Raw genomic sequence first — 64,508 nt, 5'->3', positions numbered from 1 at the left:
ATAAATGCCAGTTCTTTCAGGCCGAGCTGGTGGTCGTTTGTTAGAGCAGTCCTAGGAATCTCATCTAGGTGTGAAGCTATTTTAGAGGGGTTTGTTGGGAAGCGTGTTTTGAGGCGAGGCGGTTTGAGCCAAAATCTGAATACAGTGAAGAACGGAAGGCCATGTGGACCTAGAGGAGGATTGTCTAGGCAGATGCAGCAGCAATTCCAAAGGCCCTAAGGTGGAAATGAGTGGTGGCCGCTGGGGCAGTGTCTGGCAGGTGCATCGAGGTCTGCAGGAACCCTGCAGGCCATGGCAGCGGCTTGGATGTTAGTCCAAATGTTAGCAGGAGGCTTCGGAGTTCCCCAGCAAGGGAGTTGCCTGATCTGATTCATGTTTAAAGGGCCAAGCTGGTTAAGTGGAGACGGACTTTACAGGGCCAGAGCGGAGGCAGGAGGAGTGGCTGGCCACTACTGCAGAGTCCCGGTGAGGGAGACTATGGTGCAGGGGTGGGGGATAAGGGTGGGAAGCAGGCCTCACCATTAGGGGGCATGCACATGTACCAGTTTCCTCTGCAGGAAATCTGAGCCATCTACCTGATACTCGTTTTATCAGCTGGATTCTTTTTCTTTTAGCAAGAGACGCTGGGAACTAGATATGCAGCAGGAAAGCATCTTGTGTGGTGGAATTTGGGGATTGACATTTGATCTCAGCCCAGGGCTTCTCTTACAGCGCGTGTCCCTGTCATGCATTATACATGTTTTCATGCACTTAAAGATATGTTTAGAACTGCAGAAGTAGAAGCACTTTGAACTTTTCCTGAATAATTGCCACATGACTTAGCAGGCCTCCTTCCACCTGAGATGGGAAACCTTGGAAAGTGCGGGGGCCTTCTTCAGTGTGTGCCACTGTAGGGGTTTTACCTCAACCCCCGTAGATTTGTGGTTGGAATGGACTCCTGTTACAAAAGACAGATTAACAAGAGAAAAACCAGTGGAAGTTTATTAACATGTATATTTCACATCTGCCTGGGAGACACGCAGGAATTGAGTAGTTCTCAAAGAGGTAGCTTTGAATTCCAGCTACTTGTATAGCATCTTCAACAAAGAAAAGCCAAGTTTTAAGGAAGTGATAGGACAAAGGAAAAGAACTTTGAGTGTCTAAGGGGGGAACTTGTAGAAAGGTAAGTAACCGGCAGATAAATAGAGTTAGTAAAGCACCTTCATGTCGATTCCTCTGGCTCCAGCTCCAGGCCCATGAGAGTCTAAAGTTGTCTTCAGTGGTTAACTTGTTTTCCCTGGTAGAGAGAGGGAGCGGACACCTTTTATGCTTCTAAATCTATATCCTGCATTTAGGCAAGTGGAGGGCAGAGAGCTTTCTTCCATTTACTTTTTCACTGCCTTCAGCTCAACAACCCTTCATATTTCGGGACCTCCCCAGCTGTTCTCTTGGTGCCCTCCAGCTGGGAAGGCTCAAAGGACGGGGAATGTGTACCTGTGACTGCTACCAGCGAATTGTCCCCCATCAGGGTCAGTGAGGGATGTGCTTTCTGCTGCCTCCCCAAACTGTAAACCCCTGGAAATTAGCTGTGTGACAGTCTTGCATATTTGCTATAGGGATGCGGCAGGGGGTAACGGTGATGATAGTTAAGGGCAGGTTCATTAAAGCGAAGTCTCCATCTCTCCTCACTTGATCCTCAGTCTCCTCCAGCTTTTCCACAGTCATCCATCCAGAAATTACTAACAAGTGCTTGGTTTTACTTTGTAGTAAGTACCAAACCAAGAGATATTTCTGTAGTTAAATGAGCGTTAACAGTCTCCTCAACACCCTCTCACATTGTGGGAAAACTGCATGGACCACCTCTGCCTGACTCATGATGAGGCCGGGCACCTGGCACAGTGGCAGATGGTGGGCACTGATTAAATATTTGTTGCATGTATGAGCAAGTCCTGTAGGGGGAACTGGAACTGTATGTCTGCAAGAAGTGGGTGCAGTTTTCCATCTTCCAGATACAGAGCTGCTTCTAAACAATCTTGGGTGTCTTCATAGAGGATTTCTGGAGACACTGTTCCTGTCACCCCCTGGCATGCCAGCCCACTTTGTATCTAATCCGATAATGGGAGCCAGGCGCTGTTGGAGGGGAAAATGGATCCTCCCAGGGGCCCTATCAATATTCGCTGTCCAGTGGGCCCTTCCTGTCCAGCCCTTTCTCTAGCTAGATTGTCAAAAGCTGAGACCGTCTCCACTGGGCTAGGCCACTGGGCCATTTGGCTGGTTGCTGGGCCATCCTCTAAGACATTTTGAAGGGTGAAGTCTCAGATACCAAGGCCTTAAGCTTCCAGCTGGCATAAAGGCTCAGGAATCCCTCCACAACTCCTTCGCTACTCATTTTCTTTCTGCAGAGCGAAAGCACAGTCATACTTAGTTTCCTCTGGCTATGCCTAAAGAGGAAGTTACAGCAGGTGGTTAACTCCTGACTGGGAGGAGAGACATTTCCTCTAGTGGAGGCTGGGCAGAGAGAAGAAGGTTAGGGCCTTGTTTAAATGAAGAACTTTTCTGTTATGAAAGACCGATTACAGACAAGAAGTGAGTCTATGAAGGAATTCTCCTTCGCAGGCTCTTGCAGGAAGGTAGCAATCAAGTTGAATTTTAGGAATGGAGAAGCATTAGATGTCCAAACTCACTCATTAACCCCGGGGGATCCGACACTTACTCTGTGCCCAGGCCAGCACACATGCAACTTTAGTGGTTAACACTGAGGACAGAGGGGCACTGCTTGAGTTCAAATCAGCCACTATCCAGCTGAGTGGCCTTCGGTAAGTTCCTGAACATTTCAGAGTCTCGGTTGTTACATTTGTAAAATAAGGACCAGAAGAGTATTGCATAGGGTTGTTGAGTGGATTAAATAAGATATGTATGTGAGGAGTTTATCACCATGCCTGACACAAAGTAAAGCTCCCAAAATGTTAACTATTAAACTACTAAGTATTTAGGTAAAAACTGGAGCATCTTCTTATTGCACTGTTGGTAGAAAAATTCATTCTTCCATAACTACTAAACTTTGCCTATATTCTACAATATGCTATGATGATATTTTCAGAACCCCCAAACTATGTGATATGACAAAGATTTTTTTTCATATTTGTGAATTTTATTTTGTAAAGTATAAAAGTCGGGCTGGGTGCAGTGGCTCACACCTGTAATTCCAGCACTTTGGGAGGCCGAGGTGGGCCGATCATCTGAGGTCAGGAGTTCAGGACTAGCCTGGCCAACATGGCGAAACCCCATCTCTACTAAAAATACAAAAATTAGCCAGGTGTGGTGGTGCGTGCCTGTAATCCCAGCTACTAGGGAGGCTGAGGCAGGAGAATCGCTTGAACCTGGGAGGCAGAGGTTGCAGTGAGCTGATACTGCGCATTGCACTCTAGCCTGGGTGACAGAGCTAGACACTGTCTAAAAAAAAAAAAAGTTTAAAAGTTAAGTAGTTAATGTACAAATTAGTCAACTTAACTGGGATAGGTAAAATAAGACCTGAATGAATGGAGAGCCATGAATCTTAAAGACAATCAGGTTTTTAAAATATTGACAAGAAATTCTAAAGTTCATTTTGTTACAAAACTGAACTGAGGTCTACTTGCCCGGCGCATTAAGAGGAAACACCAACACTGAGGTTTTGCATCCGGAGAAAAGAGCACATTTATCCGCAGGGCACCAAGTGAGGAGAAGCGGGTCATACTTAAGATCCGACCTCTTCAATGACTTACAAGCAAGGTGTTTTCTTTTTCCCCAGTTGGAGTCTAGCTCTGCTGCCCAGACTTGAGTGCAGTGGCACTATCTTGGCTCACTGCAACCTCCGCCTCTTGGGTTCAAGTGATTCTCCTGCCTCAGCCTCCCGAGTAGCTGGGATTACAGGTTCCTGCCACCATGTCCAGCTAATTTTTGTATTTTTAGTAGAGGCGGGGTTTCAATGTGTTGGCCAGGCTGGTCTCAAACTCCTGACCTTGTGATCTGCCCACTTCAGCCTCCCAAAGTGCTGTGATTACAAGCATAAGCCACTGGGCACGGCCACAAGCAAGGGTTTTTAAAAGCAGGGGTAAATTTCAGGAAAGGAGAAGTTATGGGCAAAATTGTGAATTGATACATGGAGGTTATGCACTGGTTTGGCCTCAAAGGGCAGGATATCTTGAAGGAGGAGCCTTAAAGGTCATATGTGAATTCAAAGACTCTGATTTGGGATAAGTTAAGGAAGCCAAGCTTTGTCTAAAATCTTGGGGTCAGCAGAAAGGAATGTTTAGGTTTGGCCCAACTTCCATCAGGATCCTCAGGAAGAAATTTAGAACAAAGAACAGCAGAGTTCAGTCCTCAGCTCCCTCTTCTCTGAGGTCTACAGGCCAGAGCATCCATTTGGGAGAGGGGTCCAGGTTTCTGAAGAGCAACTCATGGACATATATTAAGATGTTTAGTTTCTATAAGGAACCAAGTATTTTGTGACTCTAACTTCCTTGTTTTAAGCTACAGTTACCTTCTTGTTTACTAGGTTGCTAGCTGGGTGCCTGGAATTTCCCTTGAGGGAATTCAAGATTTTCCTTTATTTCCATGCTTGCCCCCTCCCCACTTCCTGCAGGCCTCTAAGAAGAGCGCAGGCTCCACCTCAGTTTGGAAGAATAAATGAAGTGATTCTAGCCAAGAAGTTATGAAGAATAAAAAAATCCAGAATCTGTGTGTAGGGGAAGTACTTGAACTACTAGCTACCAAAACTTATTTTCTGTGATAAAGCTACAAACATTAAATGTAGTTTTAGGTTGGGGGTAGCCTCTCTAAACACAACTCTAAGTTTTGGCACATTAAAACAAAACTTGCTCGCTGGGCACGGTGGCTCACGCCTGTAATCCTAGCACTTTGGGAGGCCGAGGCGGGCAGATCCCGAGGTCAAGAGATCGAGACCATCCTGGCTAACACGGTGAAACCCCGTCTCTACTAAAAATAGAAAAAACTATTGGGGTATGGTGGCGCGTGCCTGTAGTCCCAGCTACTCAAGGGGCTGAGGCAGGAGAAGGGTGTGAACCTGGGAGGCAGAGTTTGCAGTGAGCCGAGATCGTGCCATTGAATTCCAGCCTGGGAGACAGAGCGAGACTCTGTCTCAAAAAATAAATAAATGAATAAATAAAAATAAAATGAAAATAAAACAAAACTTTCTCATGCTTGCTTCGGCAGCACATAGACTAAAACAAAACTTTCTCACATCAACAACTGAAAAGGTAGGCCGGATGCAGTGGTTCACATCTGTAATCACAACACTTTGGGAGGCTGGGGCTGGAGGATCACTTGAGTCCAGGAGTTTGAGACCAGCCTGGGCAACACAGTGAGACCCCATCTCTACAAAAGAAAAACTTAAAATAAAATAATTAGCTGGATGTGGTGATGTGACGGTGTAGTGCCAGTTACTCAGAGGCTGAGGTGGGAGGATTGCTTGAGCTCAGGAAGTCCAGGCTTCAGTGAGCCATGATTGTGCCACTGCACTGCAGCTTGGGTGACAGAGTGAGACCCTGTCTCAAAAAAGAAAAAAAAGTTAACAAGTTAAAGTACAAATGGAGGAAATACGTCTGCAACAAACATGACAAGTCTTTAATACCTGTACTTTATGAGTGCCCCCCAAACAATAAACCAACTTCCCAACTTTTAAAATGGGCAAATAGAAAAGTGGGCAAATGGACATAAACAAATTCACAAAAAAGAAAATAAAACTGACAAAAAATAACCATGTGAAAAAACAATCCAGCTAACTAGTACTCTAAGAAATGCAAGTACAAAAGATGAGAAATAACCAAACTAATTTTTTTTAAAAGTCTGTGATGTCAGGTATATGGAAAATGGGCATTTCTCAGGGAAAACTAATAAGCTTTCCTGTAAGATAATTTAGAAAACATTTAAAAATATACTCCTTTTATAAAGCCATAATCATGTTTAAAAGAATAATAAAATGGAAGAAAATTCACAAGATCGTGTTAAGTGAAGAAGGCAGAATACATCTTTGCAAGGCATTATCCCAATTATGCCAGACATGCCATGGATAGACATAGAGAAAACACCGGAGACAACATACCAAAATATTAAATATACTTGACTCTAGGAGGTAAAACTGAGTGTTTTATGTTCCCCTATTTCCTATTTATGCAATAGATTTAAAAAGTGTTTTTACGACTAATTATACAATTCAAAAATTGCCTGTGTTGAAAAGCATGAAAGTACATGAAATTGTACTACCCTGGAAACCCCAGGAAGTGTTTAGTTTGGAAAGCCAGGGCCACCTGCTAGTGGGTGAGTCATGGGCACAGGCTCGCACCTGCCACCGCAGACGCCACACAGGCTGCTGCGCCTCTCCAAGCGAAATGCCCCACGTGTGCCAAAGGCCACCTCGGCCGTCGTCCTGCGCCTGGCCCGCAGCCAGAGGAAGCCCAGCAACTTCTGCTCTTTCTTAATTTCTGGAAAACAGGGAAGAGAGGCCTTTTCAAAGTTCGCAGGATCGGGCCATTTTGTGCTCCACTTTGGAACAAATCGGAAGCTAGGGACTTCCAGATGCGCTACCGCAGTCCCGGGACGGGACCGCCGCTCCCGCAAGCGTCCGCACTGCGGCCGGGGTGCGCGGCCTGAGAAAGGCCCAGGGCACGACGCTCCGGGGGCGGCCAGAGCCCTCTTTGAAGTCTCCCGACGGGTTCCGAGCCTCTCATAAGCCAGCCAAGACCGACCAGCCCCGGTGACCACAGGCCAGCCACGCGGTCGCCCGGGGACGCGCGTGCTCCGCAGGGACAAAGGGTCGGGAAACTTGAGCTCCGGCCAGTCCCGGAGAGACCCGGGCTGGTGGTCGCCATGGCAACGGAATCGGGCCCTCCGAGATCCGCCGCCCTGGTGCAGCAGTGGCGGGGGTGACCCGGCCCGCTCTAGGTGGGGGCCCGCGCCCGGACCCCGGCCGTTCCTCCCCGCCCCCAGGCCGCGGCCGCGGGAGCCGGCGACTGACCCTCGGCAGCTCCTGTAGTCACGTGGCGCTGGGAACCCGGCGGGGGGAGGTTGGGGACGGGCCTGGCAGTTGTGAACTCGAACCTGCCGCTGTCGCCGCGGCGGGGCGGGGAGCGGGAGTGGGCCGCGGAGGCCGGCCTTCGGGCTCCATGGACGGGCGCCGCGCCCCTGCACAGCCCGCCGCAGAGGTACGACCCCGGCAGGGGCGCGGGGGGCACCGCGGGCCCGCGGGGGGCCGCTCCACCTGCGGGGCGCGTGACCGTGAGTGTGCGCGACCGTGTGTGAGTGCGCGGGGGGGACGCTGCTGGATCTGCGGGGGTGGGGGAGCGCACCTGCGCACAGGCTCCGCGAGCTGCGCCGTGCGTGGGACCCGAAATGGCTCACTCGCAAGGACGGGACCTGTGTGCCCGGGAGCGTGGACGGAGGACACGCATCAGTACAAAAGGGCGGTGTGGGAGTTCTGCCACCCGCGGGCAGCCACGATGCGGAAGGGGATTCTGACTGAGTCCTGGTCACAGCAGCTGGCCCTGCGCAGCCCCATGGGAAATAGGCCTGGAATTCCTGTCGGGAGGAGGTTGAGGGAAGGGGAGCCAGCAGGGATTCCAGAGTTCCTGCCATAGGCCGGCCTTTGGCCATCAGGGAAAGCCCAGACTCTGGCCACAGAATGGAGAATTCGTTCTGTGACCTTAGCAGGGAAGGAAGTGATCCCCAAAGACAGCAGTGTGCTTCCTTGTTGAAGGGGCACATTCATTTATTAATCCAATGTCCATTAAGGTCACTCTGCCAGGCAGGGTGTGGGGCTTATGGCTGGTGCTTGTGGCTCTGTGGGGGGAGGGGTTGTGGCTGGTGAGGACACAAAGCTGACTGCCCTAGAGGAGCTCAGAGCCTCACTCCTGTTTTCTCTCCCCTCCCCACAGGTAAGGCTGGCCTCTCTGCAGTCAGAGGTCTGAGCTCTGCCATGGGGGTAGGGGTGTCTTTATTGCTGCAGTTTTCTCTGACACCTGGGGGCTACCGGAGTGTGGGCCGAAGCAGGCGCTGCAGCCGCGGAAGTATTCCCAGGAACATCCCCAAGAGGAGCTGGAAAAAGCCTCATCCCCAGCTCTGCAGTCTCCAGGGTAGAGTCTGTCCTTTGCTGTGCTCCCAAACCACTCCACAACTGGGGTGCACAGGCGTCCCCGTCCCTGCGGAAGGAAACGGCCCTTTCTCATATCCTGGGGTCTTCGCTGTGCACAGTCTGACACTGGGAATGAGTGACCTTTGTGTTCCCTGAGAAGAGAGTGGGCTCTAGGGAATTTAGAAGGATGTGTCTGGAGCTTGTGAGCAGGCACAGAAGGGCCCTTAGGAACCTAACTGCTTCCTTCCTCCTTCCGCGGAGGAGGCTCCTGTGCAGGAGTCTGGGCTCCCCTGAGCTGTGGAAGAGCTGAACACGGGGCAGCCCCTGGCGAGGCTGGGGCAAGACCGGGCAGGGGACCGAGATCGCAATCTCATCTTCCCTCCCCTTCTCTTGCCCCAGTAATCTCCAGCACCCCGAGGGAGGCAGAGCCAGTGATCAGACCCTGAAGGCAGCAGGCTGTGGGTGTTCCTTGGATTCAGGGAGAGCATTCCTTCCTGCAATGTCCTAATTTGTGTGGGTGGAAGAGGGCAGGCGGGCAGAATGTGGGCACAGTCTGGGCAGGCAGTGGTCTGGCGTTAGACTGGTGGGAGTAGCACCCAGGGCTCCACTTCTGTTCCCCGAGAAGGGCTGTTCTCACTTGTCCTCCAGCCTCCTGCAGAGACTGCAGTTAGTAATGCTGAAAGTGCCTCCCCTGTGGGGCTAGGAATGAAAGGCTATAGAAACTTTCTTCTCTGAGATCTTTGCAAACCCAGGCATTTTAGAGGAAAGAGCACTGGCCTGGAAGTTTAAAGACCTGTTCCCTAGTCTTGGTTCTGCTGTTGGCTTACTGTGTCACCTTGGGCAGGTCTCCTCATCTTTGATGCCTCACAGTTGCTTCATCTGTCAAACAGGAAGCTCAGTGTCTGCTTGTCCAGCTTCACAGAGTTGCTGTGCAGCTCGGATGTGGCACAGAAAATAGCAGACACAGGGAGAGGGCAGCAGGAAAGCGCTTGGAAAAGCATAAGGCACTGTAGGGAGCAGTGGCCACGTTTTCTGGTGAGTCCTGTGGCAGGAATGTTTGTGCATTCAGCACTGGAGCATTTACTCCCTGTCTGACACTGGGGTAGCTGCCATGAGGGGGATTCTAGTATCAGAGTCCCTCCCTTCTGGAAATTTCCAGGGCAATAAAGACATAAGACAAACATCCTTGAAATGTTATCTAAAAACCCAAGATTGAAATAATACGTATCACACAAGGAAACAGGAGAGTAGTCTAGCTCCGTGTCCAGGGCTCTAGGGGTTCATAGATGGCAGCTCCTGTCCGGGGCTGAGGTTGGGAGGGGAAAAACAGGGGCAGGGTAAGTTGGTCTCTGGAGTGACTGTGCTTTTCCACCCTCAGCAGAGGAAGAACCGATGCTGGAACGTCGTTGCAGGGGCCCCCTGGCCATGGGCCCGGCCCAGGCCCGACTCCTTTCTGGGCCCTCCCAGGAGTCACCTCAGACTCTGGAGAAGGAGCCCCGCAGGCTGAGGCAACAAGGCACGTCAGTGGCCCAGTCCGGTGCCCAAGCCCCAGGCAGGGCCCATCGCTGTGCCCACTGTCGAAGGCACTTCTCTGGCTGGGTGGCTCTGTGGCTTCACGCCCGCCGCTGCCAGGCCCGGCTGCCCTTGCCCTGCCCTGAGTGTGGCAGTCGCTTTCGCCATGCCCCCTTCTTAGCACTGCACCGCCAGGTCCATGCTGCTGCCACCCCAGACCTGGGATTCGCCTGCCACCTCTGTGGGCAGAGCTTCCGAGGCTGGGTGGCCCTCGTTCTGCATCTGCGGGCCCATTCTGCTGCAAAGCGGCCCGTCGCTTGTCCTAAATGCGAGAGACGCTTCTGGCGACGAAAGCAGCTTCGAGCTCATCTGCGGCGGTGCCACCCTCCCGCCCCGGAGGCCCGGCCCTTCATATGCGGCAACTGTGGCCGGAGCTTTGCCCAGTGGGACCAGCTAGTTGCCCACAAGCGGGTGCACGTATCCGAGGCCCTGGAGGAGGCCGCAGCCAAGGCTCTGGGGCCCCGGCCCAGGGGCCGCCCCGCGGTGACCGCCCCCCGGCCCGGTGGGGATGCCGTCGACCGCCCCTTCCAGTGTGCCTGCTGTGGCAAGCGCTTCCGGCACAAGCCCAACTTGATAGCCCACCGCCGCGTGCACACGGGCGAGCGACCTCACCAGTGCCCCGAGTGCGGGAAGCGCTTCACCAATAAGCCCTACCTGACTTCCCACCGGCGCATCCACACTGGCGAGAAGCCCTACCCGTGCAAAGAGTGCGGCCGCCGCTTCCGGCACAAACCCAACCTGCTGTCTCACAGCAAGATTCACAAGCGATCCGAGGGGTCGGCCCAAGCCATCCCCGGCCCGGGGAGCCCCCAGCCGCCAGCCGGCCCCCAGGAGTCCGCGGCCGAGCCCACCCCGGCGGCACCGCTGAAACCGGCCCAGGAGCCGCCGCCGGGGGCCCCGCCAGAGCCCCCGCAGGACCGGGCCGAAGCGCCCCCCTCCCTCTACTGCTGCGACGACTGCGGCAGGAGCTTCCGGCTGGAGCGCTTCCTGCGGGCCCACCAGCGGCAGCACACCGGGGAGCGGCCCTTCACCTGCGCCGAGTGCGGGAAGAACTTCGGCAAGAAGACGCACCTGGTGGCGCACTCGCGCGTGCACTCCGGCGAGCGGCCCTTCGCCTGCGAGGAGTGCGGCCGGCGCTTCTCCCAGGGTAGCCATCTGGCTGCGCACCGGCGCGACCACGCCCCCGACCGGCCCTTCGTATGTCCCGACTGCGGCAAGGCCTTCCGCCACAAGCCCTACCTGGCGGCGCACCGGCGCATCCACACCGGCGAGAAGCCCTACGTCTGCCCCGACTGCGGCAAAGCCTTCAGCCAGAAGTCCAACCTGGTATCGCACCGGCGCATCCACACGGGCGAGCGGCCCTACGCCTGCCCCGACTGCGACCGCAGCTTCAGCCAGAAGTCCAACCTCATCACTCACCGCAAGAGCCACATCCGGGACGGCGCCTTCTGCTGTGCCATCTGTGGCCAGACCTTCGATGACGAGGAGAGACTCCTGGCCCACCAGAAGAAGCACGATGTCTGAGACGGTGGGCGGGGCGGTGTTGGCTGAGAGAGGGCTGGGGTCCTTCGTGGTGGGAGTCGCAGTGGCCTGGGGGTGCCTGTCTGGTGCTGGAGTAGGGGACAATGGGAATCCCAGAGGGGACAGAAGACGCGGGGAGTGATCTGGGTGGGCCCTGTTAGCGAGAGAGGTCAACCCCGGTGGCTAGGGAACCCACTTCCAAGTGCAGGGACGCCAGCCTCCAGCTGGTGTGTGCTGAGGTTCCATCCTGACTGCCCTGTGCCCTGGAAAAGTAGCAATAGCATCTGCCCCTTAGAGCCCTCTGGCTAGAGGAGCCACCAGTGGAAAGGAAAACCTTCCATCCTCTGGTGTTAACGCCTTAATGTCCCTGTCTTTTACTGTAAGTTACTTCAGATCATTTTTGGAAGTAGGCGAGGTACAGTCCTGTAAATGAATGCTCTGGGCTAGATACAGCTTGGAGAACCTGCTGGCCTTGTTAGACAGCACTTGGGCCTTTGCCAGCAGCAAGAGGTGAAGCCGAGCCATTCTAACCTCTCCTTTCCCCTCCCACCTGCCCCCTGCATAGGCTCCCAGACTTGGAGAGACCCATCTGCTGTTAGCACTTCCATCCTCTTCCTTCCCAAAGAGCAGACCTCCAGGGCGTTTACTCCTTGGTCTGTCTCGCTTTATCTGTCGCCCCTCCCAGCACTGAGAGCCTCCCCTGGCTGTCAGCAGCACTGTGTCCAGGCTCTGAACACCGCAGCCCCTCCTTTGCTCCTTCCAGAGCTCAGCATGTCATGGCAAGGACTGCCCCATTGGTGATGGAGGGCCAGCTGAGGGGAAGTTACTGGTGAGTTTCCTTTTCACCATTTCTAGCATATGGACACCTGGCCTCTGCTTGAGCACTTAGGTGACAGGAACTTCCCCACCTCCTGAGGCCCTGGATGATTCTAATTGTTAGAAATCCTTCCTTATAATGAATGAATTCTGCTTTCCTATAATTTCTACCTATTGGGCCTTGTTCTGTTCTCTGGAACTAAACAGAACAACCATTTATCCCCCCTTTTCAAACTAGAGAATAAAGATTTGGTTTTAGAACTAGTGTCTGGGGAGTATTCCTTTTTCCTGGGGAGCTGCGACATGTCAGGAGGAGCAGCATGCTCTCCTCCCTAGAAGGCCAGGGTGGGTGGAGGAGTACTGTGGGTGGGGCTCTGGCCACAGGCCACATGCCCAGCTTGTTGAGCTCTGGCACCTGGCCTCAGTTCTTCCCTGAGCATACCCAGGCAGTTGGGCTAATTCTCTGGGTGGTGGGCCGAGGCTCCGGAGAACTGTGGTGGGTGGAATGCTCTCAGCTTGGTCCCAAGATTTATGTTCTTGGTCACTTGCCCTCCTAGGTGGGCCCAGTGATGCCGAATCTTTCTCACCACCTGGGCCTTTATGAAACTCCAGCAAGCGCTATGAGCTCTTTTGAGGGGTGCTGGGTGTTAACAGACTTTGGTTATACCTGGACTCTGCCTCCAGTAGCCCTTCAGAGGCTGGACAGACGAAGGAGCCTCTGGGAGGGGAGGTGGTTCCCAGCAGCTAAGACAGCACTCGGCTTCCACACTCCACACACCCGGGGTTCAGCCTTCTTTGAGGTTGTTGTCAAACCCAGCCTGGGTCCACTTGCCCAGTGTTTGCAAAGCCTAACACTGACAGTGAGATTTGCAGCCAGAGAAAGTAAGGCATTTATTGTAGAGCACCAGGCGAGGAGAATGGACAGCTAAGGCTCAAACTCTCTGATGGCTTATAAGCAAGAGTTTTTAAGGCAGGAGTGGGGAGGTTTCAAAGTGAGTTAGAGGCTGAGGAATTTCTGGAACTTCCTTATCCATTTTCTGGTTCCAGTCTGTCTGAAGTCTACGTGCTGGGATTGTCACGTGGTGACATTGGTGGGGGTCCTGGCTCCTGAAAAACAACTCAAGGATATATGTCAAGATATTATCTTTAGGCTGGGCATGGTGGCTCATGCCTGTAATCCCAGCACTTTGGGAGGCTGAGGCGGGTGGATCACCTGAGGTCAGGAGTTCAAGACCAGCGTGGCCAACATGGTGAAACCCCGTCTCTACTAAAAGTACAAAATTAGCCGGGTGTGGTGACAGGCCCCTGTAGTCCCAGCTACTAGGGAGGCTGAGGCAGGAGAATTGCTTGAACCCGGGAGGCGGAGGTTGCTGTGAGCCGAGATGGTGCCACTGCACTCCAGGCTGGGCAAGAGAGTAAGACCTTATCTCAAAAAAAAAAAAAAAAAAAAAACCAAAAAAAACCACACACACCAAAAAACAAACAAAACAAAACAAAAAGGTGTTATCTTTAGTTTCTTTGAGGAAGCTAACATTCTGTGACTATTACTCGAGTGACTGTTGTTTAAGCTATTATTACTTTCTTGCTTAGCGGGTTATTTATTTACTTCCCCAATTCCTGGCTGCAGGGCTAGCTAGGTGCCTGGAATTTCCCTCGAAATGGGCTCACATTTTTCTTTATTCTCATGCTTTTCAAGTGATGGGCAGAACCCAGCAGGCTCCTAGGAGGGGTCTCTGAGGCTGGGCACGGTGGCTCACGCCTGTAATCCCAGCACTTTGGGAGGCCAAGGCAAGTGGATCACCCGAGGTCAGGAGTTTGAGACCAGCCTGACCAACATGGAGAAACCCTGTCTCTACTAAAAATACAAAATTAGCGGGGCGCAGTGGTGCATGCCTGTAGTCCCAGCTACTCAGGAGACTGAGGCAAGAGAATCACTTGAACCCCAGAGGCAGAGGTTGCAGTGAGCTGAGATTGCGCCATCGCACTCCAGCCTGGGCAACAACTCTGCCTCAAAAAAAAAAAAAAAAAAAAAAAAAAAAGAAAGAAAAAAAGAGGGTCTCTGCTCCATCTCAAGGTCAGGTCAGACTTTTCAGGTGTCAGTTGCTAGGCAGGAAAGGGGGGCTGATTTGGTTCTGTCCTACAGTGCCTCCCTGGCCAGCCTGTTGTAGGACTCCCGGTTTCTGTGAGCAGTCACCCTGTATGCATCCCTGAATTGGTGGTTTCATACAAATTTGAGTACCTGTTTTTACCAGGCATTAATAGGTTCTTTTCTTGCCTGTGTTAGTAATTTCTGCATGTATCTCCAGCATTTAGCACAGAGCACATAAGAATAACCACAACTTGTTGACGTGAGTGGCACCTGGTGAAGTTTACCTAAATTATCTCATGAGTCCTTGTGTGGGAGGTAGTCTTCTTTTATATAGGAAAACATTTGTCCACAGTCATATAACTGGTAATCACCAGAGGCAGATTCAAATTCAAGTCTGTCTGACTCCTGAAACTTGTGCTCTTGACAACTGCTGTGTACTTAGTGGATGAATGCTGTGTGCTGCTGTTTTTGGTTAAGATAAGTATTAAATGCCAACTGTGTGGGTGGGGCTTAAAGTGTGTAGGATGGAAAGAACAGCTTCAAAGCTCCATATTGGTTTATGGGGTCACTTAAAAACCTGTGTAATTGATGGCAAATTATCTGTCAAAGCCTGGAAACAGAGGGTGTGGTCTCAAGAAAGCCCCAGTCACATTTTTTCTCTTTGAGGGAACACAGGGTTTCCAGGGAAGGGGAGATGGCCAGGAAAGAGTAGGCCGATGTCTGGAAATGATGGGCAGGGAGCAGGGGCAGGTCCTTGGGTTGGCATCTAGGTTAGTATTGGAGGCATTAGGGACAAGGATGAGGGTGAGAAGGGATCTAACCAGGGGTCCTAACCTTTTGAAAAATCCCGTTTAAAGGAAATAGTCTAGGATATGGGGAAAGTGGGGTGTGGGTGTCCTCAGTGCTTCGCTGCCCACTGCTTGTTGTGGGGTTGGGAAAGAGGTCCACAGGACAGAAAGGTCACACAAGTGGCCTTGAGGGGACTGGTAAAGCAGGAATAGAGTCAAATTGTGCATGGTTCCTTCCTGAGTTCCTTGATGGGTGGCCCAGTGGTTCTCAAGCCCTTGCTCTGCCTGGTTCATCACCATAGCAGTCACTGGGGAGGACTGCCTGGGTTGTAGGGGTCTGCTGGCAGGAGCTGCCCTCCTCTTCTGAAGAATCCACAGTTTTTGTTTTCTTCTACAATTACAAAAGCATTAAATTATCTTTAAAAATAAATAATTCAGATCTATTTAATGTGAATGCTCTCCTTCATTCCCCTATTCCACTCCCCAAATCCTTTTTGTTTACACTGTGAAAAGTTTGAGGAATATTCTCCTAACATTTTTTCCCGTGAATTTGCAAACACACAAGCAGCCTCTCCCCTCAGCTTTTTTTTTTTTTCTTCTTAATGGAAATAGGATCCCAGAGGTTCTCCATTCTTTCCACCTCTGAAATACCCTTGGTCATGGGATGCCAATCTGGAGGAAGTCTGCTCTGTAAGGAGGAAACAGGCCCAGAGGGTGGAAGTGACCCCCATCAGTGGGGGTCCTGATTTCTGAAAAACAACTCAAGGACATATGTCAAGATGTCATCTTCAGTTTCTATGAGGAAGCTAACATTTTGTGACTCTTATTTGGGTACTATTGTTTAAACTATTACTACTTTCTTGCTTAGCAGGTCATTCATTCACTTCCCTAACTGCTGGTTGCAGGGCTAGCTAGGTGCCTGGAATCTCCCTTGAAGGGACTCAAATGTTTCTTTATTTTCGTGCATTGAATGGGGGGCTGGTGGCAGACCCCTAGGAGAGGTTCCTGCTCTGTCTCAACACTTGTAGCCAGTGGCAAATCTGGAACTAGAATACTGGTCTCAGAAACAGGAATGTATTCCACAAGCCTTTGTAGAACCTCTTCTAGGTACTCTTCCAGAAAATAAGCTAGGTGTGGTGGTGCATGCCAGTAGTCTCAGGTATAGTGGAGGTGGGAGGATCCCTTGAGGCCTGGAGTTTGAGGCTGAAGAGCATTATGATTGTGCCTGTGAATAGCCACTGTACTTTAGCCTGGGAAACATAGCAAGACCCCGTCTCTAAAAAAATAAACAGGAGAATGAGACTCTAAAGTGTTGATAGCTAGTGATGTGTGGCCTCTTTATAGGGTGTGTATGATTTTGTATTTTACAAATCCTTCTATAGCTAATATAACCAAATTAACGGTAAAAACTCAGTAACGTGTGCAGGCAACTAGAAAATTATTAACCCTATTTTATAGATGAATAAGTCAAAGTCCAGAAACAGAAAAGTATCTTTTATAAAAAGTACACATGAAGTTAGTGACAAAATCGAATCTCAGTCCCCAGTTCCTGCTGTGCTACTGAGGCTAAACCGCAGCCAGGCCTGTGGCAAATGTTTAATCAGCTGTTGACTGAAGAAAATAAGGTCCGCCTGCCCAACAGCAACCGTTTGTAGAAAGTCTCAGAGGCCCAGCTTCTGTCTGTATCTACCTCATGCCCCAGAGGCAGCTTCTAGCAGCTCTGGAGAGAATCCAGCCAGTAGGAGTTGATCCAGCTGCGCCCCCTTTGAGGGAGAAGTGTGAGGAATTTCCTTACAATGGGGTGGGGAGTTGAGAAGATACTCTTCGTTGAAGGTCTGGCAGTCTGGACCGGGTTGGCAGCTGGGCTGAAAGGATTCTGCTCATGGGAGCCCTACCTAGTAACCCGACCTAGTAACGTAACCTCAGAGCGGTTCCTCAGCTAGAAAACAAAGGGATTGGGCCGAGCGAGGGCCTGCAATCCCAGCACTTTGGGAGGCCGAGGCCGCAGGGTCACTTAAACCCAAGAGTTCGAGACCAGCCTGGGCAACATGGCGAGACCACCGTCTCTACAAAAAATTAAAAAAATTAGCACGGCGGGAGGATCGGCTGAGCCAAGGGTTCGAGGCTGCACTGAGCCATGATCGCGCCCCTGGGGACAGAGCGAGACCACATCCCCAAAACAGAAAACGAAAATATCGAGTATAATGATTTCTAAGGTCCCTCGTAGTGAACCCTAAAAGTTATCACACCCTACGGTGGGGCTGTCGCGGCTTGAGGGCAGCCACAGCCTCAGCCGGGGTTTCTGTTCGGGTCCTGATGGGTCCCCAGCAGGGAGAAACAGCGTCCGGTGCGCTGAGGCGCTCGGCGAACGTGCGCTGAGTTCAGGCGTTACAACGGGGTCGCAGTCTGAGTCCGGGCCTGGCAGGGGTGCCAGGACGCCGCCAGCCATCTGGAGCCCGAACTCCCGAGATCTCCTCCCCGGGGCCCAGCGACCCCGCGGCCGGCTGCTAGAGCGTTCACGGCGCCCGGGCCTTGCGCGCCCACTGGGGCCGAGGTCAGCCCTCCCCCCTCGGTTATTGGCTCCAGAGAACAAAGGGGCCGCCCCGCGGGCTGCTCCGATAGGGCCTGCCGGGTCATCTGAGCGGCGCAGCCAATGGGGTGGCAGGGCGGCCCCGGGGATGGCCAGGCCCGCCAGCCAATTAGACACCCGTACCCGCCCCGCCTGCCCCGGGAATGGCCAGGGCCGGGAGCCCGGTGCCCAAGTCGCCCTCGGGGTGGCAGTTCCCGTTAACCTTAGCCACAAAGTCAAAGGTATTTATTTCCCCGTCGCCTCCCTCCGAGTCCCTCTGCATTTCGGGCGGGGAGGGGCGGTGCGAGGGATGGACCAGCGCCCGGCCCCGCTCCTCCTGTGCTGCCTCCGCCCGGCTCGGGCTGGGGCGGAGTGATGGGGCGGGGACCTGGGGTGCCCCGAGCCCCGCGCGTCCTCCGAGCCCGCGCGTCCCCCGAGCCCCGGGTCTCAAGCGTTTCCCCTGCCCCCACGCGGCCGAGGGTGGGGAGGGCCCCAGGCCAGGGCAGCGAGGTCGGGAGGGAGGCTAGTGAGGACGGAGGGAGGACGCGGTGGCGAGTAGAGGGGTCGCCCGCGGGCGGCCCCTCCTGGGCTGTCCCGTTGTTCCGAGTTCCCGGTTCCTGTCCGTCTCCCTGATAGATCAGCTTCTGGGGGCGGGAACCCCAGTGCTCGCTGCAGAGTGACAGACACATAGTAGGTGCTCAATAAATGTGTGATTAAACGAGCGGGGATAAGGATTGGGGGTGGAGATAAGTGAGAGGGAAGCACCGCAGAAGTTGGAAGGGGGTGGTGTCGGGTGTGGCGGAGAACTCCTCTCCAGGAAGATGGGCACAGCAGCCGCGAATTCGGTGGGGTGGGTGCGGGCATCCCCTCTGTGAAGAACGTTGAGGATATCTATCTACATGTGGAAGGTGTGGAGATGGGGCCTCCTTCAGCCTTTTGAGCAAGATGATCTGAACTGGGGCTGGGTGTGGTCAGAGCCCCAGGGGCTGGAGGCCGACGACAGTCCAAAGCTTCACAGCCAACTGTTCCCATGTTCATCTGTAAAATGAAGAGATTAGATGGCAGTTGTCTCCTTTCAGGCTGAAGGTTTCATGCTTCCTTGCTTCAAATCTGTTTTGTACTGAAATTTCTTTAAGTGTTCCCTTGTGACAGTTTTTATTAATGGATTACTGTGTGTGGGGCCTGTACTGGGTGCAGGGGAGCGAGAAGGACCCCGTGTTAAGATGCATGTAGTCTTGTGCAGACTAACAAAATATTGATGACGATGATGATTCCATGTAGATGGTCCTGGGTGCACAGGTTAAACAGAGAAGGGGCTCCTGACTGAGCCTGGTGTGTCCAAAAAGGCTTCCTGGTCAAAGCGATCCCTAATCTGGACTGGGAAGGGGAGAATTGAGCAAGGGCCTTCCAACGTTGGTCACAGGGTGCGAGGACATGGTGAGTTCAAGAGCCACGAGAGCATGGGGCATGTCGGGGTGCAATGGGGAAAGATGAGCAGAGTTGAATTCTCAGTTCCCCCTTATCTGAGGTGTGTGTGCCAGCAATTCCATTTGGTGGGGGTCTGGGTTTCTGAAAAACAACCCAAGGACATACTCTAAGATGTTACCTTTAGTTTGTATAGGCAACCACACATCTCGTGTGGTCGGACTTCCTTGCTGTTGTTTTAGCTACAATTACTTTATCAGGTTGCACATTTACTTCTCAGGACCAGCTAGGTGCCTGGAATTTCCCTGGAAAGAACTCAAGATTTTCCTTTATTTTCATGATTGGAGGGCGCAGCAGGTGCCTGAAGGGGTCCCTGCTCCATCTCACTTTCGTTTTCCAAGGTCTTTTGGATGCAGCAAGGGATGGAAATGTGTTTATTAATTAAAATGTGACACCTGTTCAGAGACTGTTAGCAGCTGGGTTTGTCCTCGACCTTCAGCTCAGATCCAGGCCCTGACAGGTTCCTCAGTATTAGACTTGGGGCGGAGGAATGTTAAGTGCAGCTCTCGCCTCTGAAGGGAGGTGGCTGAGGAGGAGGGGGCAGGGCTGTGGGGCAGGGGAGGTGTGGGTGGGACAGTTCCAGCAAGGGTGTTTACCTCTGGCCGGTGAAGGAAGTCTTGGAAGGAGGTACCTCAGGATCATGGCTGGGGTTGAATTGGGGACCTCTGGGAGGTGGGCAGGCAGAGTGGATAAGGCAAGTGACCTGGCTGCATGCAGATCAGGTCTCCTGGGAATGTTGACAGGAGCAAACTAAAGCCATGAAACCTGGCTGGCTGTTCATACCCTGAGGTGCAGTTCTTATAACCCTGAATGGGGAGCGGGTGATGGCAACAGCAATGACCTAAATCGAATTTGTCTTGCACCTTGGGAATGTCTCTGAGAGTCCTCTCACACTGTTCGCATCCCGCCATCCCTCCCCCCACCGCCCCTGCCCCACTCAATATAACCATTCTATACCACGAGCAAGTGTTATTTCCATTTTTAGGTGGGGAAACTGAGGCCCAGAAAAGGAAAGTGGTTTGCCTGGGATCACGTGGCTAACCAGAAGCAAACCCAATCTCAGTCCCTCTCTGGAGCTTTTCAACGGCCTTTTCCACTATGGCCTGCTCTTTGGGTGGGATGGCGGCCTGCCCTTTCCCCTGGCTCCCCTCCTCTGTTCCCTCCCCAGATTGAGGACTGGGGTGTTTGAGAGACTGAGGTCTGGAGATGGTGGAGTAGAAAGAGGGGAAGGGTCAGGGTTGGGAGAGTGGTCACAGTGGGGGTGGCCTTGTGCTGAGTGGGATCCGGGAAGTTGGAGAGGAGCAGGGTGGGTCATGGTGGGTGGGACAGGGGAGTTGTGGTGGGAGGCTGATGCTGGATGTGGGGATGGAGGCCTCCAGGTGGGGGAGGGGATGCCCACCTCGTTTGGGCTGGGACCTCTGGGAGGGGCATGCGGAACTGCCCTGGTAAGTGGAGGGCTTTACAGACAGTGCCACAACCAGAGCCGTGGCAAACCCTCTTCCTCCTGCGGGGTGGAGTGTGGAGGCTCCTGTGTGGCGCTGGGGGCCTCTGAGATTCCCAAGTGGCTGGAAGGAGTAATGGCTTAGGAAGAGTGAGCAGCAGTGGGGACAGTGGCAGAGAGGCTTGTACAGACACTGCCCGGTGCATCCAGCTCAGGCTTGCTGCCCTGTGGTACTCCTCCCAAACTCAGAGAGCAGGTATTTCCATTCACCCGTGCCATCAGGAACCTGAGCTCAAAGCCCTACAATGACTGGCCAGGGACTAGCAGCGGCTCAGTGATGGGTGGGCTGGGACTTGGGACTCCTGACTAAGACATGGGGTCCTGAGGGGAGAAACCAGGAAGGGTGGCCTTGAGAAGGCCATCCCTGCCAGCCTCAGGCAGTGGGCTTCGAGGGGGAGACTAGGGCTGAGGAGCCAGCCAGGTGGCGGCTCAGGTCACCCAAAGCTGACTGAAGGGGAGAGGACCCGTTGCATCCCCTTGGGCCAGAGCCCACAGGCCAGGCCCTGGAGGATCTCAGGCTGCACCAGGCTTGCTGGACACAGGCTCATTGTCTCTAGGGCTTTCTGTCTTGCTGTAACGCCTCTCCAGCCAGCTGCAGCTCCTGCTGACCTATGCCACCCGGCACAGGTCATCCAATGGTGACTCGCGGCCCAGCCTCCTGGCTCGATGAGGGTATGTTGCTTCTGTTTCTACCTCTCTGAGTTCTTTCCCTTGGAGCAAGTGGGCGTGATAGGATGGCCATGGGTGTACAAGGATACTTGTGTCGTGGGTGACTTTGCATTTCTGTGTTTGTAGGTGTGCTGTGCAATGATTTGTGCTGACCTGGTTCACAGTGGCATATTTGTGTGTCTGTGGATCTGTAGGTGTGTCTGTGAGTTTAAAAAAATATCTCACATTCTCTATTTGCATAGACAGTTTTGCAGGTGTTCTCATGTAGTTTTGTGTCTTTGAACTTTTGTTTACTTAGCTGTATTTAGATATGATTGTATCTGGGTATGTTTGTGTGTGGTTTACATCAGTTTCTCATGTCCCTTTGGTCATATATTTAAATTAAAACCATCTGCTGTTAACTGAAATCAGGCAGAGAATACCATTGCCTGGTCCTGAGGGATTTCTTGATAGTGACAGAAGACTGGAGCCTGAGGAGCCACCTCTTGAGTCCTCCATTGTTTCATTCACTCATTCTTACATTCATTGAATACACATTACACACCTTCTACATGTGAGGGATGTGCAGGCATGGGAGCAAGCCCCCGTTCCCTGGGGCTGACTTGAGTGAGGGGGTCTCACAGGGAGAGAGAACTAGGTGAGGACATAGCAGGAATGGGCTGGGGGAGAGGGCAGGGAGGCTCTGGGGACCAGGTGGAGTTGGGAAGGACGAGGCCATAGAAGGGGGCAGCATGGGCAGGGAGGCATTGGCTGGGCATGGGCTGGGACTGGGGAGGCCAGTTTCTGTGGAGGTCTCCTACAGAAGACCAGCTGAGCAGTGCCCAGCAAGTGAGGACCTGCTGGGACCTCAGGGCTGAGAAGGGCCTGATACTGGGCCTTTGGCTGGGGTTTGGGGAGCTGCCCCCACCCACCAAAGCCTTAGCGCCTGGTGGTGGATCCTGCTCGCGCTCCACTGGCAGCAGATGATACCTGCGGCATGGTCTGCTTCTGACTGCCCGACCTGGGGCGCTGAGGCTGTGAGAGCTGTGCTGGGCTGGTGGGAGGTTCCAGGGGCGGCGATGGGGACGACCTTGCCTCTTTCTGGCCTGTGGCCTTTCTCCTCCCCCAGCTGCTGTCTGGCCTCCCCGCCCCCAAGTCTCTGCCACAACCAAAGCTCCTTTGTTGCCTCCCCCTGCCCCGGGCCTCTCCACCTGCTGCTAGCTCAATCCCCTCTTTGTGTGGTTGGTCCTCAGTTGTCATGGCAGCTGGGCCCAGGCTGAGGCCTGCCCACTGTCGGGCTCTTACTGAACTGCAGCCTGACCTGGTGCGGGGAGGGCCGGGCCAGAGCCAGGTGTGGGAAGGGCCCCTGTGTGTCCTGCTCCCCTCAGAGCCCGAAGGGCAGCAGAGAAGAAAGGTGGTCCGGTAGGGGTCCAGGGTCCCTTGTGCGATAGACGAAGCGGCCTTCCAAGACTCGGTGTGGGCACTGGTGGCAGATGGCGCGTCTGGCCATTGATGCCTGTCTTCCAGCCGGGGGGCTTTGCTGGGCAGCCTGCTCACCTGGCTCCTGGGTGTCTCCAGGTGGCTGAGGACATGTCAGGATGGTGGGTTAGGAGGGGCCTGCCATGCGCAGAGCAGAGCGAAAGGCAGAATAGGAGAGAAGCTTAGGGTGGAGACATGTGGTGTCTGGCCAGCCTAGAATGTGTCACATGGAGGGCTTTCCTGGATTTTGTCTGTAGGACACCTGCTGTGCCGTTTCCCAGACATAGCCCACCTGAGCACACAGGTAGAGGCGGGTCCCCAAAGACTTGGCCTCCCCTTATTCCTGTCTTCTGTTTCCCCCTTGAATTTCTCACTTCTTCCTCTTGGGTCCTCTTCCTTCTGTCTCCACTTCTGTTCTTATGTAAGCCACAAGCTGCTTCCCCTCGAGCCCTGGTATGGCCCGAGGCAGAGGCACTGAGGCTTGAGGCAGGAGCTGCTCTGGGAGGTCCTGGACAGTGGAAGGCCTGCTACTACCCGGAGTGGCTGTTAGGTCCTAATACCTCTTGGGAGGCAGGGTGGGTGAAGGAGGACTGTCTTTGATTTGCCTTGGAGGTCTCACTTTGTGTAGACCCAGGCCCATCCTTCTGTCCTCCTGAATTTCTGGCCTGGGCTCTGCCCTCCTCAGTCTGAGTTCCCCTTACCAAGGTGGCTTCTCTGTCCACTAGCCCCTTTGCGCCTCTTTAGGTGGATGCTAAGTCCAGTTGGTGAGAGGTTTCCCAAGATGTGGCATGCAGAAGCTCACAGAGTGGCCCTGAGGGAGGAGGGTGGCATGGGAGGGAGGAGCCCCCAGCACCCATCAGAGCCCCACCAGGGGCCCCTCCAGCCCCCTTCCCCACTGCTCACCTTTTCCCTGCACCACAAGCAGTTTCGAGTGTCGGTAAGAAACCAGAGTAGGCATGCTTACAGACCCCTGTAGGGGAAATAGAAGTGAAAACAAAATCGCTTGCAAACCCAGAAAAGCTCTTTGCAAAAGTAGAAGAGAAAAACAGTTTTTAAAAGATTGAATGTGCATGAAACCAGAATGTGGTGCGCACCACAGACAATCCCCTGAGTGACTGCAAAGACGGGAGCTCTCAGCCTGCATATAGCCAGCGCGTGCAGCCCGTTACAGACGTGTTCCAAGGGTAAACAGCCACCAGCCCTCCAGCAAGAGGACTGGACATTACCATTTGTCACACGCAGGTCATCCTAAATTCACGTGGTAATTGGAGTGACCATCTGTGTTAGCTAATTGCCTTTACCCACAGCAAAAATAAAGTTCTCATATTTTTATGACAGGAGATAGGTTTGTGATTTGGAGCCAGGCGCCTGCTGAAGTTAGGCTCCTACCCTCCCATGGAGACTGGGAGGCAGGGGTAGTGTCTTCCTTGATCTTTAAATTTCAAAGAAGTGGCCCCCAGGACCTTGGGAAAGACAGTCCTGGGTTGTAATGTTGGCAGAAGGCTTATTTAGCTTTTTTTTTGAGACAGAGTCTCACTCTGTCACAATCTCGGCTCACTGTAACCTCTGCCTCCTGAGTTCAAACAATTTTCCTGACTCAGCTTCCCGAGTAGCTGGGATTACAGGCGTGTGCCACTATGCCCAGCTAAGTTTTATATTTTTAATAGAGACAGGGTTTCCCCACGTTGGCCAGGCTTGTCTCAAACTCCTGACCTCAGGTGATCTACCCACCTCAGCCTCCCAAAGTGCTGGGTTTACAGGCATGAACCACCGCGCCCAGCCTTATTTAACTTTTAAAAAGATTTATTTCTACTTGAGGAGCATTTACTGCAAAAATAAAAAATAAAAAAAAAAATCACATACATCTCAAAAAGACAGAGATAGAGCTTATTAATTAGAAGTTTCTAAACTGCTCTTGAAAAAGGGGGTGTCTCTTCCTCTCTTTGTACGAGGGAAAATGACTTTCTGCATTTTCTAGATTCATATTCACCCCTCCCCCCATGTCTCTTGTCAGGGTCCAGATCCCCAGTCTGGGTGTGTGCTCCCCAGTGTCTGGGCTCTGAAGGGGACCTGGGAGAGGTAGGCTGGGTCTCTGCGAGGCTCTTGGGGCCTGGGTGGGTGTTTCTGTGAGGGTGGCCGAACCAGGGTGCCTGGGAGGAAGGGCTGACTGAAATCTGGAAGAGCCCCTCCCTTGAGGCAGCAGGAAGGACGAGCTGCGCATCTCCGTGGGGCAGCCACGTCTTTGCTCTGCTAGGGGGTACAGGCGCACGGGACCACATCCCTGTCCTTAGGAGAGGCGCGCCCCCAGCGAGAAGGAGGAGTCTTCAGGCTGCACAGCTCCTGGCCAGGTGGAGCAGCACATTCCTGCCACCTGCGTTTGTTACAGGCCCTCTGTATGCCCTCTGCTCTGGGCCCTGAGAATCCGGTGGCAAGCATGAAGAGCTCCTGGCCTTGGTGTGGTGGGGAACAGACAAGTTAAGATCACTTCGGGTGGCAAAAATGTTAGAGAGCAAACGGGAAGTGGAGTTAGGCTGGTGACTGTATATAGAAGCGCCAGGGGCCGGCACGGTGGCTCACGCCTGTAATCCCAGCACTTTGGTAGGCCGAGGTGGGTGGATCACAAGGTCAGGAGTTCGAGACCGGCCTGGCCAATATGGTGAAACCCCATCTCTACTAAAAATACAAAAAATTAGCTGGGCGTGGTGGCGGGCGCCTGTCATCCCAGCTACTTGGGAGGCTGAGGCAGGAAAATGGTGTGAACCTGGGAGGCGGAGCTTGCAGTGAGCCGAGATCTTGCCACTGCACTGCAGCCTGGGAGACAGAGCAAGACTCCATCTCAAAAAAAACAAAACAAAAAAAAGATGAATCCTAGATCAGCGAATGGGGCATGGGCTTTGCAATGCCCAGTTGACCGTGTGTGTTCTTGTATGGAGACGGCTGGCTCCGAAGCTCCCCAGAGGGGTTTGTGCTAGAACATGGATGAGGACTTTGAAAGAGGGGGCTGGTGACTGAGGAAACATGTAGGGCCGTTCTGCCTTCCAGGTGCGTTCCTCGTGGTCAGTTGCAGACATATCTCTAACCTTACTCCAGGCTCCTGCTTCTCAGGTGTGGCGTCCATCACACGCTGCCCTGCGGATGTTGAGGGTGTGGGCTCTGGTGTGGGTGTTAGAAGACCTGGGATTTTGTCCAGCTCTGCCGTTCATCACCTCCATGACTCTGGGCACATCAGGGGTCCTTCATGGTCTCAGTTTCCTTTTTCGTAAAATGGGAATTAGGGCTCTTTTACTTTCTCAGCAGGTATGCGTACAATGAAAGAGCCCCTGCCCACGTCGAATGTGGCTATGGATAGAAAAGCTCTTTGGAAAAGAGAGTGCTTTATGGGATGGGAGGGGGGCTGGGGACCCTGAGTTCTGTCCTTGTCCCACAGGCCCATTCTCTTTCTTCTGCTTCTCTTTCTGACAGATGACAGGAAAGGGACATAGCCGGTGTTGATGCTGGGAGGCCTCCAGGGATGGAGGGTGGCCTGGCTGGTGACCGCACAGGTAAGAGAGAAGAGAGAGGAGGCAGGGGAGCCAGGGTCTCCTCCGCTGAGGTCGCGTGCCCTCATCTTTTCTGAAGCCAGGCGCAAGCCAACGCCCTCAGCCAGTAGCTAGTACATCCTATTGATGCAGAATTTGAGGGTGGGGACCAGGGCTTGGACAGCCATGTCAAAGAATGGAACAATGACAGAGGCTATGGGAGCTCAAAAAATGACAAAGCCTGGTCCATTAACTTGCCTGGCAAGGGGACACATGTGCACCCATGCCTTGTAGAAATTGAGGTGTTATTTACACGCTAGAACAGGGAGTTTGTGGGGTTATACTAATTAGGCATGGAAAGCTGGCACTCTAGGTAGGACAGTTGGAACAAAGCTGTGGCTCATGAGTCAGGACAGTGTCTTCAGTTCAGTCCATTTATGCTTCCTGGAGGTCACTCAGAGTTCAGGGTCCTTATTGGCCAAGCCGCTTAGAGCTGGTTGTGATGAAATACACGCTGCCAGTGGAAAATTTCCCCGCACAGTCATGTGCTTTTGACTGGAGCCCCTGCCCAGCATCCCTGTGCCTGAGGTGGAGCAGCCCCTGGCGTCTGTGAGTAGCACTTGCAGCCCTTTCTGGCGTGCCCTGTCGCATGTGGTGTGTGGCCTGGCTGCAGTGGCGTATGGCCCGGCTGCAGAAGGGCTCTAGGCCCCTCAGCAGGGTTGAGTCCAGAGCACGCCGGGCACCCTTGGGAGCCCTGCCCTTCGGCACAGTGTGACTCGGGTTTCTTTACCTCCCTCTCCACTCCCGGAGAATTGCCCCATAGACCTCAGGGCCCCTGCCTCATTGCCCCTGTGGGAAGAACCGCCTCCCCTCCCAGGAATATCATGTCAGGAGACCCAAGACTGAGACAAAAATCAGGCAGTGGGGTGAAGGAGAAATGTGGCCACAAGTGCAAAGCGTGGCAGTGTGGTATGTGGACACAGACCCTCAGGGAGCCTAGCCATGCACCTGCGTGCCTGTCTGAGGAGCCAGGTGCGTGACAGGAGCACCCTAGCTGCACGTGTGTTTTGGAAATTCCAGTGGAACTTAGAGCGCAGCGTGTCATAGAAGGCTCTTTCCCTACACAGACTCATACATGGGATCCTGAGTCACTGTGAGGTTGCTCTGGTTGATGTGAGCTGTGGAGTCAGCCGGGGCCCTCTCTCCTCTCTATGGCAGCTTCTGGGGAACCCTGTGGTTTTAGGGAAGAGTTTGGAAAACACTAGCCTAGACTCCTGGAGACACGGAGGCGTGTGGGGACTGGCCTCTGGCCAGACTGAGGGAACCACTCATTTGGAGGACCCTGTTTTTCAGACAATTGACAGCTTACCCCTTTTAAGCAACTTTTAATTTTTATTTGTGTGTGTGTGTGTGTTTTATTGTGGCAAAATATGCATGATATTCACCATTGTAACCATTTTTAAGTGTACGGTTCAGTGGCATTAGTACATTCAGTGTTTAGCCTTCACCGCCATCTATTTCCAGAACATTTTCATCACCTGGGAAACTGTACTCATTAAGCAATAATCTGTGCTTTGCACCTTTTAATTTTATCGGAACCATTAAAACCTAAAACATGATTCTTTTCATGATGACTGAGGAGTGGTGCCATTATTTCAGGACTCTCCACGGGCAGGCCAGTGGCCTGCGCTCTTCATATGGATACCTGAACCCTCGGGAGTGTGCCTGGGGATGCTGGAGCCCCAGCACACTCCACCTCAGCTCCAGGGCCTCCAGGGATGCTGCTGGGCTTAGCACCTCACCCAACCCAATCATTTATGTCTGCCAGGGGTCCTTTGGCAGGTGGATGTGACGGCACTGTCCTGGCATCCTGGGGCTTTCTGGCCCGCAGTCATCTTTCTGGCTGGAGAGGGCTGAGGGGGAACCAGCCATCAGCCACCTGATGGACACAGCGCAACCACCAGTCTCAGATTGGTGTAACTCATCCTGGATCATCCCTGTGTGCATTTGTAGAGACATATGGTTTAATTTTTTTTTTTTTTTTTTTTTTTTTTTTTTTGAGACGGAGTCTTGCTCTGTCGCCCAGGCTGGAGTGCAGTGGCCGGATCTCAGCTCACTGCAAGCTCCGCCTCCCGGGTTCACGCCATTCTCCTGCCTCAGCCTCCCGAGTATCTGGGACTACAGGCGTCCGCCACATCGCCCGGCTAGTTTTTTGTTATTTTTTAGTAGAGACGGGGTTTCACCATGTTAGCCAGGATGGTCTCGATCTCCTGACCTTGTGATCCACCCGTCTCGACCTCCCAAAGTGCTAGGATTACAGGCTTGAGCCACCGCGCCCGGCTGAATGGTTTAATTTTTTATGAATTCAATCAGATGATTCATATGGTTTTTCAACTTGTTTTTTGCTTTCTCTTAAAATGTTTTGAGAATCTTTTCATATTGGCATACATAGTTCTTTTCCATTCTTTTTAGTCGATGCATAGTATTCCATATTATGAAGGGAACTATTTTTTAGGATAATTAAGTTATTTTTCATTGTTTGCTAATTACAAAGAACACTTCAGTGAATATTCCTGGACATTCCTCTTTACACTCGTATGTCAGTATTTCTTAGGTGAACACGTGGGATGGAATTGCTGGCAGGAAAGGGCCAGAAGGCTCTCCACACTTCTAATTTTAATAAACACTGTCAGATTGTCCTCCACAAATTCTGCCCCAGTTTATGCTCTCAGATTACCCATGTGTATACTAGTTCTTCTGTGTAGTGTCCACGCATATTGTAAAGTAGAGGTATTATTGATTTTTTAAATTTTTGTTGGTATGAGGGGTTGAAAGATGCTACACTTTTAGTTTGCATTTTGTTGATGACTAGTGGGGTTGAACTTCTTTTTTTTTTTTTTTTTTGAGACGGAGTCTCGCTCTGTCACCCAGGCTGGATTGCAGTGGCCGGATCTCAGCTCACTGCAAGCTCCGCCTCCCCGGGTTCACGCCATTCTCCTGCCTCAGCCTCCTGAGTAGCTGGGACTACAGGCGCCGGCCACTTTGCCCGGCTAGTTTTTTTTGTATTTTTTTTAGTAGAGACGGGGTTTCACTGGGTTAGCCAGGATGGTCTCGATCTCCTGACCTCGTGATCCACCCGTCTCGGCCTCCCAAAGTGCTGGGATTACAGGCTTGAGCCACCGCGCCCGGCCCAGAACTTCTTTTTATCAGGAGTCTGTTTTATAGTCTGGATACTAAGCATTTGTTCTATATCTGCACATATTTTTTCCTGGACTTGCACTGTCTAGCACATGGCCTAGTCATATAGAACTCTTCTAGTTTAAGTTTAGGTTTAAATCAACTTAAGTATGGCCAGGCGCGGTGGCTCACGCCTGAAATCCCAGCACTTTGGGAGGCCGAGTTGGGTGGATCACCTGAGGTCAGGAGTTTGAGACCACCCTGGCCAACATGGTGAAACCCCATCTCTACTAAAAATACAAAAATTAGCTGGGCATGGTGGCGGGCGCATGTAATCCCAGCTACTTGGGAGGCTGAGGCAGGAGAATCGCTTGAACCTCAGAAGTAGAGGCTGCAGTGAGCCAAGATCGCGCCATTGCACTCTAGCCTGGGTGACTAAGGGTAACTCTGTCTCAAAAATAAATAAATAAATATTAATTAATTAACTTAAATACAATTAAAAATGTCATTTCTTAATTGCACTAGTCACATTTCAAGTGCTCAGTAAACATATGTGGCTTAAGAGCTCAGATGTAAACTGTTTCCACTATTGCAGAAGGTTCTATGGGAAAATGCTGCTCTAAATTCCCATTTCTTTTTTCTTCTTCTTTTTTTTGAGATAGAGTTTTTGCTTTTGTTGCCCAGGCTGGAGTGCGGTGGTGCAATATCATCTCACTGCAACCTCTGCCTCCCTGGTTCAAGTGATTTTCCTGCCTAAGCCTCCTGAATAGCTGGGATTGCAGGCACGCACCACCACACCCAGCTAATTTTTTTGGATTTTTAGTAGAGACGGGGTTTCACCATGTTGGCCAGGCTGGTCTTGAACTCCTGACCTCAGGTGATTCTCCCGCCTCAGCCTCCCAAATTGTTGGGATTAATGGCGTGAACCACTGCATCTGGCCAAAATTTGCATTTCTGTTGGACTTATGTTTATGGTATCTTTTGTCATACAGATGTTTTAAATTTAGTTTTTATCTTTTGTATCCTGTTTAAGAAGGCTTTTAATTATCTCTGGATTCTAAGCAAATTCTCCCAATTCTTCGAATACTTCCATTTTCTTTTTTAAGCTGGCACTTAAGTCCATCTGGAACTGATTTTTATAAGCAATCTGCACTGAGAATCTAACTTAAATATTTTCCCCAAAGAGAGGGTTGTTTCTAAGTCAATGAATAGCCTTTTTCCATTGACTTGGAATGTCTCTTGTATCATGTATCAAATGGTTCTGTTCCATTGGCCTATTTATCTATGATGTGTACTGTACATTATTGTAATGATTGTATTTAGCATTTTTACTTCTATTTTTTGTGGATGAGAATCTGACTTGCAGCCTTAAGTCACCAAGCCCACCATGGAACAGCCATGCCAGTAACAATAACAACGGTGTCAGTCAAGAGTTGGGTTTTATTTTCTTTTTTTCCCAAATGGATCTCTCTCTCTCTTTCTCTCTGTCGCTCCCTCGCTCACTCACTCTCTCTCTCTCTCGCAGTACAGTGGCACGATCAGGGCTCACTGCAGCCTCAGCCTCCTGGACTCAAGCAGTCCTCCCACCTCAGCCTCCAGAGTAGCTGGGACTACAGGTGTGCACCACCACACCCAGCTAATTTAATAAATTTTTTATATAGACAGGTGTTACTATGTTGCCTAGGCTGGTCTTCAACTCCTGCACTTAGGCAATCCTCTTGCCTTAGCGTCCCAAAGTGCTGGGGTTACAGGCAAGAGCCACTGTGTCTAACCTAGACTTTATATTTTAGAGCAGTTTTAGCTTTACAGAAAAATTGTGAAGAAAGTAGAGTTCTCCTATACCTTAGCTCCAGTTTCTCCTATTATTAACATTTTGCATTCGTGTGGTACATTTATTATAACTGATGAACCAATATAGATACATTTTTATTACCTGAAGTCTATAATTGACAGTAGGGTTCTCTCGATCTTGTACCTTACATGGGTTTTGCCAAAGGCATAATGTCCTGTATCACTATTAGAGCATCATACAGAATATTTCACTGCCCCCCAAGTCCCCTGTGCTCTACCTGTTCATCTCTCCCTGCCCTCCAACCCCGGGCTACCACTGGTTTTTCAATTCTCTCTGTAGTTTTGCCCTTTCCAGAATGTCATATATTTGGAGTCATACAGTGTGTAGCCTTTTACATTGGTGTCTTTCACCTAGAAGTTTGCATGTAGGGTACCTCCATGGCTTTTTTGACTTCATAGCTTATTTCTTTTTATTGTTGACGAATATTCCATCATGCGAGTTATCCATTCACCCATTGAAGGACATTGTGGTTACTGCCAAGTTCTGGCATTTAGGAATAAAGCTATAAAAATCCATGTGTAGTTTTTTGTATGGACAGAGGTTTTCAGCTCTTTTGGGTAAATACCTAGGAAAGCGACTGCTGGATTGGATGGTAAGCCTGTATTTAGCTTTGTAAGAAACTGCTGAACTGCCTTCCAGAGTGGTGGCAGCACTTCGCATTTCCACCAGGAAGGAACGAGCCCCTGTTGCTGCTCAGCCTCACTGTATGCACATGCCAGTGATCTGGATTCTAGCCACTCTCATTTATTTGATTTGATTTTTATTTTTTTTGAGACAGAGTTTTGCTCTTGTTGCCCAGGCTGTAGAGCAATGGTGTGATCTCAGCTTGCTGCCGGGTTCAAGTGATTCTCCTCCCTCAGCCTTCTGAGTAGCTGGGATTACAGGTGCCTGCCACCACCCCTGGCTAATTTTTTGTATTTTTAGTAGAGATGGGGTTTCACCATGTTGGCCAGGCTGGTCTTGAATTCCTGACCTCAGGTGATCCACCCGCCTCGGCCTCCCAAAGTGCTGGGATTACACACATGAGCCACCGTGCCCAGCCATTCATTCTATTCTATTCAATTCTAGCCATTCATATGTGTAGGGTAGTAGCATTTTTGCTTTTAATGTCATATAAGCCAAAGTCGTCTTTGTTCATTTTTAGGATTTTCTGGGCAATTTGTATAGATGATATATGTTACAATTTACTTAAATCAGATTACACTGAATTTAAACATTATTTCAGAGTGAAGAACATCTTAGCTCCTCATCTAAGAATATGATATATTGCTCCTTTCATTTAGTTTTATCTCTTTAGTAAAGTTTAAAAGTTTTCTTTATATAAGTTTTGCATGTTTATTAGGTATATTCCTAGTTACTTGTGTTGACATTTTTAAAAAAGTGATTTTTGTATGGTTTTGTACCAGGCAATCTTGCTGAACTCTTATTTCTATTTCTCAGTGGATTCCCTTGCACATTCCAGGTTGTTAATAATCATAAGCAAATGGCAGTTTCCTCTCCTTTCCCGTGTTGATGCATTTCTCTTTGTTTTCCCCTCTGCCTTGGCTAGTTCCTCAAGGACAGCCAACTGATTTCAGGGATGGTGAGCATTGCATGTTGTTGCTGACTGTAATGGGCTTCTAATCTTTTGCCTTTGGTTATAATGTTTGCTGTAATTTCTAGAGTACATTCTTTGATTCTTTGTCAACTTAGTTTCCTCTATTCTTAGTTTGCTAGGAGCTTTCTTCTCTCTCTCTCTCTCTCTCTCTCTCTCTCTGTCTCTCTCTCCCTCCCTCTCTCTCCTACCCTCCTCCCTCCCTCTCATCTTCCTCCTCCTCTACCTTCTCCCTCCTTCGAACCTTTCCTCTAGAAATAATGTTCAATTTTATCGTATGACTTTTTCACATCTATTGGGAGTTTTTTCACTTTTAATAAGGTAACGTTATAAATTATATTGGGCCATGTTTGCTTTCCTGGGGAAAATCTCAGCAAGGTTAGGGTATGTTATTATTTTAATACCCCTGAACTTCCTTTGCTAATGTTTGTGTCTCTGTTCAAAGAATGATAAACCTTTTGCCCACCTCCATTCTTGTCTTGGGTTGATACTGGAGTTATGCTAACCTTGTAGATTTCTCTTTCCCTTTGCTCCTATTCATTGTAGTAGTTTATATAAGGTGTACATGGTCCTTCCCTTGAGGCTTTAGCAGCACCTGTTTATACAGTTACAGAGCCTGTTACCCATTTTTGAGGTAGACTGAGATGTTCTCAGGCTCTTTTAGTCGTTTATGTCGTCAGATTTTCCACCTACTCTTGGGTCAGTTTTAATTTACGTTTTCTTGCAAAATCTTCTATTTTATATAGATTTTCAAATTTATTTATATAAAGTCCATATATAGTATTTGGGGATTTTCAGAATCCTTTTTGCAGCTACATGTCCCTTATCTATAATCTGTTTTTATCTTTATTAATGCTGTTCTTCTACCTCCTTTGGGGTTATTTTGTTGTCTTTGTAGCATTGACATCTGTTTAAAGATTTTTCTCTTTTCTTTGTTCACAGCTGTTTTATTCCACCTACTTTTTATTACATGTAAACCTTTTTGGAAATGTGCATAGATCACAAGCTCTATAAATTCTTGTACAGCACACATTCCCCTGTAACTAGCACCCACATCAATGGAGAACATTGCCAGAACCTCAGAGCCCATGCTGCCTTCCACCCACAGTGCCCTCTGTAATAGGGCATTATCCTGACTTCTAACTCTTGGTTTCATTTTGCCGGCTTCTCCTCTTCACATAAATGGAATCACACAGTAAGCATTCTTTAGTGTCTGTGGCAAACGGTTTCCTTATGGCTTCTTATTCTGAGCTAGGAAAACAAACTGCCTCTGTAGACTTGTGTATGGCCCAAGATGTGGGCTGGGAGCAGTGGGTGTGGGACCCTCGAGAGCAAAGTGGATTAGGTTTAACACAAAGGCAAGGCGACACCTCTTTTGGATGCTGAGGTCTTTCTTTCTGGCCTACTTTCTTGTTCTTGGTTTTGTTGAAGGAAGATGAATTGCCAGACAGCCAAGGTCCCAGCAGGTGAAGTGTTCCCCCACCATGGCTTCTGCCTTGGAGCAGGGGCCCTGCCGGTATAGACTGTGATGCAGTGACCCAGGGTTTGGTCTCCCTGACCACTGAGGACTGGGCATGCCTTTGCTTAGAAAGCTTCCAGCACATGGATCCTCTTAGAAAAATAATGGTATGTTTTGCAGCTTGGCCACTTTCTCCTTGCCCCTTGGGTCAGCAGATTTCACTGGATTGGTTTCTTTAACCTTCTCTGCATCTCCTGGGCCTCAGGGTGGAGAAGGTAGAGCAGCCAGCGTCTCAGGGATCCTGTGACCTGGGCACCCGAGTAATTCATTTATGATTCCTTTCTTGTATTTTTCTCCTTCACTCCTTTCTATATCTTAACCTGCCCTTGTTGTCCTTTCTGCCTTCCTTACTCTTTTTTCTTCTCTTGCCCCTGTTTTCTTCTGTTCGTTTTAAAATCTTTCCCTTCTGCCTTTTCTCGTGCTCTCTTTTCAGCCCTTCTCTGCCTTCCCACACCCCTTCCCTCTCGCTCCTTCTCTCCATCCCACCTAGCGGAGCAGCAGTGACCTTTCTCCCTCCTCTCTCCTGCTTGCCTCTGGCAGGAGCTGGGCTGGTGATGAAGGTCAAGCAGGAGAAGCCGGAGCGGCTGCTGCAGATACTGGCACCGCAGGTTATGCTTGCGGAGAAGGACAAGGAGAACATCTTCCAGCAGCACCCGGGCCTCCCGCCATGCCAGACCATGGGGCGGCCTCGAGCCCTGGGGGGACAGGAGGAGTCTGGGAGTCCAAGGTGGGCCCCTCCCACTGAGCATGATGCGGGGCTGGCAGGCCGGGCTCCCGGGGCAGCCTCCGGTCCCCTGAGCCCCTCGCTTTCCGCCGGCGAGGGTCACTTTGTGTGCCTGGACTGCGGGAAGAGGTTCAGCTGGTGGTCGTCCCTGAAAATCCACCAGCGCACCCACACCGGGGAGAAGCCGTACCTCTGCGGCAAGTGTGGCAAGAGCTTCAGCCAGAAGCCGAACCTGGCGCGCCACCAGCGGCACCACACTGGTGAGCGACCCTTCTGCTGCCCCGAGTGCGCGCGGCGCTTCAGCCAGAAGCAGCACCTGCTGAAGCACCAGAAGACCCACTCCCGGCCCGCCACCCACTCGTGCCCCGAGTGCGAGCGTTGCTTCCGTCACCAGGTGGGCCTCCGCATCCACCAGCGCGCGCACGCCCGGGACCGCCAGGGCTCCCGCGCCGGCCTGCACGAGCTGCTTCGGGACGCGGCGGCGCGCAGGGCCTGTCGCCTGCGGCCGGGGCCGCCGCGGGGGCGCCCCGAGTGGGCCTGGCTGGGGCTCTGCCAGGGCTGGTGGGGCCAGCCTGGGGCCCGGACCGCGGTCTCCGGCCCCTCGGGGCCGGGTGAGCCGCGCCAGTTCATCTGCAACGAGTGTGGCAAGAGCTTCACCTGGTGGTCGTCGCTGAACATCCACCAGCGCATCCACACTGGCGAGCGGCCCTATGCGTGCCCCGAGTGCGGCCGCCGCTTCAGCCAGAAGCCCAACCTGACAAGGCACCTGCGCAACCACACGGGCGAGCGCCCGCACCCCTGCCCGCACTGCGGCCGCGGCTTCCGCCAGAAGCAGCACCTGCTCAAGCACCTGCGCACGCACCTGCCTGGCGCCCAGGCCGCGCCCTGCCCCAGCTGCGGTAAAAGCTGCCGCAGCCGCGCCGCACTGCGCGCCCACCAGCGCGCCCACGCTGCCGCTGAGCCCGCCGTTCCGGCCGGGGAACCGGGCGACCAGCTGCAGGCCGAGGCCATCCCAGGCTTGGCCGCGCGGCCGCGGAGCTCCCAACGGTCCCCAGGGGCCCGGGACGCGCTGTGGGGCCGGGGACGCGCGGGCCTCACCGGGCCTGGCGAGCCGCGCCAGTTCATCTGCAACGAGTGCGGCAAGAGCTTCTCGTGGTGGTCGGCGCTCACCATCCACCAGCGCATCCACACTGGCGAGCGGCCCTACCCGTGCCCCGAGTGCGGCCGCCGCTTCAGCCAGAAGCCCAATCTGACGCGGCACCGGCGCAACCACACAGGCGAGCGGCCCTACCTGTGTCCCGCCTGCGGCCGCGGCTTCAGCCAGAAGCAGCATCTGCTCAAGCACCAGCGTGTACATCGCGCGGCCCCTGCATGCAGCCCCAAGGAGGAGGCGCGCTAGTGGACGGGACCTCAGCGGACCCGTGGTGGTGCGGGGGATGTTTGTGGGGTGTGTGTGGGGAGTGGGTGTGGCCAGGATTGCTGGCTCTTAGAACTCCCCATAGCAGGACCGGTAGATTCCTCAAGGCGCTGAAGGGCTGAGAATAGTTCTAGAAGGGCCCAAGAGGGTGCTGGGAAAGGTCCCAGCGTGGGTTGAGGGAGGAGGAGGAGGGAAGATCCGAGTTCCTCACTGCGGGCCCGGATGTGACCACCCTCTTCAGAGGTTGGACCCCAGGCTTCAAGCAGCGAGTGAGGGGCCTGTTGGGGACGCTGGGAAAGTCTCCTGGTGTGAAGTGGCTGAGGTCTGGACTAGTCAGCTGCAGCACCAGCCGGTCCTGCCCACGCTTCAGGATGGCCAGGGGCTGCCCCTGTAGGAGACTTGCCAAGACTCGGTGATACCAAGGATGGAAGCCAGAAGCTGTGGCGAGGGAGAGCCAAGCATATTCCCAGCACTAGGGCCAGAGCTGGCACGTCGTAGGAATCCAATAAATATTTTTGGAAGGAGTGAGTGGTTTTATGTCCTTCTCCATCCCTGCCTGCCCCCTGCCCAAGGTGTGTGTGTGGTTGGGCCCGACTGTAGAACTGGTATGCGTGTGATGGTCAGGCAGGCACGAGCCGGGTGGGCTCTGCTGAGGCTTGGCTACCTGAGGAGGTAGCTGTGCAGGAGAGAGCCAGACACGCTGCTCCCACTCCTGTCTGGGGCATGTCTGAAGTGGGCTGGCTGACTTGACTGGCTTGGATCCTTATCAGTCTGGTGTTGCAGAAGAGAAAATGGATGGAATATTCCACATGGTCTCACTTGCCTTTCTGAACCACCCTGGCTGAAGCTGAAGCCCGGGTCTGTGTGTGCTCAGAGATCCATTTGCCCAAGGCTAGGAGCACAGCACTCCCCATGCCCAGATCTCGCCAGGGGTGTTTTCCTTCTTCCCCTCCAAGTCAGTTTAGTGTCTCTTCCCACAAACCCTCCTCGGCCTCCTGCCCCAAGAGGTCACCCCTTACACACTTCCAAAGCAGGGTTGTCTGAGCCCCTGGTGCTGACAGAAGAGCCCAGGGCTCCAGCCCAGGCTGTGGCCGCAGATGGTATCTTCCCAGAGGAGAGGAGGGAATTGGAGAGGGTGGTGATGGGTGTTGGGGTGCCAGGGTTGGGTAGCTGGGAGGTAGGAGGAAGAAACCACCCCACCATGGCTCTGGAGAAGGAAGAAGTACACCTGCCCACTTCTCACAGCCCAGATCCTTCTCTGTATGCAGGGAAGTGTCATCTTCTGGGAGCTGCCACCGTTCAGCCTGGCTTCTGGTCACTGTTCTTTAATCCTCTATATCTGGAAAAAACTCCAGTTGTAGATCTACGGAAGGACATATGAAGGTGATGGGTGGACCAGGAGGGCCACCCTGACTGTTACGGCTTACCAGGGTAACAGTGCCGATGATGGTTAGCACTCGGCCAGGGCTGCTGCATCCCCGAGCAGTTCTTTGATCACAAACCATGCAGTGTGAAATCACACGGGGTGTTGTACGCCAGGGTTGCTACCACCTGCTTGAGCATTCAGCACTTAGGACCACAGGAAACCAAACCAGAAGGGTTTTCCTGGGCACCCTCCACCTGACACCAGCCCTAGGGGCTCCCCTGACTCTCATGTCCTGCCTCTCTCCTGGAACTCCCCTTCCACCCTGCACTGCACCAGGGAGTGCTTGACTGCCTTGCAGCTCCTCAAACCCTGCTTTAACCAGGGGGGCGGTTCAGGAGTCATTTGCTTTTTTCTCTCTGCCACTTGCCAAATTCTGAAATCACGTTGAGCAAGCCCACCCACTTCAGGCCTCACTGAGTCCTGTCTTTCATTCCTGGGTTAGAGAAACACTGGGTCCCTGTGAATCAGGTGCCCGAGGGCACATGTGAGCAGATGCTGACAAGATCAGTCCTGCAGGAGCATCTTTACAACAGAACGTGTTATTTTCCATAAGTGGCTTGTTTAATGATCAAAAAAGTCAAATAGCTTTGCTGGTAGGACTTGGGGTTAAAAAAAATGAGGCCTAATTGCAGCTTTTTTCTCCAGCACCAATTCATGAGAATGCCTGCTCGCTGATCCCAGGTGACTGAACCTCCCACAAATGGGTGCTTTGGGTCACAAAGGGGACAGGGTCAAATCCCTCAGGCAAAGAATGACTGAGGTATATGACTCACTGACCAGGCCGGGACTTCACAGCATTCATTCATTAAACAAGCCTGCTGTGTGCCAGGTATCATTCTGGGATGCTGCCCATGACACAGCCCCTACCCTTGAAGAGCTCAAGGACCTTCGTGGAAAATAATTTTGATACGCACAGGACTTGGGACCTTTATTTTTTTTTATTTTTTTTTATTTTTTTGAGACGGAGTCTCGCTGTGTCTCCCAGGCTGGAGTGCAGTGGCGTGGTCTCGGCTCACTGCAAGCTCCGCCTCCCGGGTTCACGCCATTCTCCCGCCTCAGCCTCCCAAGTAGCTGAGACTACAGGCGCCCGCCACCACGCCCGGCTAGTTTTTTGTATTTTTAGTAGAGACGGGGTTTCACCATGTTAGCCAGGATAGTCTCGATCTCCTGACCTCGTGATCCACCCGCCTCGGCCTCCCAAAGTGCTGGGATTACAGGCTTGAGCCACCGCGCCCGGCGACTTGGGACCTTTATGTTCAACTCTTTTTTCTTTTTTTTTTTTTTTTATGTTCAACTCTTTAAAAAATGGTTCCCAGCCCCAGCTCTCTTAGCAAGGCTTTCTAATCCATTATCTCATTTAATCGTACCATGAGTCAGGCAGGGCAGTAATACATGGGAAAGGAGGGTGGGGGTGGGGATAGTGTGACCTGTCCACCAGGTCCTGTTGCAAATTGACAGAGATCCCAGGCCTCCTGTTAGCACAAGCTGCTTCTGCTGTCACACTGCAGCCTTCTGCAAGGATGGGGTGGTACTGTCCTCCTCAGTTTTCGTTCTCTTTCATTTTAAAATGATAAACCTGGGTCACAGGATATTTAGGAGGAGGCATTGTCATTAAGTCCAAGACAAGACGGTCAGGTTTGTTATCCTAGTGGGTTACAATCCAAAATACTCTGGAGCATGCTGAGATTAAGGTGGTTGCCAAGGGAACAGAAAACAGCCATGAGTAAACAAATCAAGACTTAAAAGGATTTAGATCAGGTCTATGGCCAGGTAAGTGCAGAGCTTTGTATCCTGTCCAAGGCCAGGTAAGTGCAGGTCTGCAGTGGGGATCTGTGGCCACGTGGTCACAGATGTGGAAACATCCTGCAAACGCAGCCACGCTGCTTCGTACAGACAGTGCAGTGGCTGGCATGGGGAGCCAGGTGAGCTTCGTGATGTTGGGGCTTCTGGAACTGCCTACGTCATCCTTGTATTTCTTTGTTAGGAGCAAGTCTGGAGCTAAGAAAAATGGTGTAAGTTCTCAGAAAATGGTTGTTTTTTGGCAAGGGACACGTGCTTCAAGTCGTCCGGTAAGGCGGTCAGCCTCATTGAGAGGGTTTGGTGCCCCACTGCCCAGCCCCAGGGGAGGTGCCTGACAGAGGGTAGACTGCAGTGACCAGAGGCGGCCGCTCAGCCATGCAATAGCATAGGCCCCTCAGGGACTTGGCAGAGGGAAACTGGTGGGAGTGGGGGATGCTCCTGAAACCTTTTGTTATTATTTTTAAGTGGTTTGAATTTGGTAAAGAAATATCTTTGGCCTTTAGGCAGGAGGAGGAGTATTGGGGCCAAAAATAGCGTGTTCTCACTATCACTGTTCTTCCTGGATTGTGGCAGGGGCAGTGAGAGAGGGACTCCCTTAAGTTATCCCTTAGGCTAAAAAGAGAACAGCCTCTTGGGTTGACTGGGTTTGGAGGAGGTGTCCTAAACAGGCTGTTCAACAGAGAACTTTTCGAGATGATGACAGCGCTCTATTTCTGTGCTGTCCAGACCATAGCCACTAGCCACATATGGCTATTGAGAATTTAAATGTGGCTGGTGCGGCTGAGAAACTGAACTTTATTCAATTTTAATTAATTTAAATAGCCCCAGGTAGCTACTGGGCAGCACAGCCCCAGGGATGATAGGATGACACTCCTATTGATAAGAAACTAGAAACATTGTTTCTTTTCCCTTCACCTTCTCCCCTCAGCTCACCACCTAGGTGAGAGCCAGATAGTTCTGGGGTTCAATTCTGGCTTTGTCATTTAAACCATAGGTCCTTGGGCAAGTAACTTATGTAAAGCATGGGGGTATAGTGCCTGGCACACAGCAATCACTCAATAAATGGTAGCTATTGTTGTTTTAATAAACTAGAGTGGTTACTTGCAGAGCAATTGTGCCCATGGAAAGGGAAAAAAGGGTTTTCCCTTGTTTAGCTTAACCCACACAAAGAATTAACCATCCCCAGTGTGAAGCAGGCCTGCTGCAAGTTTAAGGGTTTGAATTGATGTCATAGGTCACATACTGGGTTTTAATTCCAAGGAAAGAGAACTTTGGAGCAGATGAGGCCTCACGCTGAGCCTCACATCTTCATCCAGGTGTCTGCAGAGCCACTCAGCCCTCACAGTTGTGGCTGGGGCGGCAGCTTTGCCTGTACCTCCTCATTCCTCACATTGCATCAGCACTCCTTCTCCTCCAAACCCTTAGGGCCATCTTTTCTCTCTGCGCAGCCTTAGCTATCAGTAGCTTGCAGAGGAGCATACGTTCATTAAACAGACATTGACTGAGGACCTATTATACGCTGGATGTGTGGGACACAGAGACGCTAAAATAGTCCCTGCCCTTTGAAGTTCATAACCTGGTGGGGAAAACAAAAGTGTGCTAAATTCCAAATCTGGGATCAGCATAAGGTGCTTTAGAGAGAGAGATCAGACTGATGTCCAGTCCTGGGGAGATGGGAGAGGCTTTTCAAGGGGGAGATGGTTGCCCTACTGAGTGAGGAAGCCCTGGGGACGCAGCCCCACAGGAGGAGCTGGAGGATGAGGGGAGCAGGGTCTGGAGCTGCCCTGAGGAGGCCCATGGGGTGATCTGTTTGTCCACCTGTTGTGCCCCAGAGTGACTACAGTGCAGAGTCTGGGACAGGGTTCACCTGAACTACACGTCTACCCATGCTCTACAGGAGCCATGAGCTACGCGTCTACCCACACGGGAGCAGGGTCTGCTGTTCTCCAGGACGCCTTGGTTGTGGGTGTTCCAGGTCTTTGTTAAGGTCCAGAGTCCAGCTGCCACGTGGACCTGTCAGGATAGTGGTGATCCCTGTGCCAGCCACTGCGCTGCCTGTATGAGGAAGCATGAAGCAAGGCTGTGTTTGCAGGGTATTTCCATATTGGCACTCCATCGTGCTCACCGCAGCCCCTAAGAATGGGGTGATGGGGAACCTTGGGGGAGACAGGAGGGGGGTGTGTGTGCACGAAACTACAGAAGTGAAGTGCCTAAGCTCAAACTACAGTGGCAGAGCAGAGAATGGAGGCCTCTGGGAGCCCTTTGGGCCTTAGCTTCCCTGTTGAGACACGGCAGGTTTGAGGTGGTATTGCCTGTGTCTGTGTCCACCCCCATCCCCTAGCTGTGTTCTTTTCCTTTCTATTTTGGTTCAGCTTACCTAGAAAATGCTGCTAAAAATATGGGAGACATCCTCAGGCATATTATTGATTTTGCTTTTGAAAAACATGGTCTTCACCAAGTGTCCCCATTTCTCTTTGGTCTGCAGAGGAGATGAACACTGGGAGCTCTGGCAGGTGACAGCAGGGGCTGGAGAGCAGGGCAGTGTTGATGTGCTTTGAGTGGAGGCACAGGTGGGGTTGGTCATGAGCACCTGGGGTGCTGGTGTCAATGTGTGGGAACTCAACATCTGCCTTATGGACTCGTTTGTCTTTCCAGTATTCCCTTCCTGTTGTCTCTGTTTAAAATACCAATTTCCTTGGGACGAGGAACTCCAAAAGTCCCACATCCAGCAGTGAGGTGTCTCCAGGAGCAGTGAAGGGATGGGGTGGGGGTTGGGGTAGGAGCGGGTTCTCCAGAGGCCACAAGCAGACGAGTGGGGCCGGGTGGGGCAGACTGGTTCTCCGAGTGAGCTGTGAAAGCAGGCAGGCCTGGCCTCCCCGCCTGGTGTTGGGGGAAGGGGCTGATTTTACAGCCTAGGGGCTCCCACCTGGAATTCTCCAGTTCCTAGGCTCCAGAAGGCACAGTGGGCACCTACAGAGCTGCAGAGGGGGCCCTCATGATATCGGGAGGCCCGCGTCTCTCAACACCCTCCATCAGGGACAGCACCACTCCAACTGCCACATCCACTGTCTGCTGCAAGGATCCCTGCCTGGGACTTGGAGAGTCACTTTTCTCCACCTGGCAGCTACAAAAAGGCCACAGAGAAAAAAGCCAATTTAATGTTCTTCTACCACTTGTGACTTTTAAAATCACTTTTCCTCTCAGGCCTCTGTTTCTTTGTCTGTCAAATGTACACCGTCAGGCACGTTCTCACTGGGGCCCAGGTTTTTACTTCCCTGTTGTCACACCCTATTTATGTCTGAGTGTCTCAGTCCCAGGGCGGTGCAGTGGAACTCAAGCTGGGTCACGGTGCCGTGTCCCCAATCTGGGCTCTGCTACTTAGAGCTGTGGGTGTTGGAGGAAGCCACTCTGTGTTTCTTTTTTTTTTTTTTTTTGAGACGGAGTCTCGCTGTGTCTCCCAGGCTGGAGTGCAGTGGCGTGATCTCGGCTCACTGCAAGCTCCGCCTCCCGGGTTCACGCCATTCTCCCGCCTCAGCCTCCCAAGTAGCTGAGACTACAGGCGCCCGCCACCACGCCCGGCTAGTTTTTTGTATTTTTAGTAGAGACGGGGTTTCACCATGTTAGCCAGGATAGTCTCGATCTCCTGACCTCGTGATCCACCCGCCTCGGCCTCCCAAAGTGCTGGGATTACAGGCTTGAGCCACCGCGCCCGGCCGCCACTCTGTGTTTCAATTTTATTTTCCTATCTATAAAATGGGATAATATTAATACCCACACAAGCTATACCCACACAAGCTAGGGTGCACATGGTTATTGGAAGGTTTCCACGAGATCATACATGGAAAAGGGCTTTGTAAAAGGCAAGTTATGTCCAACTAAGGGACATTATCATTAAATGGCAGCTGGAAGCTGTAATTTGGTTCTGCCCTCTCACACCCGCTGCTACTTCAGACATTCTAAGTTGCTCTTCTATGGGATATCTCTGGCTTGACTGCGGGTTCCGTTCTGAGGAGGTGTGGTCAGTAGGGACCAGATGTCTTCTTCCTTTCCCTCTGGTCACTCTTAGTGATATAACCCAGGCCATACAGTCAGACAGACTTCAGCAAAACTGTCAGCGAGGGCAGCTCCCCGATTCGGCCCCTTTGACTGTTGTCTCCAGTCCTGAAACCCTCGCCCCGGGCCGCTCCGCCGCCGGGCTCCGGCGCTCAGTCCATGTTACTCGCGGAAAGGCCGGCGTCTCCGTCCGACCCTCTTTCCTGGTCGCTGGGGGCGGTTTGTGGGCCTGGCCTTGGGATTAGGAAAATAGGGATGGTGCCTATTTAGGGATGAGGCCGAATGCGGGCCTCAGAGAATCCCGAAAGGGGGAATGTCTGGATCGGCGGATCGGACGTTCAGGCCCAGGAACCGGCCCCCGCATGGTCGCCGCTCGGGCGCGGGCGCAGCGCTAGCAGCCTCGTTTTCCGCCAGCCGAGCTGCCGGAGAGTTAGACCTCCCAGCCTCACGGGGCTGCTGTGCGGCTGCAGCGACGCCGGCGACTGCGGCGCTGCAGCGGAGACGGAGGGCTCGGGAGGCGGCGCCATGTGAGTCCGCGCGGGGCCGCGCTGGGGCCGCGGCGAGAGGTTACCGTATTTACCGAGGCCAGAGCCGGACCTTCGAGGGCGGGTCACTGCGGGCGCGCTACCGTATTTGCTGGGTCCCGCGCAGGTCCTTTCCGGGAGTGGGAGCGCCGCGACTTAATTACGTATTTATCCAGGGTTGCGTGGTTCCGCGGGGGGCGCTGCGGCCACTGGGGGTGGGCTGCATTCATTCCCTCCGGGAGCTGGGGCTTGCAGTCGGGCGGGGTGGGTTGCGGCAGCAGGGTGGAGGCCTACGTATTTTCGTGGGGGTGGGGTTGCGACGCAGAGTTTACCATATTTCTCCAGGGTTGCTCAGGCCGCAGAAGTTGGCAAGGTTGTGTGTGAGGTCGGGTGGGGTGGGGTCAGCTCTCCCGATTAATGCAGCTATTTGATAAAAGCAACGTCGCGGGAGGCTTGCTGTCTTTATGGGGGCGGGGAGAAGGGGCACGGGAGTCGCTGCGGGAGAGTTACCGTATTTGCGTTGAGCAGCACAGACTGTAGAGAAAAGACCTGCGGCCGGAGACCGGAGGAGCAGGGGCTCAACTGGGCTGTGAGTGTGGCATGGGATGAAAGAACTTGGGGGAGAGACGGGGGGCCTCTCGACGTGCAGGCGGGGCCTCAGTCAGGGGTATAACTGGGGAGAGTGAGGAGGCTGCCCAGTCACAGGGCCAGGCTGAGATTGGCCAAGGGGACTTTGATGATTTGTCTTTGCAAATGTCAGTGCAGTTGCCTGTGGAAAAGACTTGTGGGTGGGGTCTCTTGCAAGTAGGACTTGTCTCCTTCCCCAGGGTGTCAGTTCCACCCTGGCCTCGAGGGTAGGGAAGACAGAGGAGGTGGCTCTGAGACCTCACTCTGCAGATAGGTTGGCTGAGGCTGGAAGTGAAGAGAGGCCTTGGGGGAGGTCCAGTGGAACACTCAGTCCGCTTCCCTGATGGGGTTGGGGAGAATGGATGAGACAGGCCTTAGGGCTCTGCAGGAGCCCAAGTTTTGCGGGGGGGGGGGGGGGTTCGTGGGAGTAGTGGCGGTAGACAGTACCTCTACAGGAGAAGTGGCCCTTTGGAATGCATGGCTCTGTGACAGCTGGGATGGTGGCAGTGGGGGGTGGGTGTGTGTGTGTTTTGAGGAGTGTTTAGTTGTTGAGCAGCTAGTACATTGAAAAGAGCTTTCAACAGTGAGGCAGGAGACTTAAGGCCTAGTCCAGGCTCCCCTTGCTCTGTGACCTTGGCAAGTATGTTGACCTCACTGAGCCTCAGTTTCCCCAACTTTAAAGTGGGGCTCAATAACCCTGCTCCACCCCTTTCTCAGGGCTGTTGTGAGGACAATGGGAAACAATTTAAGAGGAATACAGTACCCTGGGAAGAGGATCCTTTGGAGAACCAGCATGAAGGGAGCTGGGTTTGGGGGTGTTGGCTGGGCACTGAGTGTGCTGCTCAGCCCTGGGTCAGGCTTTGCTGTGAGGATACCAAGAGGAATCACACTGAGACCAGTCCCCCTGGGAGCCCACACCCTGGTTCAGTGACTTGGAAACCTTTTGAACACATGCCTCATTTTGATAAACAAAGAGCTGCTGCCTTTAATGTTAACTGAGGTCACTTTCAAGTTTACAGGGTTGTGTTTTTGTTTCCTGTTTTAAGCTTCGCAAAAATATCTCTAAATCACTGATAATCCCACCCTTTTCTCCAAGTTTGGGGTGCACTTCCCTACCTCCCTCTGTCCTTGAGATCTGGTTGGAGTGATAAGACATATCTAGACGAAGGTAACTGAAAATCCTAGCTGAAACTGAAACTGAAACTCCTAACTGAAAATCATCACCATCTGTCCAGTGTCTTGTGTGGCTGGCTGACATGGTGCTAGGTGCTGGGGTTGAAAGAAGGCAGCTCTGTCCTTAAGGTGCTGGGAGTCGGGGGACAGAGGTGGCATGACTGACCCTTGTGCAGTGTGATGAGTGAGGGCCACATGGTTGTGTCACATGGTGTAAGCCTGGGGTGGAAAGGTCGGGGAAGGCTTCTAGGAGAAGGTGCCCTTGGGAAGGGCCTGAAAGGAGTGTAGGCCGTACTTAAAAGGCAGTGGAGGAAGAACACCAATTCCCAGCAGGGGAACTTGAGCTTAAACAAAACGGGGCGAAAGGTGGAGGTTGTGGGAGGTGAGGTTGGGGGTTGGCTAACTCTCGGGTCTCCCGACCCCTCTCTCCGCCCCCCCCCACCCTCCGCTTCTGTCTCCCTAGGGACTGGTGATTGCAGCTGGAAGTGCCCATGACCGAGCTGGCGTCCTCCGGGGGCGGGTCCCCTGCGGGGGACGGGGAGGAGGGTCTGGGGGACGAGCGAGGCCTGGTCATCCACCACCCTGCGGAGGAGCAGCCGTACCGCTGCCTGCTGTGCGGCCAGACCTTCTCGCAGCAGCCCAGCCTGGTGCGGCACCAGAAGGCACACGCCGGGTCGGGCCGCGCGGCTGCCTTCGTGTGCCCCGAGTGCGGCAAGGCCTTCAGCGTCAAGCACAACCTCGAGGTGCACCAGCGCACGCACACCGGGGAGCGGCCCTTTCCATGCCCCGAGTGCGGCCGCTGCTTCAGTCTCAAGCAGAACCTGCTCACGCACCAGCGTATACACAGCGGCGAGAAGCCGCACCAGTGTGCGCAGTGCGGCCGCTGCTTCCGCGAGTCGCGCTTCCTGCTCAACCACCAGCGCACCCACGCGCGCATGCCCGCGCCCCACCCGCGCCGCCCCGGCGTTTTCGGGGAGCGGCGGCCCTACTTCTGCCCCCGCTGCGGCAAGAGCTTCGCGCGCGAGGGCTCGCTCAAGACCCATCAGCGCAGCCACGGCCACGGGCCCGAGGGCCAGGCGGCCCACTTAGGACGCGTGCTATGATGCGCCCGGGGCCTGCTGCCGACTGCTGCTTCCTGCCCCGCACGTGCGTCCCCGACCCCTGGAGATGGCCCTGGGCCGCAGCTCCCTCTCTGGATGGGATCCCGGGAGAGGGGCAGCGTTGGCTTGGGCTCTTGAAGGTGTGGGCCGCCGCCAGGCTCCGGCCGCCCCCTTGCGTTCCTCCCTCGGGACCGTCTGGCTGGCTGCGCACAGCTGCTTCGGTCTCCTGCCATGGTTCTCCTTCTCTGGCCCATCCGGCCTAGAGCAGGTGAGACCTGCGGGGCTGGCCAGAGCCCCTCTCAGGGCTGGGGGTGGTGGGGGTGGGGTGGGTGGTGTTAATTCTTGATGGCAGGTGGGGCGGTCTGGGTCCTGGGCTGTAGGTTTCTCTGTGACAAGCTGCTTACCGGATCTTCATCCCCAGAATGTCAGAGTTGAAAGAGACTTGGAGAGGGCCACTTTCCACAATCCCCACGCCCAACCTCAGCCCCCAGGCCTCCTGGCTCCTGTACACACTCTCTGCTGTCCTTGAGATGTCATTTCACTTCATGTTTCAGTTTGCTCATCTGTAAGTTGGGGATATAGATGAGGGGCTCTTCCTCGCTGGGATATATCGCAGCTACTGGATGAGAGAGGGTGAGGTCACTGGTGCACAGAGCCTTAGTTGATTCTGCCACACCATGTGCCACTGACTGTGCCACGCGGGGCTCTCCCAGAGACACACATGAGGACCGCAGGCCCTGTCACGGGGTGCTTACACTCGGTGTGTGATGTGGGGCCAACCTACAAAGTGCTCTGGGGTGAGACCGAGAAGGGTGACTGGCTTCTCTTTGTCACCCAGGGGAGTTTGATGGCTTTGAACCAGGTCATGGGGACAAATAAAATTGTTCTAGGAAGAGCAAGTGTGTAGAAGGGTGTTTTCAAGGCGGTGTCAGTCAAGGTGACTGACTCCAGGTGTCCCAAGGGGAGGTTTGCCCTACAGAGGACTTCGTGGTCAGGGGGCGGGGACCCTGAGATTTTTAAAGAGATGAGTGCTATGATCTCAGACTTAGGCTTTAGGAGGAGAATCAGCGGCACTGTGAGGGCAGACTGATGTGGGAAGATCTGGAGCCTCGAGGGGCTTGGGTCATCTGGGCAAGAGAACATGAGGCCCCCAGCTAAGAGGCCTGGCCAAGTTCTGGCAATGAGAAAGAGGGCAGCCAGGACCTGTGATTCCAAGCTGGCGCTCTGAGGCACAGGCCTCTTCAGCCTTTTGGCAGATGAGGAAACAGGTTTGCCAAGCTTGCCTACACCACAGTTGGTACTTAGTGGTACAGTGGGTGGAAACCAGGGCTTTGTTTTGGTTTCTGAATCCCAGAACCTTTTAGCTCCACTGCTAAAAAGTGGACGATGGAGCAGGGAGGATTTGGGGCCACGTGATAGGAGCTGGGGCAGGGGTGTCAGGGGTGGTATGGGTTTTTGAAGGGGACATGGCATCCTTGGGAGTGGTTTGGGAGGAAGGGAGCTGGGTCTTCGAGCGGACCTGCATGTTCAGTCCTGTGCTGGGTGCTGGAGACTTGTCCCTCCCCACTGCCCCCCTCTGCCTGTCCTCGGTGCTGTGTGGCTATGGCTCCTCAGAGACTGTTTGTCCTCTCCCTTCTACTCCCAGGTGCTGTAGACTAGCATTGGTGGCAAAGATGAAATTAAACAGGGACTTGGGACACCTGGAGTCAGTCACCAAAATGCCCTGAACCCAAGGTGTCTCATCTGTAAATGGGATTGGTAATCCTTGCAGTGCTGGGTAGGGGACAAAGAGCATTCATTCAAGCCCTAGGACAGATGCAGGGTAGGCCAGCTGATCGCTCCCTCCTAGCCCCAGAGGGGTGGCTGGGCAGGGCCATGTCATGGCACCACACCTGATCCTGATCTCTTTGTTTTTGTGGACAGATGCGGAGTGGGCAGGATCCTATGACCCGGTAGGTGCAGGACCCATCTGGACATGGAGACCAGGAATGGGGTGCCGTGGGGGCCTGGCTGGCACTGCACCTGGGCATGAGGGCACATCCAGTAAGAAGACCTGCCTCAAGAGGTGCACTGCGGTGACCAGTGGAGGTGACTGGTTGGAGACTGGAATTGGTGGCAGATTCCAAGCTCTGGTGGACAGATTCCCCAGGCCTGGTGGGAATCGCAGCTGGGGCAGACCTCATCCTGGCTGCCTGGTCACAGGCCCCCACTGTCTGCCACTGGTGGTAGGATGTTGCTTGTGTGGAGAGCTGGCTTCTCTGCTCCCACCTGGTCCACCACTTGGCTAGAGTTCAGAGACAGGAAGTGACTGGTCTAAGCTAACACAGCAAGTTGGTGGCCGACCTGGTTCTAGAGGCAAAACCTTCTGCCAGATGTGAATGAAACCTGCAGGCTTCATTTTCCTTTCTTTTTTTTTTTTTTTTTTGAGGCAGAGTCTCGCTCTGTGGCCCAGGCTGGAGTGCAGTGGCCGGATCTCAGCTCACTGCAAGCTCCGCCTCCCGGGTTCACGCCATTCTCCTGCCTCAGCCTCCCGAGTAGCTGGGACTACAGGCGCCCGCCACCTCGCCCGGCTAGATTTTTGTATTTTTTAGTAGAGATGGGGTTTCACCGTGTTAGCCAGGATGGTCTTGATCTCCTGACCTCGTGATCCGCCCGTCTCGGCCTCCCAAAGTGCTGGGATTACAGGCTTGAGCCACCGCGCCCGGCCCATTTTCCTTTCTGAGCAGTGCTTCTTAGCACTTTGGAGACGCGAAGCCCTTGGAAAATCTGATGAAGGTTACGGACCTTCCCTAGGAAGACAGGTAACTGACATAGACTCAAAAACCCCAGGCAATTTCAGGAGCCACTGGACTCCCTGAATGAAACCCATCCCTGGACTCCTCAGCCCTGAGGACTTCACCTGCTGCCCTTTCCTTACCTGTCACACATTGAGCCCCGAGTCAAGGCCACTGTACAAGTAGTGCCCCTCCCTCCCCCTGGCCAAGCCTCCTTCCCTTGTTCAGGAATAAAGAATTCCGAGGAGGAGACCTTTTTAGTCAGTCCCTTCTCCCAGACCTAAAGAATGATGCATCAGGTTTCTGGAACCTCATTTCCCTTCCCCAGACATTGGCAGAGGTCCCTTGGGCTAGATTTTCTCTTCTGGTTTTGTGTTTCTTGTTTTGCCTGACTGGCCGCTGGCTTCCATAAAGGAGCCCTTTGCTCCTGGCCTGGGCTCTGATTTCACTGTGTGGTCTCAGGGGAAGCTGGACTGCTGTGGACGCTGGTGGGAGTTTGAGTTTGGCCTGAGTCTGCCCCAGGGAGAAAGAATCCTGCTTCCACCAACCAAGCCCAGTCAGCGGTGCCTCCCAGCTGGCCAAGTGTTCAACCCAGTGGGCTGGGGAGGAAGAGGGTGAGGGCCTCGCTCCTGGTGCCTGTGGCTCTGGGCAGGGGGAGAGGTCGGTGGAGGAGCTTTCTGTGTGTTCTCTGAGTGTGCAGCAGTGCAGTTGAAGGGAACAGGGCCCAGGCTGGCAGCAGGGAGAGGACTCCTCCCATCTTCACACCTGAACCAGTCAGCCTGGAAGCCACAAGTTCTCACTTGCTTCCCCAGAATGAACATCAGAAAAGGCAAAACTGACCAGGGCTGGGATGGGTTTGGGTCAGGGTGGTTGGAGGGCAGCCTGTGGATTCCTGCACTGGAGTCTTGCTGTCTTCGATGCCGTTTGGATCATACATTCTTACATCCTACTGTATGCCTCATCCTGGAATAGCGGAATGCTCAGGGGGAGATCCGAGAATGAGAAGGTGCTCCCAGCCCCAGGAGCTTCCAATCCGGCTCTGATCCTTGGCTGACCTAGAGGAAACCTCCACACACACTCCTTCTCTGCTAATGGTGCAGTTTGTGTCCCCCTCTGCCCATCACTGTGCTGTGCTCATTCCTGCCTCTGTGCCTTCCCCTGTATTGCTCGGACACGTCCCCTTTCCTCTTCTCTACCCAGCTAAGCCCTTCTGATCCACGGGGCCCGGCTTCCCAAACAACCCAGCCCACATTCATCCTTCCCTCTCCGAACAGGCCCTGTGTGAGCCCCCGCCCCCAAACTGCGTGCTGTCCCACAGATGCTCCAGTCTCCTGTGTGTTTTGAGTCCCCAACTAGACAGTGAGCTCCCTGAGGGCAAGGGACTGTCATTTCCTCTTGAGCCCTACCAGGGTCTAGCACCGAACTGGGCTTCTAACTCTCAGGAAACACTTGTCGACTGCCTCAAGCGCCGGAGCTTGTCGGTGGCCGGTAATGGGCAGTGCACGTGGGGAGAGGGTATGTGAGTTAACTCGAGGGTGCCTTTTATTGGGCTGTGGGCTGGCTCCCCTGGGCCAAAAGTGGATGTCGGAGGCCTCAGGCTCTTATCTCCTTGGGAAAGTGGGAGCATCAGGGACCCCTCCCCTCGGCTCTGCAGGAGTGCACAGAAGTGGTCGTCCAGCCTGGATATTTCTACAGGTCGCTGACGCCTGCGGGAGCTGCCTGAGTGAAATAAATGTTCTCTCGACATCAGCTGGTGTAAGGAGTGGTCATTTGGGGCTTAGTGGGGAGCAGGGTGGTGGCCTCTGTCTCTGCCTCCATCATCTCTTGAGGAATTGTGTTTCAAGGTTGCCTGGTAACCAAAGACCCTAGAAGACACACATGAAAGCCTCAGTGATGAGCTGCTGTAGGCTTCCGGCACCTGCACAGTGACTTCTCTTTGCATCCAACTAACAGATACAGGGGCTGCAGCCCTTGCTGCCTGCTCAGCCCACGGTGAGGCCAGACTTGCCGAGAAGCATCTGACAGTTCCCTCAGTGCCTGAGCAGTGGACCGCTAAGAGTACTTGAGTCAGGAGACCAGGCCTCTGTGCTGGTCCATCTCCAACGGGAGGTCTCAGCCAAACACACACCCCTCCTGATGTTAGTCCCCCTCCTGCTTCTCTTCCTTATGGAGCTGTGAGGAGTGAACAAGTAGATGTGTAAAGGATGCAAGTGCACAGCGCAGCACAGAGACTCTACTGTCCCTCTTTGGCCCCCCCACCCCCAAGCAGGACCTGGCTGCAGTCCGCCTCTCGCAGAGCGCTCTGGACAGCTGACCCTCTGTCCTGCCTGCTGCCAGGTGGCCATGAGACCTGGGTAAGTCACTTCCCTCCTGTCAATGGAATGCCTGGCTGGAGTGCGGTGGGCTCCCTTCGGCACCGTGACCCTGTGCTGCACCCTCTGACTCTTGACTTCTTCCACGGCCTCTGTCAGCCAGGAGGGTCCTTCGAGTAAGGAACTTAGGGACTGTGCCTTTGAAACATGGGTGGGTGATGTTGGGAGTGAATCAGGCAGGGCTCTGTGTTCAACTCAGATTTCAAAAAAGGAAATGATGAGCTCGTCTAAATGAAAAATACAGTGACTCGATGGTCACACGGACCCAGCCAGGAAGAAGCAGCCGGCAGCTCAGCCTTCTGCCTGGCAGCTTCAGTCCTTCTCTAATGGATCTGAGACAGCGGAGGGCCTACTCTTGCTGGCCTGAATTGGGTTAGTGCCCACTACTAGACCCGTCTCGGTGACCAGGGGAGTGCAGGGTTCTGAAAGGCCTTGTCACACGCACACCCATGGCCGAGGGGGCTCGGCTGCACCTAGAGTCCACGTGCTGAGAGCGGGAAGGTTTTGTTCAGCAGAGGAAAACCAGAGACGAGAAGACAGGTCGATGGACTCCAGGCAGCAGACCCACACTCTTGCTACGGGGACGGGGTGGAGGTGGTGCAGGGAGAGGCCAGGCCAGCAGCGTTGGTGTCACCTGGGAGTTATTAACGACAATTGCAATTCCCACCCCAGACTCTAATCAGAAACTGCATGTGCGCAAGATCCCAGGCGGTCAGCATCTGCTGTCACACCCAGTGCCACTTTGCCATTGCCCTTCAAGGAGGGCCTTTGATTCAGACATTCCATTGGCCCTGCTGCTTGCCGGGAGGACAATGACGGGGGTTTCCTTTTAGGCAAGCTCCTGGAGTGTAGAGACAAGGTCTCGGGGCCCAGATACCAGCCACCGCCACCCCCACCCTCCAGGACTGGCGCACCCATCAGCAGGGCCCATCCTGACCTGGCCTGCCCAGCCTGGCTGTATAGAAATTTCCTGGAGTACAGACGCAGTCCAGGAGGGAAACACCAGGGGAAAGGCCAGTCCTGGGCACAGAAGCAGGCGGCTTGCACAGCATGGCTCTTCCACCCGCTGTCTGGGAACCCTCTCCCGGTGTCCATCTCCACCCTCCTTAAGGCCTCCTTAACTTTTTTTTTTTTTTTTTTTTTTTTTGAGGTGGAGTCTCACTTTGTCACCCAGGCTGGAGTGCAGTGGCACTATCTCGGTTCGCTGCAACCTCTGTCTCCCGGGTTCAAGTGATTCTCCTACCTCAGACTCCCGAGTAGCTGGGATTATAGGTACATGCTACCACACCTGGCTAATTTTTGTACTTTCAGTAGAGATGGAATTTTGCCATGTTGGTCAGGCTGGTCTTGAACTCCTGACCTCAGGCGATTCACCTACCTCGGCCTCCCAAAGTGCTGGGATTACAGGCGTGAGCCACTGTGCCCAACCCTCTTTAACATCTGAGCCTCACCTTTCTCATCATGCCCATGGTGGAGACACCTGCTGTGATGCTCGCAGAGCCCCAGCCCAGCCACCTTCCAGTGGTTGTGAGTGTGGGCTGCTGATGGCCTACAGCTGCCCAGCCTGGGGGCTGCCTCTGGCAAATGACTGCCCACACAAAGGGATCAGACTGAATCTCCTCTCCCGGGGGAACATTGTTGGCTTCTGTCTCTGCCCTGTGCTGCTTCCTGCCACTCTCCCTCTCTAGAGCCCTTCCCTGACCATTCTTACCCTCCCTGCCTGAACAAGAATCCTGTCTCAGGCTCTACGTCTAGGATCCCCACCCTAAGGCAAGGTCTTTGAAGAACATCTTGCACACAGTAGATCATGACCCGCCCCTTTCTTTGGCAGTTCTTTATGACACTGGTTACCTCTGGGCCTTCAGTGAGCTGCCGCTGGATGAACGGACTGGAGGTGACCATCTCCTTGGTGAGAGGCCAGGTCAGAGGACCTAAATGCTGGTGGCCCTCACCAGCTGCACTGAAGCCCCTCTCCACTGGAAACATGGGACAAGAGTCAAATTCACAGGTCAAGGGTTGGGGTCTAGTCTGATCACGTGTCTTTGGCCAAGGTCCTTACCATCTCGAGGCTCAGTTTCTGATACATGAAATGAATGGGGTGCACTGGCCAACCTCAGGTTCTTCTCTGATGCTTCCCTGACTGCTTGTGTGGGCCTCTTTTGGGTGGTGACCCCCTAGCTTGGCTGAGTGGCCAGGCCTCACAGGGTAGGCTGGAGAGGTCCCTGGGACACTGCTCCTGCTCCTCTGGGCTTGCCACCATTCCTGTGACTCAGGCTTTGCTCTCTGCTAGGCTACCACCATCTCTGCTCTGTACAGATGCTTGGTGAACTGAAACTGGATTTTTTTTTTTCTTCAAGCAGGAGAACTGCAGTTGCTAGCGGTTTCTAGCAGCAGACACAGAAAGTCCCCTTGGAGCGGAACTTCTTTGTTTCTGGAAGGTCATCAGGCCTTTGCAGTTAAACCAATGCTAAACAAATACACACTGCTACTCTTGCACTGGCCTTGGACTTGGAAATCATCTCAAACACAGACACTTCAGGCTGGTGTGTTCGCTCTCCTGTTTCATAACAATCACTGTCAAAAGGCTGTTGTAAGGCAAAGCATCAGGGACAGGGGCCTCTGGGGTGTGGGAAGGACCTGAAAATCTCTCTGTGGGGAGGGGCTGAGCTGATCCTTCCCCTGGCACATGGAAACCTGCTGGGGGATGGCAGGGTCCCCTCCCCTGAGATTGGGTTTAAAGCATGTGGGTTCAAGAGAACCTGAGTTTATAGGAGTAGTGAAAACTCTGTCGATGTGTGGGATGAGAGCGTCTTCTGGAGAGGGTGACATGATGGTGCACAGGCATCCTGAGAGGTGGGAGAGGCGCTGGCTGATGGACGGAGGTGACAGCTTCCGCTGCATGTGAGCGCTCCCGGAAATTACGGAGCAGGAGGAAGTGTGTGGGGATCCTGGAGGGAGAATGGACTATATATAGTCCCAGGGGCTGGGGAGGGTTCTGTCTTTATGAGATCGTGAAAACCGTATTTCAGGCTGGCAACGCCGGATACACTGGCTGCTGCTTTTCCCACCTCTGGCCTGGTGCTCGCCGATGGGGTCTGCTGCGCGTGGCCAATGCCTGTTCTTCTCCTTTCTGCCATTGCTCTTGGCTTTAACAGGGTTCAGGACTTGCCACCCCAAAATATAGCACCTTGGCATCAAGAAAACAGCAGAAGCAGGAAGGCGACATTCCCCTTCCCCTCGCCTGTCTCCCCCGAAGCAGACCATAGAAGAATTCTCGGATCTTTCTCTAAAGCAGGTCATAAGACCCTCATTCCAGAAGCATCCTCCCTATCCCTGGAGAAAAGGAGTGTCCTACAGAGACCCCAGGAAGAATCTGAATAAACAGGCCTTGCTAAGTCCCCCAGTTTATTAGCATAAGTCACACCCTCTTATCCTCCAATCCCATGTCTGCATGACTATGCATGAAGACAGTTTCCCCTGTTTCTTTGGGTCTTTATTTCTGAAGGTTCCTGTGTCACATGAAATTTATAGTAAATACATTTGTATGCTGTTCTCTTGTTGACCTGGCTTTTGTTATGGGGGTCTCAGCCACTAACTTTTTTTTTTTTTAAAGACAGAGTCTCGCTCTGTCACCCAGGCTGGAGTGCAGTGGTGTGATTTCGGCTCACTGCAACCTCTACCTCCTGGGTTCAAGTGATTCTCCTGCTCAGCCTCCTGAGTAGGTGGGATTACACAGGCACCTGCCACCACACCCGGCTAATTTTTGTATTCTTAGTAGAGGTGGGGTTTCACCATGTTGGCCAGGCTGGTCTTGAACTCCTGACCTCAAGTGATCCACTGCCTCAGCCTCCCACAGTGCTGGGATTACAGGTGTAGAACGCCACACCCAGCAGCCATGAACCTTTCCATAGGAATTACCTTCTTCTTCCTCTAGCTTCCTCAGCACTCTGCTCTCTGCAGGCGCCTCTCCTTATGCCGCATGCATAAGGACCCCTAGGGAGGTTGTACTGTGGCTGCTCACAGTCTTGTTTAAGGAATCTCTTAGGCAGAATCCTTTCTCCTGGCTCTGCTTGTGTCATCTGTGAACCTCGAGGTGGCTTCCCTAGGCTGGGGCACATGCCCTGGTCCCACAGCTATGGCCCGAGTGACAGAGGTCCCAAGCATCAATCCCAGGGACTTATTCACAAGGGCATGGTGAGCGTTATTCTCAGAGGGGATGTCTACGGACAGGCCCGGGGCACTCTCTGGCTTGCCTCGCTACTACACTATGGTTTCTCTCTGCTCAGAGCCCACACTTTGCTGTGCAAACTTGTCATTTGGTAAATTATCCTGCATGCCCTGTGTTCCCTTTTTTCCCATTTTCTTGAGATTAGTTTCTCATGTGTTTTTGGCTTGATCTCCAATCAATGACAAATCATATTTGTGCATCATTTTCTGGTTCACTTTCACATGTGTAACTTGAGGGTGTGGACGTGATCTTGCAGGCCTGAGGCCCCCAGTGTCTGACACGGTGAGCTCCCAATGAAGAGATGGCTGGCCTGGTTGCATGAAGGTTGTCTTGATGGGATTCTTGTTCCGGGCATAGAGCTGGACTCTTGGACAACCAAAATACCACTTCTGGAGCTCCTGAGGCTCCATATTGCCTCCCCCTGGTGGGAAGGTATTTATAAATACCTTCGTGCCTGGAGAGTATTATAAAATGGGACTGTTTTCTTGGTCGTTGTTGGAGCATATTCAGGACATTTTACAATAAGAGAAAATCAAGAAACAGGGCCAGTTAATATGGCGGTCCTATTTTAGGCAATAAGGCAAGTCCCAACAGATACTACACATCACTGGTAGGTCACATTCTGTGAATGCAATGCAATAGAAGTCATTAACAAAAGACAGCAAATAAAAGTGTCTATACATTCAGGGTTTTTTTCTTTCTTTTTCTTTTTTTTGAGATAGGGTCACACTCTGCCACCCAGGCTGGAGCGGTGTAGTGGTGTCATCATGGCTCACTGCAGCCTCAAACTCCTGGGCTCAAGGGATCCTCCTACCTCAGTCTCCCAAGTAGCTAAGACTACAGGCATGTGCCACCGGGCCCAGCTAATTAAAACTTTTTTTTCCTTTAGAGATAGGTTCTCACTTTGTTGCCCATGCTGGTATATTCAGGGATTTTGAAAACATATTTATTAATAATTCAAATCAAAGAAAAAATTGCGATGGAAATAATGAAATATTTATGAATTAATGACTACTGTGAAATACCACATTTCAAAACTTGTGGATACAACTGAAATCAATTAGAGGAAACATTTAGCTTTAAATGTATTCATCAGAAAAGAAGATGTTTTGAAAATCAAAAAGTCAAGAGTTCAATTTAAGGCCAGGCATGGTGGAATGGTTCACATCTGTAATCCCAGCACTTTGGGAGGCCAAGGCAGGAGGATTGCTTGAATCCAGGAGTTTGAGACCAGCCTGAGCAACGTAGCAAGATCCCATCTCTAAAATTTTTTTTTTTTTGAGACGGAGTCTTGCTCTGTTGCCCAGGCTGGAGTGCAGGGGTACAATCTTGGCTCACTGCAAGCTCTGCCTCCTGGGTTCACGCCATTCTCCTGCCTCAGCCTCCTAAGTAGCTGGGACTACAGGCATCCGCCACCGCGCCCGGCTAATTTTTTGTATTTTTAGTAGAGACGGGGTTTTACCGTGGTCTCGATCTCCTGACCTTGTGATCCGCCGCCTCGGCCTCCCAAAGTGCTGGGATTACAGGCGTGAGACACCGTGCCCAGCCAAAAATTTTTTTTTAAAATTAGCTGGGCATGGTGGCATGCACCTGTAGTCCTAGCTACTCGGAAGATCCCTTGAGCCCAGGAGTTCGAGGCTATGTTTGCACCATTGCACTCTGGCCTGGATGACAGAGTGAGATGCTGTCTCTTTAAAAAAAAAAAATTCAACTTAAGAAGTTAGAAAAATAACAGAATATATAGCCAAAGAAGGAAAAAAGATAAGGATAAAAATTAATGGACTACAAAACAAAAATAATATTAAAGAGACTCAGTAAAACCAAAACTGGTTCTTCAAAAAGACAAATAAAACAGACCTCTGCAAAAAGAAAAAAGAGAAGTCACACATAAACAATGCTAGGAATGAAAAGAAGATGATAACCATGGATGCAATAGAGACTTTGAAAAATCATGATAAAATACTATAAACAATTTATGACTATTTTACATTTATATGAAATGGATTATTTTCTAGAAAAATATAAATTACTAAAGAAACTTAAACCAATCTGAATATACCTGTAAGCATTAGAGTACTTGAATCAGTGGTCAAAAATATAACCTTCATTCCCTCAAGTTAATTAAGATAGGAGGCCCAGAGAGTTTTACTGAGAAGGTTTGCCCACCTTTAATGAAAAGATAAGCTTTCATGTACAAACGGTTCCAGTGAGCAGGGGGAAAAACACATCCAAACTCATTTAATGAGGTAGATTACTAAAATGTTGAAGATGAAACCAGAACAGAACAGCACCACGTGGGGAAATTTTCAGCCAGTCTCACTTAGGAACAGAATTGCACAAATTCAAAATAAAATATTAGCAGATTAAACCTAGAAATGTATTTAAAAGTATAGCATGGCTGGGCATGGTGGCTCATGCCTGTAATCCCACACTTTGGGAGGTTGAAGAGGGTGGATCCCTTGAGGTCAGGAGTTGGAGACCAGCCTGGCCAACATGGCAAAACCCTGTCTCTACTAAAAATACAAAAATTAGCTGGGCATAGTGGTGCAAGCTTGTAGTCCTAGCTACTCGGGAGGCTGAGGCAGGAGAATCGCTTGAACCTGGGAGGCAGAGGTTGCAGTGAGCCAAGATCGTGCCACTGCACTCCAGCCTGGGCAGCAGAGCAACAACCTGTCTCAAAAAAAAAAAAAAAAAAAGTATAACATGACCAGGAAGGAAGGTGTTACCGCACAAACAAAAGGTTGATTCAACATCAGACAATCTATTAAAGAAATGTACCACTTCAGCAGATTAGTGGAGGAGACAACATGATTATCTCAAGAGATTAAAAAAAAGCATTTGCTATAAGGAAGGAGACCACTACTACTCCTGCTGCCCTCCTCCCCCCACCTTGCCTAGTTCACAAGACAGGAGTAAAGAGAGAAAGAAACACAAGTAAGATAAATAGCCAGACAACCTTGGCACCATCACCCGGCCCTAGAAGTTAAACAAAGTAATAATAATAACATCAACCCCTGGCCTAAACTACCTGTGTTATCTGTAAATTCCAGACACTGTATGAAAAAAAGCATTGTAAAACTTTCTGTTCTGTTAGCTGATGCATGTAGCCCCCAGTCACGTTTCCCACGCTTGCTCGATTTATCACAACCCTTTCACGTGGGCCCCTTAAAGTAGTAAGTCTTTAAAAAGGCCAAGTATTTCTTTCTTGGGGAGCTGGGCTCTTAAGACACGAGTCTGCCAACGCTCCCGGCCGAATAAAAACCTCTTCCTTCTTTAATCCGGTGTCTGAGGAGTTTTGTCCGTGGCTCGTTCTGCTACAGCTATAATTCGATTAAATTTAGTTAAAAAACAGAACCCAAAACAAAGAAAACAAAACAAAAAGCAAACCACCCTGGTTTCCATGATTACCTCTGTTCTCTGCTCCTGTCCATTTCTTTCTTTCCTTGTCATACTGTATCTTTCCTGCTCTTCTTTTTCCTTTAGAAACTCACACGCTGTCATGGGTAGTGCCTTTGCCTTGTTCCCTCTGCATGGAATATTCTGGAATATTCTGTTCTCAGAGCTTCCCAGGGCTCCCTCTTGTCACTTAGGTATCAACACAGCTGTCATCTTCTGGGGCCTTGGTCAGACCCATCTCTAAATAACCAACCCTCTATTGCACGTTGCCCAGTTTTATTTCTCCCTGAACATTGATGACGAACGTTGCCTTGTTCATTTACATGTTTGCTTATTCAGGATCTCCCACTTCAAACGCGAGTGTCCAGGACAGTGGGACCTTCCTTGTCTCTCCACTGCCCAGAACAAAACCGGGCACATTTCAGGTGCCAAAAGAAAAGTTTGCTCCATTAACTGGTTCTGTTTCCTTGGCCATTATGGGGCCTTCTCAGGAACTTTTATAATGTGAGCAAATGAAACCGATGAATTTTTCAAATGTACTGAAATATTTGGGACTACATTTAACAGCAAAGTTGATAAGCTGCACTTTGTAGACACGAGTTTCAGATTCATTGATTTTGATTTTGCAGTTTCCTTTTGGTATTTTGGGATGAAAACAACCTTTAACCTTTTCATAATTTTACCAAACTCGTAAACTAGGCCCTTTGCTTGTCATCTCTAATGGAAAATGGACTTGTTTGGGGCAATTATGCCATGTTTGTCTCTCCCTCTTTGTTTGTGCTTCCAATGATGGAATTTATTTCATTTTAAAAGTGCGGATTGTGTGAGATTCTTCATTTGTTAGACCGCGCGGGTAGATGGAGAGGACCTAACGGCTTCCTGTTACCAGAGGTGCGCGGCTGTACCACTTTCACAGGTGCCGGGAGGAGAGCGGCGCCCTCTAGTGCACATTTTGAGATCTGACGTTGAGATACCCGCAGCCAGGGCAGTTTCTGCAGTGCCCTCAGGGGCTGCATTGATGTTAGAATGCAAGTCAGGGACCACGTAGGCGTCCAGTTAATATTTGTCGAATGAATTAATGTCTAGAACCATGAGCTTTTCGGACTGCCCTAAAGAAGTGAGTCCGAAAAGCAGAGTCATAAAAATAAATGGTCCTGTTAGAGATGAAAGGAAGGTTGACAGCTGAGGTAGAGGAGACAAGAAGGTGGAAGGAATGCAGTTAGAAATGGCGTTTCTCGGGCCGGGAGCGGTGGCTCACGCCTGTAATCCCAGAATTTTGGGAGGCCGAAGCAGGTGCATTACCTGAAATCGGGAGTTCGAGACCAGCCTGACCAAAATGGAGAAACCCCGTCTCTCCTAAAATACCAAAAATGAGCCAGGCGTGGTGGCGGGCGCCTGTAATCCCAGCTACCCAGCTACTCAGGAGGCTGAGGCAGGAGAATTGCTTGAACCCAGGAGGTGGAGGTTTTAGTAAACCGAAATCGCGCCACTCCACTCCAGCCTGCGCAACACTGCAAGACTCCTTCTCAAAAAAAAAAGAAAAAAAAAAAAAAAAAATAGGCCGGGCGCGGTGGCTCAAGCCTGTAATCCCAGCACTTTGGGAGGCCGAGACGGGCGGATCACGAGGTCAGGAGATCGAGACCATCCTGGCTAACACGGCGAAACCTCGTCTCTACTAAAAAATACAAAAAACTAGCCGGGGGGAGATGGCGGGCGCCTGTAGTCCCAGCTACTCGGGAGGCTGAGGCAGGAGAATGGCGTAAACCCGGGAGGCGGAGCTTGCAGTGAGCTGAGATCCGGCCACTGCACTCCAGCCTGGGCGACAGAGCGAGACTCCGTCTCAAAAAAAAAAAAAAAAAAAAAAAAAAAAAAAAAAAAAAAAAGAAAACAACAACAACAAAAAAACATAAAAAGAAATGTGTTTCTTTCCTGGTTTAAAGACGATATAAGAAGAAAACGTAGGGTAACTTTCTAACGAGAATTAGCCCAAACGCCAGCAGTGGAAACTTGCTCACTAAGACCTACGATACCGAACAGGGTATGCATCACTCAGGTGAGGCACCAACTCCCAGTGGACTGCAGGAGGAGAGAGGCCCCGTGGAGAGGCAGCGGGAAGCCGAAGACGCCAGCTGAAAAGCCCTGGTTGCTTTCATCTGTAAGTACATGTTTCAAATGTATATGTTTACTGGGGAAATTTGAAAGCCAATGGGATGCTTGATATTACAGAATTGTTAATTTTTTTTTTTTTTTTTTTTTTTTTTTTTTGAGACAGGGACTCACTCTGTCACCCAGGCTGGAGTGCAATGGCATGATCTCTGCTCACTGCAACCTCCACCTCCCGGGTTCAAGCGATTCTCCTGCCTCAGCCTCCCGAGTAGTTGCTGTTACAGGTGCCCACCACCATGCTCGGCTAATTTTTGTATTTTTAGTGGAGACGGGGTTTCACCATGTTGGCCAGGCTGTTCTTGAACTCCTGAGGTCAGGTGATCCGCCCACCTCGGTCTCCCAAAGTGCTGGGATTACAGGTGTGAGCCACTGCGCCTGGCCAGGATTATTAATTTTTCTTAGTTATAATTATGCTGTACTTATGTAAATACGAGGACCCTTATCCTTCAGAGATATGTACTAAATGAAATGCTCTCTGGGATTTGCTTCAGAATCATCTGGGGTGTGGGTGAGGGTGGGGTAGAGTTGAAACAGCACTGACTCTGTGTTGATAATTTCAAAGGGGGGTGATAGGGAACGTTCATTACACTTTGCTCTATGATCATCATATGCTAGAACTTTCCCATGACAAGTTAATATATGTTTGTATATGATCTTTTTGTTCCTTTTGAAAATTTCTCTCCTAATACTCCTAAGAAAGCAAATGTGTTGCGGGGAGGAGAGGAAATGTTTTTGGTTGAAATGAAGTTTTGGTTTTGGGCTATTTCCTTTGGCCCAAGAGATCATGATGGCTGAGAAGGGGGAGGGGCTAAGAGCACAGCTTGCTTAATTTATATATGGGGTGATTTCAAAATAGTCCCCTCAATATTGAGAAAGGCATTAGCTGGGTGTGGTGGTGCGTGCTTGTAGTCTCAGCTACTTGGGATGCTGAGATGAGAGGATTGCTTGAGTTCAGAAGTTCGAGGCTGCGGTGAGCTATGATCACTTCACTGCACTCCAGCTTGGGCAACAGAGTGAGACCCTGTCTCTTTTCAAAAAAGAAAGATTGGGAAAGGCAAACTAATGAGATAATTGATCCAAATAACTTTTTGTGGTTGAATTGATGGGAGGATGGATCCACTTTTCTTTTATTCTTCTTTTTTCTTTTCTTCTTCACTGCCCCAGTCAGGGGACAACCTACTTTTCTATATTCACTAGAAAACATGAAAGGTTTTCCAAATAATACTGAATAAATAGAATTGCATCAAACACCTCTTTGCTGTCCATTGGATAGTTGAGTATGAACCAACTGTTGTTAAAAAATAGACTTTATTTTTTAGAGCAGTTTTAGGTTCACAGCAAACTTGAGCAGAAAGTACAGCAATTTCTCATATACTCTGTGTCCCCACAAGCATCGCTTCCCCCACTATCAGAGTGGTACACTTCATACAATCGATGAATCTGCATTGACACATCATTATCACCCTAAGTTCATAGTTTCCATTAGGGCTCACTCTCGGTGTTGTATATTCTATGGGCTTGGACAAATGTATAATGACACGTATCCACTGTACAGTCTTTCCACTGCCCTAAAACTCCTCCTTGCTCCACCTATTTATCCCTCCCTCTACCAAAACCCCTGGGAACCACTGATGTTTTTACTGTCTCCATGGTTTTGCCTTTTCCAGAATGTTCTAGAGTTGGAGTCATATGGTATGTAGCCTATTTGGACTGGCTCCTTTCACTTCATAATATGCATTTAAAATTCCCCCATGTCTTTTCACAGTTTGACATGTGCCAGCGTTTGACTCTCCAGAATGACAGTTCTAAATGGGGATGCTTTGATGGTCTTTGCTGTTGTTTTGAACTAAATGCTTTTAAAAGGAAAAATAATATAAATATTTTTTGAGCATTCCAGCTCTTTAAAATGACTGTTATCTTCACCTGATCTCTCAGTTGCTTGGATACTAAATTGGGGGTGCAGGTGGGGAATGCCCAGCTCATGCCAGCATTTCAGATGCTGATGCCCATCTGTAACAGAATCCTCTGAATTAAGGCTAAGTGACTGCTCTGCTGAATTTTTGAAAGTCATTTCTGTGTTTGCCTGAATTTGGAAAAATTCTGAGGGACACTAGAAATGGCTAGAGGTTGTATGAAGACATGCAGCATTAACTTCAACTTCCAGTGGAGACTGGTCATGGTTTCCAGGCAGGCGTGGAATCCTCTGGGTCTTCTTTCTGGAAAAGTGTGGGTGAGGGGCAGATAAGACAAGATTGACCATGCCTTGACAATTTAGAAGCTGGATGAGAGGTAACTGGGGGTTCCTTATGCCTCTCTTTCTTTCTTTCCCCTCCCTCCCTCCCTCCCTCCCTCCCTCCCTCCCTCTCTCTCTCTCTCTCTCTCTCTCTCTCTCTTTCTTTCTTTCTTTCTTTCTTTCTTTCTTTCTTTCTTTCTTTCTTTCTTTCTTTCTTTCTTTCTTTCTTTCCTTCTTTTCTTCTTTCTTCTTTCTTTCTT

The 64,508-nt window shown here is 51.9% G+C and overlaps 3 protein-coding genes and 3 long non-coding RNA genes across 30 annotated transcripts; 4 read left to right on the top strand and 2 right to left on the bottom strand.

Annotated features, from left to right (window-relative positions):
* Positions 1-5,583: 5,583 nt before the first annotated feature.
* Positions 5,584-7,131, bottom strand: LOC139362691 (uncharacterized). The gene is made up of 2 exons (XR_011621865.1): positions 6,995-7,131; positions 5,584-6,461 (listed from the first exon to the last, which is right to left on the bottom strand). It is a non-coding gene; the product is annotated as an uncharacterized lncRNA (long non-coding RNA).
* LOC105474875 (replication initiator 1) lies at positions 7,019-12,281 on the top strand. Of its 16 annotated transcripts, none has more exons than XM_011729739.2 (4): positions 7,061-7,181; positions 7,911-8,108; positions 8,998-9,142; positions 9,489-12,281. In XM_011729739.2, exon 4 carries the CDS (start codon positions 9,500-9,502, stop codon positions 11,201-11,203), a length of 1,704 nt encoding a protein of 567 aa, XP_011728041.2. In that variant the 5' UTR covers positions 7,061-7,181; positions 7,911-8,108; positions 8,998-9,142; positions 9,489-9,499; the 3' UTR covers positions 11,204-12,281. The 16 variants fall into 16 exon arrangements, with proteins under 16 accessions (XP_070950355.1, XP_070950354.1, XP_011728035.2 ...); XM_011729738.2 differs by having other exon boundaries at positions 9,486-12,281; XM_071094261.1 differs by having other exon boundaries at positions 7,061-7,254.
* Positions 12,282-17,566: 5,285 nt separating this feature from the next.
* Positions 17,567-36,900, top strand: LOC105475012 (zinc finger protein 775). 5 transcript variants are annotated; one of them, XM_071094263.1, is made up of 4 exons: positions 17,574-17,704; positions 21,006-21,120; positions 26,038-26,117; positions 34,776-36,900. In XM_071094263.1, the coding sequence occupies exons 3-4, from the start codon at positions 26,087-26,089 to the stop codon at positions 36,356-36,358; spliced, it is 1,614 nt and encodes a 537-aa protein (XP_070950364.1). In that variant the 5' UTR covers positions 17,574-17,704; positions 21,006-21,120; positions 26,038-26,086; the 3' UTR covers positions 36,359-36,900. The 5 variants fall into 5 exon arrangements, with proteins under 5 accessions (XP_070950363.1, XP_070950364.1, XP_070950365.1 ...); XM_071094264.1 differs by having other exon boundaries at positions 17,683-17,704; positions 21,037-21,120; XM_071094266.1 differs by lacking the exons at positions 17,574-17,704; positions 21,006-21,120 and adding exons at positions 17,950-18,152; positions 34,148-34,342.
* On the bottom strand, positions 18,154-22,277 carry LOC139362690 (uncharacterized). The gene is made up of 2 exons (XR_011621864.1): positions 22,087-22,277; positions 18,154-18,500 (listed from the first exon to the last, which is right to left on the bottom strand). It is a non-coding gene; the product is annotated as an uncharacterized lncRNA (long non-coding RNA).
* A 7,195-nt stretch (positions 36,901-44,095) lies between the features above and the next one.
* LOC139362688 (gastrula zinc finger protein XlCGF7.1) lies at positions 44,096-47,218 on the top strand. 4 transcript variants are annotated; one of them, XM_071094270.1, is made up of 2 exons: positions 44,096-44,182; positions 46,443-47,218. In XM_071094270.1, the coding sequence occupies exon 2, from the start codon at positions 46,471-46,473 to the stop codon at positions 47,080-47,082; it is 612 nt and encodes a 203-aa protein (XP_070950371.1). In that variant the 5' UTR covers positions 44,096-44,182; positions 46,443-46,470; the 3' UTR covers positions 47,083-47,218. The 4 variants fall into 4 exon arrangements, with proteins under 4 accessions (XP_070950371.1, XP_070950370.1, XP_070950369.1 ...); XM_071094269.1 differs by lacking the exon at positions 44,096-44,182 and adding an exon at positions 44,189-44,306; XM_071094268.1 differs by lacking the exon at positions 44,096-44,182 and adding an exon at positions 44,189-44,343.
* Positions 47,219-47,408: 190 nt separating this feature from the next.
* On the top strand, positions 47,409-51,602 carry LOC139362689 (uncharacterized). Of its 3 annotated transcripts, none has more exons than XR_011621856.1 (2): positions 47,409-47,644; positions 49,003-51,602. It is a non-coding gene; the product is annotated as an uncharacterized lncRNA (long non-coding RNA). The 3 variants fall into 3 exon arrangements; XR_011621857.1 differs by having other exon boundaries at positions 48,725-51,602; XR_011621858.1 differs by having other exon boundaries at positions 47,409-48,901.
* Positions 51,603-64,508: the final 12,906 nt, after the last annotated feature.

This window comes from Macaca nemestrina, chromosome 4 (assembly GCF_043159975.1).
Source record: "Macaca nemestrina isolate mMacNem1 chromosome 4, mMacNem.hap1, whole genome shotgun sequence".
NCBI lineage: Eukaryota > Metazoa > Chordata > Mammalia > Primates > Cercopithecidae > Macaca > Macaca nemestrina.
This window is presented reverse-complemented; position numbering and strand designations above follow the sequence as displayed.

Excerpts from the sequence above, each read along its gene's own strand:
- LOC139362688 (XM_071094270.1), top strand. The coding sequence starts at position 46,471 with ATGACCGAGCTGGCGTCCTCCGGGGGCGGGTCCCCTGCGGGGGACGGG.
- LOC105475012 (XM_071094262.1), top strand. The coding sequence starts at position 26,087 with ATGGAGGGTGGCCTGGCTGGTGACCGCACAG. Across the intron at positions 26,118-34,775 it reads CCTGGCTGGTGACCGCACAG|GAGCTGGGCTGGTGATGAAG; the intron begins GTAAGAGAGAAG and ends TGCCTCTGGCAG.
- LOC105474875 (XM_071094253.1), top strand. The coding sequence starts at position 7,143 with ATGGACGGGCGCCGCGCCCCTGCACAGCCCGCCGCAGAGGTACGACCC. Across the intron at positions 7,255-7,910 it reads CACCTGCGGGGCGCGTGACC|GTAAGGCTGGCCTCTCTGCA; the intron begins GTGAGTGTGCGC and ends CCCTCCCCACAG. Across the intron at positions 8,109-9,485 it reads CCAGCTCTGCAGTCTCCAGG|CAGAGGAAGAACCGATGCTG; the intron begins GTAGAGTCTGTC and ends TTCCACCCTCAG.